At 39.6% G+C, this 72,089-nt stretch overlaps 1 protein-coding gene across 1 annotated transcript; it reads right to left on the reverse strand.

The window, feature by feature from the left end:
- Window positions 1-4,381: 4,381 nt before the first annotated feature.
- Window positions 4,382-43,487, reverse strand: ANKRD50 (ankyrin repeat domain containing 50). Its single transcript, XM_082315252.1, has 4 exons — window positions 42,885-43,487; window positions 19,196-19,425; window positions 7,071-10,618; window positions 4,382-4,724 (listed from the first exon to the last, which is right to left on the reverse strand). The coding sequence occupies exons 1-3, from the start codon at window positions 43,361-43,363 to the stop codon at window positions 7,074-7,076; spliced, it is 4,254 nt and encodes a 1,417-aa protein (XP_082171378.1). The 5' UTR covers window positions 43,364-43,487; the 3' UTR covers window positions 4,382-4,724; window positions 7,071-7,073.
- Window positions 43,488-72,089: the final 28,602 nt, after the last annotated feature.

Genomic DNA, 72,089 nt, shown 5'->3' on the forward strand with positions numbered 1-72,089 from the left:
CTCATCAGTTCTATCTGGCATATCTGTTGCCTGCATTATCCTCCCCCTCTCCTGGTTTTTCAAGGATATACAAGGACAACGGCTGAAAACTCCTATAGCTCTGGCAGTCCCCTACGCAAATGCTGGAGCAAGCCCTGAAAGGCAACTGCAGAATAGACTAGGGAGTCCAAGATGAACTAATGAGGCACAGATGAAAAAAGGTCCCAAACCACAAAATCCTTTACTGTGTTCTTAATCCATCAGAAACAGTTACAGGATGCAAACTAAATTCCTGAAGACGCAAGGTTTTATCACAGGAGTCCGTTATAAATTATTTTTCTCTAGCTTAAAATCTACCTGTATCTGTAGTTCTGGTCTAATACAAACTTACAAGGATAAAAGTAAGAACAGTAGGTCTTTCTGGGACACCAGCAAATTAGATTTTCATTCCAAAGGTCAATTTGTTTATATTACCTACATATAAATTCGGAGACTTCTTTAATAAAATGATTTGCCAAGTAGATTTCTCAGTCCCATACCCTATTTCTGTGACTCTTTGTAACGCAAAATGATTAGGACTTAGATCAATGCCAAATTCTCATTGCTGACTCTCAGAGGGCCTCCAACTGAAAAGCTTTAGTTCACTGTGCTAACTAGTCCCAGCTTTCTTTTGGAAAATACATGTAATACACAAGTCAAATTGTAAAGATCTCACAGAAGATGTGAAGCATTATTCAATGTGATTGTTTATATTCCCTAGAATAAGAGATTAAAAACAGGTGTTGAAAAATTTTATTTAAATATTATTACAGTGATTATCTGAAGAAAATGTGTGTCTCTGGAACATAATGTAACTTACTTAAAGATTAATTCAGTGAAAATGATGCTTTGCCTCAATGAAAAATAGCCACTGAACTAATGCACCTCATAAGTTCTTTATGCCTGAAATAACAAAATAACAAAAGAGGGTCAATAATTATTGTCAGAAACCATAGAAATATACAGAAACCAAGTCAACAGTTACCGACAATTTTGGTTGTCATTCTCCTAACCTTAGAAATCGGTCGACCCATAAGCACCAATATCTGAAAGCAGTGTGAACCAGAATACATGGAGGTAAACCTGAACCATCATTTGCAGAAGGCACAGCCAAACTCTTCCTTCACACTCAACAACTCTCTGCAGAGAAATCATGACGGCTATGTAACCTAAAGCAGAATTGAGACAAGATCACAGGGGCAAATGGGATTATTGCAATGACTGGAAAACTACTCTCTCCTACTTTTTTTAATAACAAGTTCAAGAAAAGTGAGTAGCTGCCATCAGTAAGTGAGCTTTTGCTTAATCTGAAAATACTACAGAGAAACACTGATATAATTAACAAATACCATTTGAAGTGGTAAAGAACTTAGAGCAACTGAAATATTGAATTTATTGGCCCTCCTGGTATATACGGTATACAATAGTAGCTTTAAATACAAGAACATGTAGCGAATTTTCTCCTGCAAATGCTCACGGTTGACTCAGATTAATGTGAAAAAGATCAGTTGCGTGACAAGCAGGGTCACAGGAATTAATGTTGGGGTCTAAGTTTTGCTAGCCCAGACTGCCTAGTGGACACACATCACGTTTCATTAAGTACTACACAAATGTTAATCAAGTTTAATAACCTTTTTCTGAGATGTCCCAGGAAACGAGGTAGTAAAACTAAAACAGTTAGATGTCTGCTGAAAAGCAAATATATTTATTATGCACTTTCATATACACAGGGATTTTCGCTTAATATAATACAAGGAATAAAATAAAAATTTTACAATGTGAAATTCATTCAATGTACATTAAAGGCTATTTACAACCCACTCCAGGAAAAACAGTCTATCTGCAAACCAAGTTAACTGAGGAGTTCAGATGGGGAATATTAAGCATAACAGACATTTGCATAGCAGAGTAACTGATGAGGGAAAATACCTTTTTCTTTTTAAATAAATGGTAATGTTTTCAATACTGATCACAGAGAAGACAAAAATGCATCAATTGTGCCTCTGTATCTCTTAATGCATTTCTCTCTTGAAGAGTTTTTCCACATGCACACAGTATTGATATCCGTGTCCACAAAACAGTCTTTTCCCTTGTGCTCCCATCGAGAATTTTAGACGTCTTGTGGAGACGACCTTAGAAGGACCAGTGAAATGGGATGAAGAGAAACAGGATTCATGTTTTATTCAGGTTTTTTAGGTTGTGAGAACTGTTACATTGCCAGAAGAAACGGTGCTGCGTCATAGCAATGCAACTCCATTCACCTCCACTTGATTGTACAGATGTGAAAGAGCAGAGCAGAACGGAGCAAACAGGGGGAACAGCAACTTTTCTTTGTACGCAAAACCCTCACAAATGATGATATTAAAAAATCACACGCAACAGCAATGTGGAATTACACAGACCTTCCGAGAAAGTAGATGTTTTAAAGCAATTCATGCTCTGTTCCACAGTGATACTCAAAATCTGTAACAATTGTCATTCTGAAAATATTTTCAATAGGTCTACTCTCTGCTGATTTGGATATGAGGTTTCCCCACCAACTGTTTCAGATGTAAATATTATTCACACAAAAACCATCAGGCTATCTATAAGCTGTGGCCCCTTGTGAAACTGGCCATATTTTTACGTCCTCTGTCCACAAGGTGCAATTAATAACAACACAATAAAATTAAATAAATATAATCCCAATGACAGTCAAGGTCAGTAGAAAAATGTCGGCATTCAGGGATCCCTTTCTACAGAACAAAACATACATCTAATAACTAAGAAAAGTTGTATTCTTGCACAGTATTGCAAATGTACTGTACTTGAGGTTCGGAACAAGTTTGCTGAGAACATTTTGGTACTCTCTCTTTACTGAGCCACTAACCCTCTTAAGGCCATTCTGCCAGACTCCTGTTATGTTTATTTTATAATTGTCCCACGGGGACAAGAAATTCAATACATGAAACATTCAGAATAATCAATATTGCCGTGTGTCAACTTTTAACATCTAGTTTTACTATATGCTGAATGCCTGACTATAAAAGATTCTTTTTACATTTAGTAACAAGCAAATAAGAATGCAGGTGCAAGATATTAAAAAAATGTTCTGATGATTGTTAATCATAATAACAAGACGCGGAGCCCTTTAGTGCCTCAGAATATGCACTACATATACATCCAGGGGCCATTTATCGAAGTTTAAGGATAGCCGTACATCTAATTAATCCTCTATGAAAAATAACCTCAGCTTTCTATCATCTTATTTGTGGAATGATCAGAATTAAGAGTATGAAAAGATGAATCCTAAGCCTTTAGAAGAAATACTCACATACAAAAATAGGCTTATTTTCTAAAGAGCAAGGCTGTGTAATGGTGAATAGTAGAATATAGCTTGCATTTTTAGGAGAAAATAACCCACTTGTTTCATTTTATCACTCACAGAGCTGTGCAAGTAAGATGTGCACATTCAAAGGAAAAAATTCGTACTGTTCGCTTTCACAACAATGGCCTTCATTTCGCTCTCTTTCATACAAGTAAAATTCTTCTGCTGTAAGAGTGGGGAACCAGCTTTCCATTATCCGTAGATGGACTACCCAGGCTGCCGATTAACCATGCTCCCGGTACAGAGATACTCACGCTGGCTCTACCTAATCCATCTGAAGCAGTAACCACATTCATACAAGTTTGTGCTTTAAAGAGTTATTGTCTCAGGACAGGACTAACTCAGTCATCTCTCTACTCCCCAGACAACGGTATTACTAACCATTTGCTTTTCTGTTGTACTCTCACAGTATATTCTCTCAGCTTCATTAACAAAGCGTCTGTATTTTCCACGGTTTGTTTTACTGACATTCTCAATACAGTCCTTTACCTTGGAAAAAAGAAAGAGCTGTTTCTAACATATAAAGATATACATGAAAGCAGGATCAGACCTTTTACTTTAGCACCTAAAACATACCCATATTCAGTTACCTCATTACCGTAACAATAACGGAGGCTATTTAAGATCAGGTGTCCGAGACCATATTTGCCCGTTGCTTCCAGTGGTCACAGTCTGCCATCCAGATTTGGTGCTGTAGTACCAGACAGCGGATTTTGTCTCTTAAAAATCCCAAAGATACTGCAGACAGTCGCAGTCCAACTCCTTTGCTACCACTGAACAGCTATTACACAGACAGAACACACAAGCACAGTATTTATAAAATACTGTTACAAGACTTGTATTTCTGGAGAGAACTTTTTGAAGTACACAGGGAACTGACCACACATTACAACAATGCAAATGTGACAAACTGTTTGCTTATTTTCTTTAGCCACAAGAAAATAAATACAAAAAGCACTGCCTTTCCATACACAGTTCACTGTGGCACATGCATGCACCTCTACCAAGTGTTCCGGAATAGGACATCAGAATTCCTTGTTCTTACCATTTTCAGCTGTTGTCAGGGAAATACAGCATATATCTTTCTGCAATTAAAAAAAGTGCTCATTCTGTGTATTAAATACAAAGTACACAAAATAAATTTTTGAAGCACAGAGGGTTATACTGAGAAGGCAGCCTGAAAATGTAGGCACGTTACAGTAATTAAGGTAACTGTACTGTAGTAATCACATTCTTGAATTTCTAGGTGGACTAAACAAGCATTGTATGCTTTCATCCCAGCCAGCTGATAAGTCATTTGGAGCCGAAGCGCTTCTGTTCATAGCATCATGGAATTGGCCTAAAAGTACAAAACAGAAACACTGTTTTGAAATACTCTGTAATACTAACAACATTGTCAGAAAGAGAGCTATATAATTTCTAATTAAAGTTAAAAGCACACAACAACATACCGATGATGAAAAGTATTTCCTGCCTAACTCAAATCCCATGATCGATTCCCCTGTGCTCTCTACCATCCAAAGCAGCTACAAGGTCCCCACAGCAGGAAAGTTTCCCGAATAAAGCTCGGAAGCGGCAGCCAGGGAAGAAAAGCCGTTCCTCAGGTGCTCCGGCAGAGTATTTCTGATGTGATTCTCCACAGGTGACTAATTTATTCACTGGTCAGGGAAATTACTGTTTTTGTGCTCGAGACTTGGCAAGAGGAGATAAATTATAGCCTGCGCCAAGCAATTCATGCTCCACACAAAATTGTTTTAAACTTCCATATTTAAAATGAGGCTATGAAAAATCGTTAGAGAAAAAGCAAAAGGAACCATTTAGTTATCTGTCACCTCATATGCTTAGCTACTTGCATAAACAAGTACTTCACAGAGAAAACCCCTGAATTTTCAGTAAAGCACTATTTGTTCCAGATAAAGCAAAGCCCAATTCGAGTTTCAAAATTACATGTAGAGTGTTCCAATTTTTGTACATGCTTTGTTTATATTTTAAAGTGAACAAAGACAAAAAATTCATCAAAACTAGTCTTTTGATGACAGGTCAGGTCAAATGAATACATCCTACGTCAGAACCATACAATTTATTTACAATGAAGTGTAACATGAAAGCAAGCACTGAACATCAGGCGCAGGTACAGAAGAGTTAGGAAATACAATTCTTAATTATACATTTTAATATGTTTTACGGAGGCAGGAAAAAAGTTACAAACAAATTGAAATCCTGTTTAGACATGATGTAGAACTGTGGGAATCTAAAGTCCTTCTGACTTTTAGGAAGATTTAGGGCCCATTCTCTCTCACCTGCTTATTCCTCTCTCTGCCTGCTCCTGTTGTCCTGCCCCTCCACTTTTGCTTGCCCCACAGCTCATCTGACCCTTTGCTAATATTTGGATTTTACAAATGTGCAGGCTCTAGTATATAGCTTTTTGAAACACTGTATCATTTCAAATATTTTCATTTAACCAAAATGCCAACCCCAAGGAAACATCTGAGTCCTGCACAATACTCTAACGCTCTGCAGTTCATGAGAGACCTCAGCTACATCCAGAGAGATGCATTCCATTAAAGTGAAATCCATTTCCAGGACATTTTGGGAAAAACCCTGTCTATGTGTTTGCGACAGCTGAAAACCTCCCATTTGTGGATTCTGCACCACCTGCGATTGTCCTAGACACCTGCAGTCTTTGCTGACTTGCAGCAGAACGCAGCCAGCTAGCAAGAACGTTCTTGTTCTAAGCAGCAGCGGTCTGATCTGTCAAAAATGCAGCAGTTACACAAACAAAAAATATGTTTTCAAAAATAAGCAAATAAGCAATAAGGGATGTGCATACATTTCATAAAGATGCTGCTGCTTTGAAATTCAAATAGAAAATGTATTAATTATTAACACATTCCCAATCCTCTAAAAAAGATAAACGTCATCAGGAACAGGGAGAAAAATAGTTCTCTTTTAGCTGAATCACTCATTTAGGTCTGGAAAAGCTACATAAAATTCCTTTTTCAGCTTAAAACTCAGTATGGGAGAGAGAGGGAGGAATCTAAATGAACTCCACTGATCAAGAACTACAGAATGGTCAGAAAATTGGTACCATAACATAGATTCTAATCTTGCTCTGAGGAATGCCATCTCCTTTATAGCAGGCTTACCTTCACAGTAACAGAAATATAAAATCAAAGCTTTAGTGTAGTATTTTAACTTTTTAGTTTGTAGATAATTCTCCTACTGAGATTTCACATTTAAAATCCAAATTCACAAAAGTGGTTGCCTGTAACTTACAAGAATCTTCAGAAGCTTCCTGAAAAGCATTTTTGTAAATAACAAAATAATTACTGTATCTGAAAATATCAAATGTTAAAATTCCCAACTGTCCTTATGTTTGAAAAGAAAATTTCAAATCAATGCTACATGAAACTTGCTGTTTTATTCAGTCACGTACCAAAGACAGTGGGGTACGATTTGAGCAATCAGATTTTAACAGAAAATATGACTGTGATCCAATTCCTCTATGGCTAATGCTTTTAAATGAAAGCAAAACAAATACACGCCAGGTTAAGATTCTAACACTCGTGGTTTTCATTAGGAAAGCAATTATGATGAGAAACGACAATGAAAGGTAATTTTAACGTATTTAAAATGCACATGATGAAATGCACGCATTTGCTTCCTTTGTGAGTGGATAAGTTACCTTTTATAACGGTGTTTCCTTCTTGTAGTTGAAACTTGGGTCGCTCCCTTCAATCTGAAGTTTTAAGGCTTGCTTAAGGCTGAGTTCCGTCTCTGCGGGAGGATAGCCTTCCAGTACCTCCTGATGCCCTCTATCCTGCACTGTTCGGGGGACAGAAACCCTACCGAGAAAAACCTGATTGCTCTGAAGGTGGTAATTTGGATTCGTCATAATTCCATTTCTCTTCTTCTGTTCTCCACTCTGTTGGTGAATTAGGAACTGTTGCTGAGATCGACCAACTTCTTGCTGAGCTGGCGGGACCAAAATTTTGCACTGTGGCTCTGACGGCATTGATTTCAGTGGCACACTTGTCCCAGATTTGGCAATAGGTACTCGTTTATCAAACTGAGTCATTTCATACTCTAACACTTTTGGTTGGGAGGAACTACTTTGTTTTATTTTTTTTCCAGCTGACCCAGATTTGCTGGAGTTGTCCGTTTTCCCCCCTTTGTTAGCTTTAGTTGATTTCAAACTAGGTTTTACTTGGCTCCATTCAAATTCACTACTTGGTGAATTATGATTTTGACTTAGGGAATGAGTTGTGGAAGAAGGAGAGACAATAGACTGCCTACTTCTGCTGCGCGGCAGGGAATGCTGCTGTATTTGCTCTGTGAAGGACAGGCTGTGGAAACTATCAATGGGCACGGTCTGAGCAGTCGCAGTCGACGATGTGGTGCGGAGAGAAGAATTTTTGGAACTTTTCAGGGAATTATTTGATAAAGATGACTTCTGACGGTCAACTGTAGAATCAGGCGACTCTGAAGGAGAACTGAAGGCATGAGCAGGCCCATTAGATAAGCCACGCATACTAGGCTGCATATCTCCACCAGTACTCCCTGAACTATTTGACTTCATTGTTAACGACTGCATTTTAGAGGAGACTGACTGCAAGGGTTTTTGCTCCATTGTGTGGACTGGAGATGGAGTGCAACCATTCAGAGTAGATGCACCATATTTTTCCAGTAATTTAATAATCTGAGAGTGTCCGTTTTTAGCTGCAACACGCATAGCAGTGCGCCCAAACTGGTCGGCATGATTTGGATCAGCACCATGCTCCAGTAATATTTGGACAACGTCAATGTGCCCTTCTTGGGCTGCAATGCAGAGTCCAGTAGCACCTTGGTTACACGTATGGTCAACCAGAGCTCCATGCTCAATGAGAAGCTGCACTACCTTCACATGACCTTGCCATGCAGCAGACTGCAAAGCAGATCTCTTCTCATTATCTGCAGCATTCACATCAGCATGGTATGTTATCAGCACCTGTACCATCTCCAAATGGCCCTGCCAGCAGGAAACATGGAGTGCTGTTCTTCCTTCAGCATCACTCGCTTCTACGTTTGCACCATTTTCTAAAAAATACTCAGCCATCGTAAGCTGGTTTTCTAATGCTAAGATATAAAGTGTCGGCCGGCCATCAGCATCTTTGTAGTTTACATCTGCTCCATGGCTGAGCAGTAGTTCAACTATATCTCTGTGACCTTCTAAAGCAGCAACCCGGAGAGCATTTCTCCCATCATAGCCTCTCTGATCAATGTTGGATTTATTTTCCAGTAATATCTGCACACAATCATAGTGACCTTCTTGTGCAGCTAATATGAAAGGTATACGTCCATCATTATCAATTTCATTTGTTCTAGCACCTTGTTCTATAAGAGCTTCACAGATCAGCCTGTGACCTTCAAAAGCTGCCATATGCAAAGGTGTCCAGCCTGCATCATCTCTATGATTCTCATCGAGCCCCCTGTCCAGCAGAGTCCGTACTACTTCCACATTGCCTTGTGCAGAGGCTATGCTCAGAACTGTTCTCCCTTCACTATCAATGCTATCAACAGCTGCACCCCAAAATAAGAGAGTATTTACAACTGAAGCGTGGCCCATGGAGGCTGCTGCCAGAAGTGGTGTACGACCATTGTTGTCTGTGTGATCAACATCAGCTCCTCCTTCTAGAAGTAGATCAACAACATCTACATGTCCTTCATAAGCAGCTACCAGCAGTGGAGTCATGCCATCTTTATCGCAATGGTCAACTTCAGCACCACGGTCAATTAGAAGACTAACCACTGAGGCATGTCCCTTACTGGCTGGTACACAAAGCGCAGCCACAGACAGCGCAGTCCTTCCATCCACATCCTCATGGTTTACCTCTGCACCATGATCCAGCAGGTGCTCCACGATCTCTTTATGCCCCATGTACGCAGCTGCAATCAAAGCTGTTCTGCCCTCGTTATCAGCTTTATTAACTTCAGCACCATGTTGAAGCAGATTCAGCACAATATCTTCATGGCCTCCCCACGCTGCCGCTCTCAGCGCTGTTCGACTATCAGCATCTGCACAGTCCACTTTCACTCCTGCATAAAGGAGCGCAGAAACCACCTCCGTGTGCCCACCCCACGCTGCAGATCGCAATGCCGTCCAGCCATCATGATCGGTGTGATTAACATTAGCCCCACAGCCGATCAAGCAATTGACAACCTTGGTATGTCCCTGCCGAGCAGCTAAGGTAAGTGCTGTTTGCCCATGAGTATCTTCTACCTCTAAATCTGCTCCCCTTGAAACGAGCAAGTTAACGACATCGAGATTGCCGCTGTACGCCGCATTGGCCAAGAGCGTTCTCCCATTGGAGTCGCACTGGTTTACTGACGCTCCGTTGTCTAACAAGGTGCGAATGGAATCTTCTCTCTCCAGAGCCTGCCGAACAATGCAAGACGTGCGGTCATCTTCACTGTTGACATGGGCACCAGCTTTCACCAGTAGCTGTAATACTTCTTGTTCTTTAGGAATTAAGGTTGAGAGGGAGTCTTTGACAGGTGTGCCATTCCATATCATCCATAAAGCCAGCTCTGAAGTCTCTAACTGTAAATTTGAATTAATTAGATGCAATGCAAACTCTTGAGCTTCTAATGGCGTTAAATCCTTTGCTCGGCAAGTGTAACTCATTGCCAGCATTCTGTGTCCCTCTGCTGCGTTACACAAGTATTTCTGCGTACAGTGCTTTACATCTAGCAACCATTCTGCAAAACTGTAATGAAACAAGATTTTTGTATTTCCAAGTCCATCAATAAGGACTTTTGACAGCACATCCAATTTGCGTTGAAAGTCTTCCATCGTCAACGTCATATTTTTGGTCCACACTGCATGATACAACTCTGTTGTGGTTAACGGCCTACAGGCTGCAAGAATTACATTAAGAATAGGCTGGACCTTTGCAAATTGTTTCCTCACAAAAAGTCTCTGACAGAGCCAAAGGTATAGGCCATTTAATGTTCCCGGAATATCACGGATCTCTCGTAACATAATAAAATTCTCCACAACTCCATCTAGGACACGTTCCAGATACAAAAAGCAACCGCTGCTTTTGATGTGAAGCTGATTCAGCATTTCTGCAGTTTCTTTTGTGAGATGCTGTCTCAGGGCTTCTTCCTGATCTAAACGATGCAGAATATATTGTTGCACATCTTTCACGATATAAGCCTTTCGTAGATCATCCAGACTTATTTTTCGGAAACCTATTAAAAGGGAAGAAAGTTATTATTATTTCTGATCTAGTTTCGCTTAACTCAACATTAAAAAAAAAAAAAGGCAGACATTTCTGGGTAGGGAACACCCACAATTATATATTTTCTGTGTACACGTAGTGAATGTAAATTAATAATAATAGCAGAGAACTTTGATAATAGACATTTTTATCATCTACTATAAGAAGAAATACATGCTACTAACGAAGAAAATTTTAAAAATCACTTTGAATCAGGCATTGTGTGTCTGCCTTGGACAATACTAAACACCTAAGCAAAATCACCAGAACTGCAACCAAAATAAGATTATTAAGTATTATTATATTATTAAAGGAATAATCCCTTCTCCAGTGTGGTTAACAATGGAATTCCAAATAATTTTCATCTATTTAGATTAAGACAGCTATTACATTAGTATAATTATAGAAGAGGTTATTCACACCTGGGGCATATGCATGATGAAATGTACATAAATCACTTTAACCTGATCACCTTACTTTCCTTCAAAAGCTTTTATGACATGGGAGAGAGAGCGAGAGACTCAAAAATGGTTTTAAATATCTTTACAGCTCTGTGCTCTGAAAATTACCTATTTTTTTCAAGTAAGGACCGAGTTTTAGATAAACACCTCGGTTCTTTGGTAGGTGACTCACTGTATAAGGAAACAGGTTTTCTCATAGTCATATGATCTCATTGTTTTTCCAACCTGTTTACTGTTTAGAGGAAAAAGGGAAATTATTTCATACACGCACACTGTGTACATTTCCTCCGTACACGTGTACATGTACGCCCCCCCGCCCAAAGCAAAGAACGCTGTTCTGAGCAGCACATGAGAGAAGTCCCTAGGGCAATCTCAGTGGCCACAAGGCTCTCAAGAATGAGGCGGAATTAAGATATAGTTTTATGGACTACACGGCTACCTTTGTCATTTATAACACTTGCTTTGGTAGTGCCAAGTTAAGCATTTGATGAAGACCTACCCTCTTTGATTGATGACACATTACATTGTTTGAACACTACTCTTTAGGAAGCTATGGGAAAACCACAGCTTAAACTAGTGTGTTTTAGGCCAGAACTGTACCCCACTTCTCCAGGGACAGGCTGTAATCTCTTCCTCCAGTGTAGCAGATTGCACACATTTCCTTACAGTCAGCTCAGCTAGTCATAAACCCCCCCCAACTTTGCTTTTCGAAGCAGTTACTAACCTCTGAATTACACTGAAGGAAAAGCAACCATAGAGCAACGCATTCAAATGCAATTTAGGCCCCATCTCCATAGAGCAAATAATTTTCAGTGAGACCCTGAAGAATGTTATTTTCAGATCTATGTTTTTATTGCATTTAAACATTCTGTGGATCAAACTGCTTAGCCTGTGAGCTTGTTCTGACTGAAAATTCAGCTTGATAACAGAGCTGTGCTTTCTGTTCCCGAGCGTCTTCAGCAGAGGTTCTGAATGTCACATTAAGCTCACTCTGTTAATTGTTTGGTCTCCATAAGCGTTGTACAAACACAACAGATTAGAACTGAGAGGCAAACTATGGTGGTGTTACTAAGATATTTCTTCTTCCCTTATTAATTACAGTAGCATTACAAGTCTAACAGGACTAAATCAATAGAGTACCAAAACCAAAATCATGCTTCTCCCCAAAATAACATCACTGGATAGGACACTTCTGCACAGTCACTTCTCAGGCTAAGACTACACTAATAAGATTGTCTACTTGAAGATTTTTGAATGAGAAGGCCAGAATGCAAAAATAATTTTTTGGGGGGGAACTTTCTCTATTCCACAGAGGCTTTTTTTTTTTCTCCTCTCAAACACAACACAGAACCATCTTTATCTACCATAATTTGTCACAACTTAAGTAATGTCCTAACCTGACCTGCACAATGGCAATAATTCATCGATTTACTATATATTGGATTAAAACATTCTGTATGTAACTTTGCAAAGCCCTTAATTCTTGCGCATAAGCCGAATAAGAAACTCTGCTGAGTAAGGACAGCACGATTCCGCGGATGCCAAGCTTCCCCTTCAAGTGAAAGGCTGTTCCTAGGTTACGATCCTTCAGAAGATACAGAAGTGAAAACAGAGGCATTAAAACCAGGGCATTGCTTGGTGCATGCGTTCACAGTCATACGCACGCACAGAGCTGTAACTGGACACGAGTGTCCCTTTGGTTGTCTCGTGTGCAGGGAACAGCCCTGGTCTGCTCAAGTCAGAGGAAATGCAACCACCGCATTCTCTCACCTTCCAGTTCTTTGAAGTTCTCTGCTTCTCCTAGTACAGATTTGTACCTGTCACTTGGCTGAATGAGAACAGGTACAGAGCTCTGCAAACTCCTTCTCAATGTGTTTAGTCCTAAGTGATTCTGCTCACAACATCCCCAATCTCTCACATTAATCCCATGCCCACATCCTTCCTTCCAATAAATATCTGCATATGTAAGTTATGTTTATTTTTAAATTACTCAAGTGTTTTTTCAGTTTTTACAGTAGCTGATTTCGTTTCCCCCAATGAGAAAAGCCCTGACTCACACGACCGCAATCCTGAGATTTCAGCTCATGTTCAGTTTTGACTAACGACTACACTTCACCGCCCCTGACTCCCAGCCCTCACATGAAAACTTGCAGAGCGATAACTGTTTAAGTGTCTCAGTCCCTGTATATGTGTTTCAAAAGCAAAAGACTCTTGCTTATGCTACAGTGTTCTTCGAATACCAATTTTCATTTTCCTTCCCAAAATGGGTGGGAAAGTGAACAAAACCATTTTGGATGTGATAAAAAACCCCAAACCCTCAAAAAAAAAGTAAAAACAGAAGGGTTTGCAGTGTTTGGTTTTTTTTCCCTTTAAATGAGGCTGTATCATTACTGTGTTCCATATTAGGGTTAAAAATATTGCCCTTCTCTGTACTTACCCGAGACATACCAAATGTCTAAGCACTTCAGCCAAGCAAATAGACTTCAGGAGACTTCCGAGCAGTGCATATTCCAGAAGTCAGTGATTTCAACAACTTGATTGGCTGTATGTTCACGGAAGCTAAACATTGTTTCTTTTCTTTTGCAATATTTCCAAATATTCCTTTCTAATGAGATCCTATACAGCATATCTGAAGACAAGTTTGTATAGCAAGAAGCACACTACACTGATACAGACCTTCACACATCCCAGGGATGGTATGCTCTTTAAGGGCTGGGATTAACAAACTGCCATTGCAACAGACTTCTGAACAGAAATAGGTTATTAATTTTAACCACTGCACCATGCCATACTATAATAAGCAAATAATTGAAAAAAGGCCTTATAGATAGAATTTTTTTTTAATTCTCAAATTCTTGTTGCTAGCTTGAAGGAGGAAAACAAAGCCATGTTTTTTTGCCTTAACATCTATGTAAATGAGGTCATTTTACATTTCCAAACAAAGATCTTGCAAACTTGCTTTTCAACCCTACCAGATACAATAAGTCACTTTCATGGACAAGAAGCACCAAAACATTAAGAGAAAGCTCATTTTGTTTCGGATGCATTCCCATGAACTACTTAAGCTCAGCAAAACAGGAGTGCAGCAGACAAAACTCACAGTCCCACGACCCTGCTTTTTGCATTGTTAAAATTTTTCTTACAACACATCACTTTCAACCCAATGGGAGCTCCAATATGGATTTTTCTGATTTATTAAATTCCTGGCAGTTCTGTAAACAAATCAGTTCCAAATGTATTTCTTGGCAAGATCTAGGGTCATTCAAAGGGAAAAAAAAAAAGTATCTTGGCTATATAAATACTTCTACAGTATGTCAACCTTTTGAAACTTTAATAACAAAAAATAAGGTATTAAGTAGCAGGTTCCAGTAAATACTTAAAAATATCCTTCTATTTTCATATCTTTAAATACATTCACATAAGTAAATTACAAAAGTTTTAAATGTCTTAATATATTTCATTTAACTGAATTGTTAACTTTAAAGTAATCTAAATGCTTAAAAACATGGCAGTGTTTTGGCATTAATAATTTCCACTGCTGATCTAAGCATATCTTAAATTAGGTATTTCTACGGCCATTTATGCACACCTGCTCAAAAAGAATAACGTATCCAGCAGAGTAAAATGCACCTCAAAACTCAAGCAGCCCACTTAGCTTTTAGTGCATTTGCAGTATACTATGCATTACAAATTTCACTGCATCTACCCCAGATGCCAAGAGACACGGAGGCTGAAATCTGCTGCTCTCACCGCCCCGTGTCATTGCACAGAGGTTTAGTTAGTTAGATTTACAGGTAACAGTCCATTTAAAACAATTTAGTCTTCCCTCTTTAATTACAAAGCAAATAAATTCAAAATTCACACATAACTTTTTACTAGGAAAGATGAAATTCCCTAATATCATGTTTTCAAAGTGGTAATCAGAAGAAAGTGGTAATGAGAAGAAAGGAAACAGTAATTAAAAGCTCCCAGTTTATTTCCCAAGCCTTCTAAATATTTTTTTTTCCAAAAACCAAATAAACTTTTTCAAATCTGTGATATTATAGAAGTAAATTTTACAACTACATAAATATATAAAAATTATCTTTTATAATAAAAATCCGACTCACAAAGACTTTCAAGTAACATGAAACCACCCAAATAAATTCCAACCTACAATGAAAAATTGGAGGACAATTTAGATTTTCTTTTTTGAAGCAATCTCTCCTGAAGTGGTCTCATGCCATTTATTTTCTGGAATAGCAGCTAATGAGAAAAGGTTCAGTTCCAAATCAGGCAGCTGATTTGATCTGGGGATTCAGCAATACAACTACCCGAGTAGCTTCAGTTACCAAACAGTATGAGTTTTCTGGGTGCAGAGAAGCTGGCTTGTGATTTTTTATTATATTTCTCTAAAGTTTTCACATTTTTGCTTATTTTTTAATTTTAGGAAAGGCTACAAGAAAAACAGCCCTCCGCATCTATTCAGACCAGAACCAGCAAATAGCAGAAACATGAGAAAGACTTATGCTCCCAAGATTTCTAATCCAGAATAAGTTTGGATAAATATCAACGCTTAATAATATCTGGCTGTCTGGAACTGAATGATAGATAAAAGGAAGAGTGAAAAATGACAGACTGCCTGCTTTTGCCTATGGAAAAGTGGGTGAATGGAGCTTAAGCTGCCTCTGAGGCTAAACTGAACCCCTTCCCATCCACTTTTGATTCTTTTTATTGTAGTTTCCAGTATCCTTCTGGTATCTAATATTAACTTTACGGAAACTACAGCTCCCCGAGATGTGACATCTGCATGGCTTGTACCACACTGCTGCACTCATGCCTCGCACATGAGAAGGAATTCTTTGGATGAAGAGTGTCCATGTTTAGTTGAAGGGTATAACCAAGCCAGATGCCACAGATATTTATGTGCGTGGCAAAAAAAGAAGTAATTAAGTAAACGCCTATTAAAAAGTCTCTTCAAACCAATAATTAGAGCATTTGTACCTATGTGCTTTTGTCTACTTACCTTTATGCTGTTAATGAGAAAGCATCTGCTTTTCCCTCAAACTTACCTAAATAAAATTGCCTGATTTTAAAAAGCCTAAAGTTTTTAAACTAATATGATGGATCTTTAAAAAAGGAATTTATTTTTGTAAGAAAAACTGCTATGGTTTCAAGATTTAGCCTCATTTTAGAAAAGCATTTCTACTAGCTAATCAGCTGAAGCGTAAAAAAAAATTGTATGCTCTGTGCCACTTTCAGGTTTGAGGGTTTTTTCTGTTATTTAGAAATACAAGGAAACTTTTTCTAACATTATAAAACAAAAGATTGGAAAGACTGTGTTTAATGTAGCTGCTTAACTGTCCATACTTGTAGACAAATGATAGTAAACGATGATGTGGGAGATAATGTGGATAATTACGAGAATTGTTAAATTTAGGGAAAAAGTCCACAAGAAAAACAAACAGGCACGATGTGGCAGTTGGTGACGACAGCGCACATGCAAGAGAAGGCAGGAGGACATGCGTTATCTGTTCCCCTCCTTTTGTACTCAATTGGCTGGCTTTTGCTCACTGTGGAGGGTGACCGCAGGCTCATGCAGGCATCATTTTACATTTGGTTCATATTTTTGAGGTTGTCTCTGCAGCCACAAGAGGCAAAACCTTTTTTTTTTTTTTTTTTTTTAATTAATGAAAGCTGAGAATCTGAGTAAGGAGAAAAATCTGTAGCAAATTGTGCTACTACAGAATCTGGGAATACAGAAGGGCCCAGAACACAAGCTGCAGCAGATGCAGGCACAGCTATTCAACTTTCATAAATAAGTCACCAACAGAAGTGAAGGAACAAAGAGGACCAGAATAAACAGCCCTCCTCCTTTCCTCATTCTTGGAGTGGTAGGGATGCTGTATTTGCCACTGGCGGCAGCAAGATGACAGCAGATGAGAAAGACTGGATGCCTTCTTCCACGTCATCACTATTTTTGGCTAGGGAGATGCCTGCAGAACTCTCATTTGTACTGGACACCCAAAAAAGAGCATCGTCAGGACCAGGCCACTGCAGCAATCCTGATTCCAGTCATTGACAACGCTTTCTGACAAATGGGTTTAGCTCTCATTTCAGCCACATTTCTGGACAAAGTTTGCATTGCATGAAAATTTTAAGTGACAGCTGCTAAAAACTGATTGTAAACAAATTAGTATTGGTTAGTACATATTTCATGTCGTACTCTAAAAATTTTAGCAGAAAAAAACCTACAGATGGGACACATTTTCCTAAAATAATCCTAAAAGGATTCCAATCTATCTTACTAAATTACAGCGAAACTGATTTTTTTTTTCATTCCAAATTAAAGAAACACATTTGAAGAAAACTTATAGTAATTATATTATCATTACGGTTGCAAACATTTATCTGCTGGGAAATTGGAAGTATTAGAAATTCAGTACAATAGTGTCCCAGAGTGCAGCATACACTATACACCATTTATTTCTTCCGTCATGAGTGCAAAAAATACTCATAGTTGATCTTGAATTCTGCCTGCCCACCAAGTAAGTAGCTTTATATATTGGCCCAGCTAAAAGGAAACATTCAAATACCACAAAGAAGGAGAAGAGTTTGCCCCAGTAGAAGTGTTACAGTCTACCCTTTCCAGGCTACAACCAGAAATGATCATTATCTCAAGTTTTACAACACAAAGTTGCAATGTATTCGAAGTTAACAGAAGCTTCAGTGACGCTCCTCACATCCTCACTATACCTTTCACAAACTCGAGTATTGGCTGTAAAAAGGAAAATCATCCAAAGCAGGCAACCGTCACATTGGCTGTAATGTCACAGTTTTCTTTCATAGTGGAAAAAAAACACCACTTCCTCCACATAGACCCTCACATTTCTTCTCAATTTGTGTCCAATTATTTTGGGATTCATTCTTTCTTTTCTGTACCTTTTGCACAGTGAAGATGGGACTATAATATCACAAGACAACTTTATGCTATTCATCAAGTCATTCTCTGTGGAAATGAGAAATTAACTCATTTAAATTAAATTTATTTTAAAGGCATATCCATTAGTTCTGCTGATTTTTCCTGTCAAGAATTCCATCTGGAAACATACTTAGAAGACAACAGCAATTTTTTAGGACTAGTCTGAAACATTATATGATTCAGTGGAAAGGAAATAAAACTGCTCTGAAGAAAGTTTTGTCTGGTTTTTTGGCAATCACAAGGTATCTAATCAGCCAAACTTTGACAAAACTATTCCCATATGAACGTCCAAAGCAGCCTGCTGCAGCTACCCCAAAGTTTCCTTTAGTTCTCACATACTCCCAAATACCAATGTTCATGACTGCCACTGATTAATACAGTACTTCGTTCCAAAATGCAATTATCCCATTGACCTTTTGCCACCATGGAAACGAGCAAGCCTATGGGTCGATGGTCTATAATCACATTTTTGTCCTAATTGTTGCCTTAATACACACAGGCTTTATACATAGGCCTGGAATCCAGTCTAGATATTGCCCTTTATTAAATTTCAGAGAACTTCCAGTAACAATGTCATTATAGTAAAGAAATGTTCTCATGACACAGTAAAGCCGGGATGAAGAAGCTGTAAAGAATTTTTTTACTGTGCAACCTTTGCCAAAAGCATACTCCAAGAATCCACATTTACATTGTTCCCTTCTCAAGGTTCACCTTCAAAGGTTATTCCCCACTTTCTGAAAATAAGGGGAGAGATTTTAAGGGGAGATGAAAGAAAAAAGTCACAAGGAACGGGTGTATGCAGCCGACATACTTATGTACTTACACATCACCTACACTCTGTCAAAGCTTTTTAAAACTAGCAAAGCAAGAGGAAAACTCAAAGCAGCCATATTATTTGCAAATGTATTGCAAAGGCATAATTTACCTCTAAAATACTTGGCTGATTTAAGCTTTCTATAGTCCTTAGTAAACTGGAATGTGTGTTTTTTACAATTACCATTTTTGTGATTGTCATGTTTTAGAACTAAGCATGCATCAGTGCTTTCAACCATCACCGAGGGTCTTGCAAATACCACCTCCTAGCTACAGGCACAGGTAACAAACACTTGCTATGCTCTGTACTCACCTGTAAACGTTTTTGTAACAGCTTTACTCTGCTTGCGGGCAGAACACAGGAGGAGCAGCCAGGGAGGGAAGAACTCAAAGTGGCCAGCTAAAAGCTCTGCTATTGTTCCAGATAAACTCGTAGAAGTCTGTTCACCCTCGGAAACGTTACAGCCCTCGTCAACTGAATCTACGAGCAGGAATAGGCTCTGCTGAGGGGGCTTCATTCCCAAGAGAGGGAGCAGAATGCACCTGTAAGGAACATGAAACAAAATCAGTATTTTAAATTCCTTTAACAATACACTGACTATCATATAGTCATTCAAGTTGAAGATATGATCAACTTAGAATGCAAAGTTATTTTTTAAACAGCCTAAGGAATTTTTTTAAATAGCTACCACAGAAAATACTGAGGTAGACTGAACTAACAGAAAGAGAGACCGTTTGAACAGTCAGTGATGTAATTCTTGCTTAGGCAATATGACTTTTTAATGAACTTATAACAACACTTTAAAACGATGTAATGTTGTTCAAGGCTCATTAGAAGACTTGGAAAAATGTTGCTTCACTAAAAAAGAAGCTACTTGGCCTAAAGTTTAAGAACTTTGTTACTGTTGTCTCTGCCAAAGTTGTTATTATTGCTTATCAGAAACTAATAGCGAACAATAGTTGGTCATGAAACAAAAGTCTAAATAAAAGACACATGAAATATCATAACTCAGAGTTCAAGGCTGAACAAATAACAGTTTTACAAAGAAGCACACCTTCACAAATAAAATGCAAAATAATTTAATAGCAGACTGAGGCATTTGATAGTGACTTTGATGTGTTAGTTTTTATTTATATTTACGTTGCTAAGTTCCTATTACTGGAAAAGGATTATCTGCATCCTCAGGATGCTAGCATCTATACCAACACATCTGATTGCACAGCTAAAGATCTCAAATTTGCATGTATTGTTAAACCCTTAACAGTACTCCCCTCTGCACTTCCAGGTATCTTTACATAACTACAACATAACTGTCATGGCACCTATCCAGTATTTCCAGGCTATGCTACTATTTTTTGGGAAACTTCATAATGATTTAGGCCCGTAAGTTTCACTGACTAAATTATCTTTAAATACATTTGGCAAGTAAACTTTGACTTTATAGCAAAAAGATTCAGAAAATGGTATCAGGTGAGAGAAATATGTATCTAACAGTTTACTCTTTTGTACATTTGTTATTTGCATGTGTCCAGAAGGCATGCATGTCCTAAGTATTTTTTGTTTTACTCAAGACCATAATAATCTTTTTTCATTTGTTTTACTGAACAAATTTATCTTCAGAAGACTTTGGTCAACACATTATTACCTGCCAAGCATTTAAATTGGGAGTATAGGCAAATCTTGCCTGTTAATGGAAGAATGCAACCCACTTCAGAAATGATTCATAAGCACTGTTAGTGGAATGTTTGTTGTTTTCTGATTTTCTGACTGAGAAAAAGGCAAAATGGAAACAGAGTGGTGCACCTTTCATGTCTGACAGTAACAGCAGAATCTAGCGGAGCAGACTAGGTGATCACACTTGGGAGAAACTTCCCTAAAGGTATAAAAAGGAAGTACAAAATACTTGTGTTCTGAAAGTATTCTGTATTAAATGGATTTTAAATCCCTAACATTGCCCTCCCCTCTTTTTTTTTCCCAGACGCACAAGACTACTGAGAATTTTTTGGTACTTCCACAGCTAGTTACTCTTTCAGAAGATGCCTGAAGTACAACTAAAATCACTGTTCACTAAGCTGGGAAGTTAAGCAGCTACCAATTTACAGAACAGGAAATTAAAGTAGCCATAAGGTTAAAATTACTTTCCTAAGTGATGCCAATCCCACAATGAAAGGAGGCAGTTGGAAATGACCACATTTTCCACCCCTTCCCCCACCAGAACGCTGCCTTGCCCCCTCAGCTATTTATGTCAAGGCATTTTCCCTGCAACATTTCTTTTTCTATCAAAACCAATTTTCTGTTCACACAGTTCTCTATATGAAATTACTTTTCAAGTATGAATGGGACTATGAGATACGAAGAAATGGTAATGGCATCTTAAATTAAAATCTCACTTAAAATCTGTGTGACCCTAACAAAACGCCTACAAAATCTCTTAGGAGCATCCGACAACGTTCTTGTGTCAGTATGTACCTGTTTGGAATACCACCAAGAAAAGCTAACTGTCATGTCTGGGAAAAAGTCCCAAATCGTTCTGCTTAATTCCTGCCGTACGGAGCAGTTGGCTGTAGTAGGTCAAATCAAAAGGTTCACCCTGCCTCCAAACAGGGCTGAAAGCAGATCTCTAAGGAATAATGTAAGCCCTGGGCAAGCACTAAACCACATTTTCCCAGAACTCTCAGGGACCGCAGCAAACAGTGCCTCCAGGGACTTTCTGAACCTTCAGTCTTTGCATTTAACATCCCTTAACTGACCACGCTTCCACACGTTTGTCCAAGTCTTCTGCGAGCCAATTTAAGCCTCGGGCCCCCACAACATCCCGCAGCAAGGCCTTCCACAGCTTAGTTACACGCTGTGTGAAAAAAAATCACTTCCTTTTGTAGCTCTAAACGCAAATCATCCTTGTTTCATTCGATACCCTTTTGCTTCTGTGCTGGAATGGACAGTGAGCAATTATGCCATATTCACCTCCTCCATGCCATTTGTAACCTTCTGACTTTATCACAGCCTCCCCGAGCCATGTCTTTCCAGGCAGAAGAGTCCTAGCATATTGATGGTGCTTCATAAAAAGCTATGCTGCAGACCCTTGTCTCCCTGTGCTCTGCTTTTTTCCACTTCACAATACTTGTATTTCTGAATCTTAACGTAACTTAAATTCCACCAGGAAAACTATACGCACGTATACGTGCATACAAGAAATGAGGCACAACGACTTTTCCCAGCTTACAGCAAGATTATTTAGAAGTGTGGCACTGATGAGACATTGATAAGGCTTTCTCTTAAAGTGCCCTTAGAAACTGTTTGATAAACTTCTGTTCTTCCTAGACATTTTATATCTCGAGTTCAGAATAGATGTCAAGTAACACAATAATGAAACTTTTCAGAGATGTAAGTGCTGTGCTAATTCGCCAGAAGTCACGTCACGTTTACCTCCGTAACGTGACTTAGTAATTCCACTCTCCTACAATTTCTTGCTGGCATAGGAGTTACATAAATCAACATGGAATTAACGACGTCTTAAAGTACTTCCATAAATGGTGATTCATCCACAGATCGTTTTAACAGGTTGCTTAATTTGCACAGTGCCTCTCAAAAGATAAGTTCTTTACCTTCTGAAAGGACAACAGCCTTATCTTTATAACTTTTATATTCAATACAGATATAAAACTGGCCTTCTGAAAGGACAACAGCCTTATCTTTGTAACTTTTATATTCAATACAGATATAAAAGTGGTTATCATTACAGAAAATTTCTGAAAGAGAAATCATGATTTAAAACAACAAAATTAATTAGTCAGTAAAAATACAAAATCTCTAGAGAAAACAGCACAATTAGGTATTTTAAATGATGGAATTCATTTTAATGGCAATGTAATCTAATGACTTATTTATGCAGAGTGAAGATGTTTTACACGCTCTCTAGCAAATAAGGAGTACTCAGAACAATGAACCATCCCACAGAATTCCTCAGGATTGCTACTGAGTTGACTGAACCCACGCAAACATGATTTTCCACATATGGAAGGAATACATACAGGCTATGCTGAAGTTCTGCTTATGATTATCCTTGAGATTTTTAGATTGGATCCACAAAAATACCAAGACACAACAGAACAAAGTAGAAAGATAGCAGCGTTGTCCGTGAAGGCTGAAAAAAGAGCCACAGTGGAATGCACATACTTGCTAAAAAAACCAAGAAAGTAAAAGGCAAACGCACATGCACCAAATAACAATTAACGAGTGGTTCTAGGGACAAAAGAAGTTATAAATCCTAGTTTCTTATGAATGTGTTCCTCATATTTCATTGTCTCTGGTGTATAAGAAATTCAGTTATGTCCCCACTTAAACTGTTTGATGGCTGTTACAGCGTGAATGTAGCTTATCCCTAAAAGGGCTCCCTTTTCTCTATCCAGCTGCTAGCATTCACTACTGGCACACACACAGAACAAGTGTATAAAACTCATCTCCTGAGCAAGGCAGAAGTAGCAAGGTGGGGAAAAAAAAAAAAAAAACACCAAAAAACCCCACCAAAAAACCCAAAATGAACCCCCCCCCCCCATTCGTCAGACTCCAACTGCTGCTACTCTTAGCAAAACATGAAATACTTGAAATTTCATGATGGAAAAATGACCGATTTGGAAATCTGCTTAACTACTACTACTACAGCTCTTCCATTTCTTTTTCTACATCAGTATGACAATTCTTTACCGAACTGCCTTTTGAGTCACCTTCTTGCCAACAGGTCATAGTTTAACAGCTGCTGATGCCAGGAAGAACCACCCCAGAGGTCTGCATTGGGAATTTACTAACTCTACTCTTTTCAAAGAAAGTTTGTAAAAAAAGCAGACAATATCATTATCCCACACATAGCCTTCTTGGCTTTCTCCTCCTGCTTTTTTGCAAATGCTTCTACACCAGATTCCTTGAACAAATTCACCAGCTATTCCTAATCCTTGCTTTTTAAACGAGCCTTTTCCCCCCACCCCTTTTTTCCTTAATTATTGAGAGGTTAAATTTTCCTCCTCATTTTAAACTATCAGATGCCTCCAAACATTTATATACAGAGGAAACAATCTCTGCAAGCTACAGCTAGGGAGCCGGCTTCATGATTAATTCTGAAAGTGGGCATGCACCTTGCACTCTCGCAAAGGCGGAATGCAAAACTGATTTTGCATCCGCAGACCAAAACCCTAACATTTTCACCAGTGTTATGGAGGAAAGCCTACTGTCCTCTTCCAAGCTTTGCCGCTACCTTCACCAAGCCTGTGGTGAGCCTCCGAAAGGGTGTAAATGCAGTCAGAGCTGTACGGTGCTCCAAACAGCCCAGGAGAGCCGACCCCCCCCCGAAGCCCAGCAGACCCCCAGCCCATGAAGCAGGTCCCCAGCCCAGCGGAGGACACTTTTCTACACCAGGCCAACGCTATCGGATGGGTCAGGGACACACTTCTGCCCACGCACCAATTGCTTCAGGCTGGCTAGCAAGCAAGGACCCGTATTACCCCCAAGCACACAAGCAGCACATTTCAACTGCAGCTAATTTATGCTCAGACTTCGCCTATGTTGTCCTCTACTCCAATTCTGCCTGCGTAAGTTTTTCTTATGTACCAAGAGAATGGCGCTGTGCTGCGTGCTTGTTCTGGTTTAGGCCACGTACAACGTTATCACTCAATGTGGCTGGATCTGCTGTTCGGGTTGTATTTCTTACTGTTGCATTTTGTCAGGTTGGAAAGAACAATCTCTCATTGGCAGTGCTGCAAGTTAAGAACCACCGCTACAGGACACGAGTACAAGAAAAGTAAGGCAAACATCCCAAATGGATTTTTAAAAACGGCTCCAAGTGCTCAGAGTGATGTTTGTCGCTGCCAGGTAAGGTTGCCCTTATTCTCTACACTTCAGTTTATCTGTCTCCCCCACTCTGTTTTTGGGAGTTGTAAAATGTGAGGAAGTTGGCATTCTCCCGCTTGAGTTCACCAGCACCTCCCTGCCGAGATCCCCACAGAACATCCGCTTTCCTAAAGACTACCTGCATTTCAGGAAGGAAAGCAATATTCATTGTCAGAGAGACAGTTAACATGTGATATTTACAATTAAGTTAATATTAATGCCACTATTCTGCGACACAAGAAACGGTAGTGCCAGTAGGCAATCACACAGAATAACAGAAAATAGCTGCAAACTCCGTGAGGACTGCAGTTCCTTGGAATTGAAGTAATTCCTTGAGGACTGTAAACATATGCTGAAAAAATGTATTCATAATATCTTGGATGAATACATTTGGTGATTACTAGCAACATGGTGGAGTTGATCAACCGATATCAGCAATCGAGGTTCCATTGAGTTTTACCCGAATTTATTATTCTATTGGCAAAAATTTGCCCACAGAACCTCACAAAGCATTCACCTCCCGTGAGAGAGAGAATGCAGGCTGTCCTCTGTATGAGATCCGAGTGCCTTGTAGAGTTTACAAGGAAATTCCTCATTTGCACGTTTGATCTAAGGAATTATTGAAGATTAAAGTAATGGAGGAAAATGCCTATATATGCATTGGATGGATATCTTTTTATATATATATTTTGTATATATAAAGAGTTTTACAGTACCTAGTGTATAACAAAATAGATAATTCTTCAAACACTACTCTCAATCTTCGGAAAAGCAAACAAGCATCTTCCTTCTTATGGGTGGTTTACAATGTGATACATCACAGCAGTTTACCGTGTAATTTTTAAAACACATTTCCATTTATGTTGTATCAGAAAATACAGAAAGTGAAGTACATAGTGAAACTGTAAATAAGTCAACTATATTTATATCATGTTGTAGTAATTTTTGCCAGCAACATAAGAAGTAGAGGGATTTTTGCCTAAAAATCACACACAGAGACCTAGCAAAAATCCTAACCAATAAGTGGAAATCTGATGCTGTACTTAAATTCTCACAAGTGACAGCAAATCCCCCACCTCACTCTCCACTGCCTCATGAGCTTACAGGCACATGCTCATTTGTATATTATAATAATCCAGGGGTTGGTTAGTAGAACATAATCTGTTAAGGATGTGTGTCGTCCCCCCCCCCCCCCCCCCCCGTTTCCAATTTACATTTAAAAAACGAAGCCAGTGAAGACAAAGCTGTTAAAGACTGTTAGAAGCTTCAGCCAAGACAGACGTATGCCCGTCACCAAATTTTTCTCTTTTGTTTTCCAAACTGCATATGGGGCATAGGTCAATAAAAGAAGAAAAGGTAAATTTCACTTCTAATAAAACTGACGATTCCTGCTGCTTGGTTGATGAAATATTACCCTCTTTCCGAGAAGACTTTCAGCAGTTGTATTCACACAGAAAGAAAAACAAGAGCATCTTTACAAATTACTCGCAGTACTGTTTGTTTGTAGATTAGCGAGTTCTACTTTGTCCTATGACAAGGCATTTATGTCTTATGGATGACTGACAGTAAACAGTTTATTTACCTTCCTCATAATGCATTCTGGCTAATGATTAAAAGGAAATTCTAATGGTCAAATCCAATAGCTGCTTTCTGTATATCATCATCCCAATTCTTGGCACTATATACACGTGTAATACAGGCCTTTGCTTCTTACTAATCACCCAGCTGCTCATACTGGTAAGAACATCCTGAAAAACATACACACAGGACCCTTAACAGTGGAAATATTCGAGAAATACAAGGGCTGTGAAGCACAGAACACTTCTACACTTAAAAAGTTGCAAAATAAAACATGGCTAAGTATGGCAAAAGTGAACTGACCCAGGCTGATGTGTGCACACCTGCGTACGTATCGATGGATTTGATCAGGTTACTGAGGTACCTGTTCCGTAATTTTTCAACATGATAAAGTGTAATGCAACTGATTATGACTTTCTGACAAAGTGCAATACTGGAATTATACACAGTCATGGACTACAGTATAATATAGATTATTGTTTCTAGTAAATTATTTATGTACAGGCTGCACAGAAAGACAAACTGGCTCTAGCATTTCTACCCAACTACAGTTAGTCTTACGACGGAAGAGGCAGAAAGCAGAAAAGAAGAAAAAAAAAACAACCCTGAGTCACCTATTGGGAAAGCTCTAGGTACAGCACAAGGATGTAAATCTAGGGTCTAGTCTTTTCAGAAGTGGTGAATTAGAAACAGCAGGCAAGTCTTGTGCAATTCAGTACCTGATTTTGCAATGTCTTGTAGCAACCTGAGTTTTATCTGTAATTGTAAAGCAGGCTTGCTGTCCCACGAGGAGAGCACAAAAGCTAGCTCCAGGGTATCAGGCCAGACAACAGTAGAGTTTATCGTAGAACCAGCACCATTGGTCACACATAAACAGAGCATGCTGGACCCCTGCGTATTGATTAGAGACCTCCTACTGTCTCATACAAATAAATAGGTGATTTTTGTCTATAAAGCATTGCCAGCAGATCTACTGGTGGATTTACTCGAAATCTCAGAAAACAGAAACCTTAAGAGCAAATATTTTGGTGTAATAGTTAGACTGCCTAGAACAGTTTGCAAACAACTCAGCTATTATAAAAGGACAGACAACTGCAGCTGAAAACCATTCACACCTGCTACCACGAGCAGGTTGACTCTCTCTATATATTTTAAAATGGAATATATTTGCCATATGGGCCAACATAGACAATATGTTCTAAACTACTCAGAGTCTGACGTAGAAAAATCTGTGTCCCTACCAAAGGCAAAGAGGAGGGGAGTACAGGAAACAATGCAAATATTTTCTTGAGCACATAATATAAAACAGTCATTTATTCTACACAAACTCTCCCTGTTTTTTAGTTATGTTCTATTTTTTAGTGATGGAGAGGTCACCTAGTCCACTTCCCCACCTACGGCCGGATCAGCTCTACATCCATCATCCCTGAGAGATGAGCCTAGGCATTCCTAAAGACTTCCACTGATCAATACTCTGTCTCCCCAAGCAATCTATTCCAGTGCTTCAATATTCTTATAACTGGGAAGTTTTCCCCTTCCCCCTGTGTCTAACCTTAGCCTGTTTTCCTGCAATTTAAACCTTGTACTTCTTGTCCTATTACTTATGCCCCATGGATAACACAAGGGTCATTACAAGGAAGCCAGTAGTATCCAAAATGTATAACCATTTCCCTCTACTCAGTCAGCCAGACCATTAAGGAACACACTGAAAAGAGACAGATGCGGGAGGGACCTCTTTGAAACCCAACATGCTGTGCTGTGTCAGCATGAAAACAAACTACTGATAATTACTCTCTAAGTCCAGTTACTCAACCCTTTTTGCATGTAGCCAAATATAGTTCTACCTTGCACACAGCCTGTCTGCACGAGCCTTATGTAAGCATCAAAGCCGCCCTGGAGTCAAAATTAACATTTATAGTTATCCCTTATCCACAAATACTATTACTCTGTCTCTTAGAAAAAGAAGTTAGATTAGATTTGTCAAACCCAAACCATGTCATACCATGGCAGCTGTTTTTCAACTCTCTTATCTTCCAGCTGTTTGCAAATAGTTTGTCTGATTATTTGTTCTGGCATTTTTTTATTTCAATTGACATGCTTCTAATTCCCCAACACCTTTTTTGTCCCTTTCTAAAGCAAGGCACTAAATATACATCTTTTTCTTTCAAGTCTGAATTTTCAGCCATCTTGATAAAAATAACCTGTCCTTTGAAGATAATCAGCAACAGTTCATAGGCTGAACAGTTCAAGAACATCTCGCCTATTCTATGTAGGTTTTGTTTGTTTGGGTTTTTTGTTTGTTTTGTTTGGTTTTTGTTGGGTTTTTTTGTTTGTTTGTTTGTTTTTTTGTCCGGGCTATGTTTTCCTGCAATCTTACTTCTTTGTTGCTAGTTCTAATTACCTTAGCTGACTAAAAAAAAATGACTGTTTTTAAGAAAGGGCAATATACACAAGCATTGAACATTTTAGCTTTCCCAGTGCTACAATTTTTTCCTCCCCAGTGAATAGCAGACCAACACTTGGTGGATATTCTCTTCCTTCTGCTAATATACATATGGAATTATTTCTTATTACCAAACAAAACACACCTCACGGGGAACATGAACAATGCACCTTGAACTTTCAGTTTTGCCCTCATTTTCACATTACTCTCTTACTTTCATATTCAGTAGCTGATCTACTTTCTTTCTGCAGTCTTCCTTCTAATGTTTAACGCATGAATGATGAGGAGCTCAGTTTCACTAAATTGGACGTTTAATATACTGCTTTGAGACTTCAGTGTTCTTTTCAGCTAATTCCTTTCCTTCATTATACTTGTCTCCATGAGATCTTACCCACAAATTATCTGAGGTCACCAACATCTTCAAGTCCACTGCTTTTAGTTTATCCTTCTTTCCCCTCCTCTTCTAAACTTCATGCATTTAAGATCATTTCATAGTCACTATCTCCAAAAGTTGCCTTTCATTTTCTCAGCTAGTTCTTTCCAATCTCATTGAAGCAAATTTATGTCTTCCCACTAGCTATTCTGTCCTCTTTGACATTAGAAATACGGTCACTGATAGACTCATGCTTATATCGTGCTTTCCCAGCTGATGTTCATCTCCTATTTGTTTTGTTATTAAAATTTTTCAACTATATAGACATTATTGTGCAAATTCTATGCCTTGGATAATTCCATTTGATATCTTAAAGAAGCTTAGCTTACTTGATCTTGCTAGTTTGGTAGAGTAAAACATTTGTATTTTAGGAAAGACACAGTTCAGAGGTGTGGGAATCTCTCAGTTACTGACAACTACTACAGTTTGCCAAAGGAGGTAAACTGTTAGATACGCAAGATGGTCCAATAGGGCAGTTGGTAGGTAGTTTTATTTACAGTCCCTAAAAGATAACACTTTTACCAACAAACCTTTAAGTAGATATCACACATGTAAAACTATCACCATGTGTAGTGTGTCTTTTATTCACAGATTTTTCAGTGGCTTTAACTTCTTTACTTTATTCTAGAACTACAAGCAAGCATACCATACACAAAGCAACTCCTAAACAAGCTACTTTTTTTTTTAAACATACCAGTTATACAAGTTATCCTGACAGATCTTTTAGAGCATTTAAATCAACCTTGACTGTGTACTAATATTTCCAGTTCTGCTTGTTTACCCCCTACCTTTTTTCCATTAGTATGCAGACACCTAAGACATTTGATTAACTACATCACTTATCTTCCTCTTTGTCCGTCCCATGACCCTATATGAATAACCCTATTTCCTCTCCTCCTCCACCCCCAGTTTTTGAGCCATTGCCTAAGTTGCTGTTATTTATATTTACCCCTGGGATTTGTCATCCACCAGGTGTTGTTTAAAAGCTTGTTTTTATTAGGGTCAAAAATCACTGCCTTTCTTTGTATTAAACATCAATTAAATGCTCATTGTTTGTTTCCACAATTCAATCCCTTTCTTAAAAAAAAAAAACAAAAAACCCACCAAAAAAACTCCCCAAAACAAAAAACAACCCCCCTCCCAAAAAAAACAGGTAGGGGGTGTCAAAGAAAGTACACTTTACATCAAATGCATGAGATGAAAGCACGAAATCAGACTCACTGAAAACTATTATTCATTGAAATGAGAGAATTACCTATACTGCACCTTATTTTCCATACCTGTAAAGTTAGGATAATAACTTTGTAAATATTCAGAAGTCTGTGGCTGAAATGCAACATGTAGGAGTGGAGTATCATAATAAGAAAACTAACAAATTTATGTAATGCAACAGAATGTATTAAAATTACAAAGTTAGTTTAAAATAATTTATGAAACTGAAGGTACAGCAAAGTGAAATACATAGTCTTTTCAGCTTTCCTTATTAACTACCTGGTTCTTCAGCCATATAAAAAAATTAATATTTATTTGTTAAACAAAAATATATCTTCTATGAGCAGTGTTATCTGAACACATACAACTGAATCTAAATTACTGTAGCTTTACAGGCATTTGAAGTTGTTGGTATTATTCTGTTTTGGAGATAGACAAAATCCATTTCTTTCTTCTGTCTCGATTTATGCAGAGCATAAACAAAACAGACGAAAGAGAAATTGCTTTCCATGTATATGATTGCATTTGTTGACATGAGAGAAATGCTAGCCACAAAAAAAAGAGACAAAAAAACCCCCACAAATGAGACAGGTAGAGAACTGCACTGAATACATTCAATTGTGTGGCTTTTGTCAGGCTATATTCCAGTTTACCATCCATCCAGCCCTACGTTCTGTTATTCCACGATCATGTAACAAAAGACAATAGCATAATGCACATGATACAAAACCAGTCACCGTTATTACTGCAGTTCAGTCTGACAATCCCCAAATTAATTAGATTTTTCCTATGCATTTGATTGCGAAAGAAAAAAATAAAATACATTACTGATTGGGAAGCAGAAAGAAGAGGTGCTGCAGTGGCTATTTCAACAGTAAGCTGTTTCTTCAGAACAGGGGGTTCTTGAATTGCCTGCCTGGAGGAACCAGGATAAACAACAACATACATTTTGAAATCTTGATCATTCCCTAATCAAGTTGCTCTATACCTGCCTTTCTCATTTCTTGCACATCATCATAAAGCACCCCGCACTTCAACCATTGCACTGATTGCAGGATTATACCGTCCAACCTCATTTTCAGAAAATCCTCTGCACAAATACCAGATGAAAAGCTGTTAAGATTTTACCCTACTAGTCAAGCACTTAAGACAGCTTTCCTCCTATGTTTGCGTTACCACGTATCTTTTTCCATCTTATTTTCTCAAGTAAAAGGGAATATCCTAACCTTCAATTGCACTGTCTTAGTTGAAGAGGCAACAGATGGAGCAGCTTTCGTGTGTCCCATTCAAAATTATTCTCCCATACTCCCCAAAGCAGAATCCACAGCATATGTGCATCACTCTGGGTCCATATTAGTTACCTTGTGGTTCAGGTTTTTTTTTTTTTTCTTCCCCTGGCCCCAAGCAGATACAGTTCCTCTTAATTTGCCTGTAAATCGCCTATTGATCCTTTCTGTATCTTCTCTGTAATTTACTTTAAAAAACATTGTTAAGTTAGCACCATATGAACCTGATTCTATTCTCTTACAGCAGTGATGCATTTAGCTTTGGAACTGATTCTATAGCTTTACATTTAGTAAGACCTATTTTTAGCCTTAACTACAATACAACAAGTGACAGAAACTACATCCTCCTCTCCCCGCCCAGCAATTTATACACAAAATGTTTACTGTGGATGGCAACTTTATCATAATCTAAAATAGAAGGAGGTACTACGGAAAAAAAGTATACCTGAAATCATAAAAATCAAGCAATGTGAATGTGCAGTACTTGCTACAAATCTGGAGGGAGGGGGCGGGGGGGGGAATTTTTTCTTCATTTTTTAAGAGAAGGTAAGTGGAACAAAGCTGAAGCAAAGGAAGTGGCAACATTCTGCAATACAAAATAAAGCAACTGAAATGAAACTGATCAATACAATTGTCAATGGAATGCAGTAAAAGTTTGGAGAGTTTACCTGTTTCTAGACTAGTCACAACGAATGCGTGTTGGTACCACTGCTGTCGTTTACACCAGTGCAACAGCGAGGTAACATAACAGAAGAGTTCGTAACATTCTTCTTTCTTAAACTCTGTGTGTTGTTGACTATTTAAGTTTCCGTCTGGTAGAGAAGGCAGAGTTGATACTCCTTTGCTAATTTACAGTAATTTACAATCATATAGGACACAACTCCTCTTATCGCAGACCAGCTGCACTTTACCTACTAAGAGAGCTTTTTTCCAATGTCCCGTTGAACTCCACTTCATGAAAGTGTAGAAAAAGGACGGACAGCTTAGTGATTGTATCATGCTCACCACGACTGCAGGAGAGCTAATGTAGTTAAACCAAGACTCATTAATTAACTGCTTTAAGATGGAAATCATGTTGTAATCCCATTCTTAACAGTTTTTCCTCATGAGGTTCATTCACATCTGCCCGTTACTGTCATCGCTATACTGCTGGTATTTTCCTTAACCAACCTAGAGTGTCTGAACAGTTTTCTGTTTCTTCCAGGACAACTCCATGATTCTTCAAATAACCTTAAATAAGATGCTGCCATGCCCCATTCCTCTTAATCTCTTTCGTCTACTAAGATACCACGGATCTTTAGCACACAAGCTCACATCTGTGCAGCCAGATGCTAATCTCCTCTTCTCTGCACACGTACCAGTATTACCAACTCTTATTAGCACGTGACAGAAAAAAAACCAAGGAAGAGACCTCGTTGATGGGCCGCAGACCGAAAGTCCACTCACATATGATTCTTTATTCCTCTTCTTCGTCCCATTCCCATCAATTTAAACAGCATCATCCAAAACTGAGCCAAAAAGTTTGATCTCCTCCTATCAACAACAAAGACTTTTCGGTCCTTGCTTTGCGTGAAGGTATCTGAAAACGTGCAACCCACAGAGGACTTTGACTGCAATTGTTTTGCCCCTTTCACTCCATCAACTATGTAAATTTCCCCATTTGCCTTCTTTCCTTGATCTCATTTTCAGTTCTTTTTTCATGCTATCCCATCACACTTTGATGTCATCGAGTACACCAGGAACCTACCCACCTACATTCTTTGCAGCACCTCCTCTGCAATACCTTTGAACACCTATATACAACTCAACCCTTATTTCAATGCAATTATTTTCTTAATTTTTTTCATCACACTTGCCTTTTTTCCTAACTATTTCTTTTTGAGCAGTAATTCTTCAATCGTAAAGTGTTTCTGCATTAACTATTCAAAACATTCCTGCTCCTAGACAAAGATAGAGTATTTCTCACCATTCCCAGCATATTGTACACATCATCCCGCGGAAGAAACTGAAACCTCTTCAATGCATTGCTTCACTAACACTTTCAGGAGGCGATATTTCACTACTATCTTTTCCCAGTATACTGGGCACACTAAGTCCTTTCTACTTCACAATCCGCCAAATCCTTTTCATTTTTTCATTAAAAAGCAAGAAAAGAAACTTAAACCCTTGCACAAGCTATGAACATGTGCATAGAAAACTGGAGGGAAGGGAAATAATTAACAAGTGAGAATTGCTATGAAGGTCCATCTAACTAAACAGCTTATAGGAAAACCTGTAAGGTTTAAGACTGAGCCACGTAGATTAAAGGCAAAATGTTAATGCCTATAGAAGTAGAAGACAAAAAGGTCTATGTAACTAGCCATTATTAAAATGCCTTAGGGAAACTTTCTTATGGTAATTTAAACTGAAAAGGTTAAAACCTTAAATGGTATTATGTTCAGCCTGTATGCAGTGCTTCCATACAATGAAAGAAGAACATACAACTTGCGCTTGCAGAAACACTAACTGTTGCTATGTGACCTGTTAACTCCACAGATTTAAGGGCAAAGCCTAAAGAGAAACATGCCACAAAGTACTTAAGCTTCAGGCAACGTTCAACTTTCTAATAGTCTAGAGAACACCAGAACACAGCGTTTCCTATGAAACCTAGCGTCAGTTAAAAGTCTAAAGCATCAGTTACACCTTACATGTACATACTAGGAATCAGAAGCTCCATCAGAATCCAGACGCTCTCACAAGAGAGAGTTTATGAAATACCAGTTCGCTTTCTGCAACTTCACTTTCGCTGAGCTGGAAATACAAGCTGAGTTGGCAGATTCTTTTTAACCTCTTGTGCATGCTCTTACAAAAATAGTTACTCATCTCACCCATGAATTGGTATGATTTTCAGTCCGTGTCCCACCTCTACCATTTGAGTATAAAATAAATTGTGTTACTGAATAACTAAAATGTAAACAAATTTTGTATTTACTAGAAGTGTCTATAATGTACATGACAAATATGTAAATACTTATAAATTAACAGACTCATACCACACAAAAGTGAAAGTCAGCACAGAAACTGTATTCATAATTACTTGAACTGTTGTAACTAGTAAGCTACATTGAAGACAAGTAGGATTTTACCACACATTTAGCATCAACATACTGTAGTTGTTCACATCTTCACAGTACACACACCACCACACGGGAGGCAGTATTAAGGTTTGGCACAATATATTTTTTGTACGGTTCCTTACTTCTTCATACAGACTGTCTTGTTCACCATTTTTCTTCATTAGATCTCAAAAGATCTTTTGATCTTGCAGGTATCAGCTTACATGTAGCTGCTTCCTGTAAAGACTCGGAAAAGGCTTTGTGTTGTGAAGACTGTCTGCTATTTTTAATATTTTATGTCTCTCGCTACACAATCACTAAGCGTAAGCCTCCACAATATGAAGACCAATCTACTAGGGAGCTAAAGACTGTAAAACTGTCCAGTCTTTCTGATGAAATCCATAGGAGTAAACCTTTTTAAATTAAAAAGTACTTCAGCCACTTGATGACGGTGTGTATTTTTGACACAAACTTTCTTCACCAGAAATGAGATACTAAAATCAAATTGTAATCATTCCATTATGATTGAGTACATAGTAGTGTCAGTGATAAAAAGAGACATGCGCTCCTTATGTTTTGGCATGACTATGTTTGACAGTCTTAAGTTTTTCAAAAAGCAGAGATACTTACATCTTTTCATGAACCTAGCCTTAAATCACACAGAATTGAGAGCTTGTCATTCCAACACCCAACTTCTGTGGAATCTCAAACTGAGACTAGAAACGGGCAGAAGACTACATGGCAGAGACCACCGAGAACCTCCCCTGCTAGAGCACTGCTTGCACTTCTCCTTAGGCATGCCGTAGGTGCTGAGATCTTGAACAACCCATCAGCGCAACACAGGAAGTCTACAAAAAGGTATCTAACACAAAACAACTTCTAAAAAACAAGTTTTTAACTGAATGAGCTTGCTTTTAACTGAAAATGGTTATGGTTGCTACTAAAAGCAGAATTCAATCCTGTACCAGATCAAGCTCCTCTGGGCTAGGATCCAACTAGCTTCAGGATTCTAGTCAAGCATAAGTGAAAGATGTAGGAACGGACAAAATTTTGGGAAAGTACAGAAGTAGAACGTTGCATATTTACACATCTAAAATGTTGCTAAGAGAAATTCCTTTCAGATACAGAAAACTTTATTTAGCTAAGGTATTTTTTTAATGTCATTCTTAGGTGTGACCTCTGAGGAAAGACTAACAAGTTGGAATTATTTAATTTAAAGATGAGATGAAAGAGAATAAAGCAGTATTCAAATACATAAAAGGCTGTCCCAAAAAGGAAAGAAAGACTCTATTCTCCATGCCTCTGGAGAACACCATAAGTAGTAACAAGCTTAGACTATAGCAAGAAAAAAACCTCAGGTTAGACATATGGAAATTTTTTTTCTGATAAGAATTGTGAAGCGTAAGAGCAGATGAAGCAAGCACCTCTCAGAAACAGACTTGGTTTCTTCTGCCTGGGGAAGGAGATGGTGGACTTGATTTTCTGAGGTCCCCGTCCAACCTTCTCTCTCGAGGTCAAAATCAGTCACTTGCACATTTGAACTTTACATGTGGTAAATGAATAAACACACTGGAAGTTTAACAAGTTTCTTCTTTAAAGGGTCTTGTAAATTAATTCATTACGCATTCAGATCTTTCTTCACATGAAACAGGATATAGTTAGTCCTTGGCTTTGATTCTCCCATTTATAGCTCTATGAAATTAGAGAGTTTGACAAGATCTATGTTCACGCCCTCCTTGTAACCATTGCAAAGCTACAGCTACCAAGATTGTACTGGAGCTGCAGAAGCAGAGGGAAGGGTTGTGGAGCAGCCCTGTCCAGAAGGAGAAGATTAGAGTAAAAGACGTAGATCACTTCCAGACAGTCTTTAAGATTTGGGTGAGAAAGTCAAGGCATGTATTTTCTATACAAGATTAATACTGGATCACTAATGTCTTATAAACTGATAGAAATCCCAGCAGCTTTCGAGTTTCCAGTAGCCCAAGCTCTCAGACATCTATAACTGTCTTCAATGTGCTGCCTCTCAATGTATCTTTCATTTCAATCCCTCCTAAGCTTGTGGTAAAACCAGACTTATACTAAATACATTTAATTTAAAAAAATAAATATAAAAGCAAGAGAAAAGTAGCTCGAATACCACATGCTACCACCTCACCCCTCTCCAGAACAAAATTAATACTGCTTATTTTCACAGCAGTCACAGAACTTTGGGCGCTGCAAACAGCAGCAGAAGCATGGACTGTGGTTAATTCACTGGCAAGGAAAACTCAAAGTTTGTAGGGTAAAGTATCAAAGACTAACCCCACGAAGGTCAGGATACTCTAATTAATCTCTGGCCTTAGTTGCTTTGAAACTTTCTGTTAGCTAGAGACAATGCGAAAGTAAACAGTTGCGGGGGGCAGGAAGAGAAAGAAGAGGAAAGAACTAAAGAGGAGCTGGCCTTCAACTTGCAAATTTACTCCAAAAAACACTTAAGTCTTTGCAATTAAGAATAAACTACTCCAAAACACTGAAAAGCTCACTTATTAATTGTTCAGTAAAGCCTATACAATCCATAATAATTTTAATTACTGGCTTCAAAGATCATACAAGGAGTTCTAAAAAACCCAGCTTCTTCACACTTCGTCTGTTACCACATACAACTCAATTTTTAAACCTGTTCCTTCATCTATGCTAAATAAATGGCAAGAAAAATGGCATTTCAGTACTGCAGATTTAAAGTCCCCGGACAACAGTCACACAACATTTGCTGAACAAACGTATGTTCTTCTACATTGTCAGACAAACAGTCCAGAACTTGAAATAAACCTCGTTTCCCCTTATCATTTAGATAAGGGTAAAAGCTCTCTCAACCACCTGCAATTTGCCACTTTCTGATGATACACCACTCTTGAGGGAAGCAGGGAAGAAAAAAGAAAAAATAAATTAATAGCATGGAAAGCCAATACAGGTGAAGGGCCGGGGGGGAGGAAATGCTGTTAGCATTGGTTGACAATCCTAGTTTTTTACTCTGAATTCTGCTGTTTATGAGATTTCCATCATATTGCCAAACATGAAACACCAGAGGCTCGATCCTTTGGAGTTCTCCTCCAAACAGGTAAAAGTAGCTTTATATAGATAACAGTTATTGGCACAAGATTTGTTTTACTTTAATGCTGTCCAAACGAATGACTCATACAGGAGGGCTTTCAATTTTAACCAACATAAACCCCTGCTTCAGACTTGCAGTCAGCATAAAACCTTACGTGACCTCTCACGCTTTTTACAATCAAGTCTACAGATATTTGCATATTCTAGAAAACTATAAAACTGCTTTACTTTTTATATCCCTTAACATTATTGGTCACATTCCATTACAATGCAAATCTGTTGTGCATGCAGACACATGGGAACTATACCACACGTACTTAGCACAGCTTCACAGAGCACTAGGGTGTGGAGAAACTGTAACATCCAACAACTCTTTATCGCCATTATTTTAAATTTTTGGTGTGGATGCCTCACCATCTGTCCAGCTTAGTTAACTCTGGGGTTTCCCTTTTCAAATATGAGTAGCAGAGATCAGGAGTTAGAAATAGGAGAAAAGGTGTGATTGTCTGGGAACCTGCAAAAGGAACCATGACACTGAATTTAGCACCAGTGTGCATAGAAAGAGAAATAGATCTGGTGGCCTTTCTGAAAAAAGGATACTTAAGTTCCGGGGCATAGTTTCCACTATTTTCATTTTTGGTAAAGAAGATGTAACAACAGCCTGAGAAAACTTCATAAAAGTTCGTACACAATCCCAGATTTGTTCAGCAGCTTTTTCTTTTTTCTTTTTTAAATTGTTCTTTTCTTGGGTTCCTACTGATCAGGGACAGCTACTTGCATGGGAATGCAATTTCAGCAATGCAAATAAGTGGAAATCCAAATTCATAGCTTCATTCCCACCCCCCCACCCCCCCCAATAAAAACCTCTTTGATCAGACCATCTTACATTAAAGTAATTGTATTAGAAATACTTTAGTAAATAAAGTTTTAGGACACTTCACAAGTAAAAAAACTTGAATATCATTGACCCAAATTCAGTATGTGAGAAATAAGTATGTGGAAAGTCTCACAAGACTTGAAGTTTCTTGAAAAGACATGTAGAAGGCAGCAAGAAACTTCATCTGTGAGTGACAGCAGAGCAGCTCCACCTGCACCAGCCTGCTGGGAGATGTGGAAATTCAACATTTGAGGGGGATTTATTAATTTCAGCAATTCACCCAAGCAAAATTCAAATTTTGCTTTAAGTTTGTGCTAGACCAATGCACACTAAAGGTGAATTTAGTGCAAGCTTAAAAACATATTATTTAACAGCCATGTTCTATCTCTAAGGTCTCTGATTCAGGAGCTCATGGTCATGGATGTCCTTCAAACTCAGAGCAATGGCTGCAAAAGAAATCAGCTCTGCAGGGTAAACTAGGTCTACACTTCTAGCAACATCAACTTTCTGGGCTGTGAATCAACCAGGCTCTGCCCTCCACCACTAATCCTAACTGTAGGACAACGTAGGAATTATGTGCCCTCCCCTGCTGTTTGAAGGTGTTTAATGTCATCTCCTTTGTCTGACAAAAGTAAATCAGGATCATAAGGGTAAATGTCTTTTTACAGCCTAGTTTGCACAAATTTCAGTATTATCCATGGTTTATATCAGAGTTCCTCTATGTCCTCATGGCCTTGGACAACTGATAGCTGCCCACATTCCTACCAATTGCTGGAAGTATAAACTTGCTGCGGCAAAACCAAAACCAACCCCCATTTACAACCCTGCAGCTAGTATTGCAAAATTTGTGTTATTCTGATTTTGACTTTTCTATTTAAGTAGGGAAGAATAGCCTAATAGACCTTTTCAATAAAATTCTTTCAGTTTAACACATCGCTGCTTCTTTTTTTGGAGTCTGTAACACTCTCTGCCATCTCCTTTATACTTTCTGCTTCATTTTCACCCGAAATTTGAATGCAAGGCTTCAGCATTCTCCCTTATGTTTAAGACTGCTTTCTGCTCCAGTACTGCATGCATGAGAATAAGTGCCTCAGAAGCAGTGCTGTAAGTAGCAGTTCTTTCTCTCAGCTGTCAGTGCAGCAACAAATGCTTGTAAAATACATTTGTATATATCAGCCCTTTCAGCTCCTCAAATCTGCAAGATCTGCCCTGAAAGAATTTTTAGGGCATGATAACATTATAAATAAATGAGAAATTTTTAAGAGAAGACATTCAAACAGGAGGAGAAAAGTCTTAATTCTCAGGTCATCACTTGCACATGTATCACTATGACCACCAGGGTTGCTGAAAACCTATTTAAAAAACGTTCTTCAGAAAAAGAGTCACTATTTTAACTAATGAACTTTATATTGTTTATAAACCAGCACGTTACAAAGCATTAGAAAGTTTTTATTTCTTACTATTTCTAGGACAATTAGCACAAAAATAGAGTGGTGTAATCTTGTTTAACACTTACAAAGAGAAGTCTTTCCATTTTAGGCCACGAATACATAGCCGGGTCTGGAGCAGCCATGCAAAACAGAGCAAAAATTTGACAGTGTCTTTAAAGAAAGATCCTTCCCCTCTTCTACTGAATAAAGAAAATTTAAGGTAAAAATCAATGGAGCATTGAGATGAGAGCTTTATGCTGTTTCAGTGGCTTTACACAATGCAAAAGGCAATCCGCTGACTGTTAAGTCTTCCTAGAACTCATTTCACATTGCAACAACTTTCACTTAACAGAAAGCATAAACACACCAGACCAGAATACCGAAGTGCCCAGTGATAAGTCTTAGAAACCGTGAAAAATACTAACTTATATTTTTGTTAAACATTTCTTGCATGCTTTATATACTAACAAAAGTTCAATTAACAAACGATCAAGGTATTTGATGGTGGGAAGGGGGTTGCCAAGCTCCTCTTGTTTGTGGACAGTGATTGTATCATACAGGCAGCAGAAAAAGCTCATGGTACTGCTGTCAACAGCCCTCTCCTCGTCCCCTGCCACAGTGCTGAAAACTTATATTCCCAGTACAACACCTTGCCTCTAACACCTCATCTCCCTTAAATCTGAAATATGAGAATAAAGACTAGCTACCACAGCTGCTTTTGAGAGCAGATCAGGGTAGGTGGGCAGCAAGGGAACACATGAAGGGCCAAAAAAAAAAAAATCTCCTTGACTGAAGCTGTTGTACTACAACCTAAGTATTTTTAGCGCAATTATTAAAGTTCACAATCACTGCTGCAAAATTTGAGAAGGGAAAGACTAGCACCAGATGTTGTGTCATATTTTATTTCTCCAGTACAAAACCAAGAACCCTGTGTATTGACCTAAATACTCAAACAGCCCATCATTAAACCCTGTGTTCACAGAAAGCAGTCTTATCTAAAAAGCTGAGCCTGACTCACACGTATCTTTTAGACAAAAATGCAATATAGAAATACAAAGACATTTACCTAACTCCTGTTCTTTGGAGTAAAGCAATCACGTTTAGAACAGAGGAAGGATTCTAGCTCTTAGAGAGAACTTGCCTGTACTAAATTAGTAAGATTTCCTGGTAATAGACTTTTAAACATAAATGGGCTCTTACTCACCAGATTAATCCACTTCCATGATTTTAAAAGACTGCCTAAAGCTAGATGGCCAGTCTGCTATTCCATTTATAAGATACTTCATTTCACTCAGTTTTTAGTCATTACAAATTGAGAGGGCTTAATACTTCTGAAATTAGGACCTTAATAGCTGCGAGAAGTTGCATCTTCACTTAGCAACAAACAAAAAAATCCAGAATTAGTCTTGGTTTAGACTATTTGTTTTAAGACACTACACTGAGAACAATGTAGACATGCATCCTGTTTATTCAGCGGGCAAGGACGTAACACCATCAGAACTGGAAGGCTCTTTTACACCACCATGACAATCTGAGCAAGCACTACAGTTCAACCTCAGTACTTGTTTACCCAGTGTTAGTAGTTGGGGTGGGGCAAAGAGAGACAGGAATTTTTTTTATACTGCAAACATCATCCAATAAACCCCTAAGTACCACAAAAAGTTACATCACTACACAATACTAAAGAACTTCAGTTTAACTAATATTCCAGGAAAGTTTTATACTGGCAACACCATCAATTGAAGCTCTGTTGCTAGAGACAAGCCTCATCCTTTCTCAATTTTCCTTCACTGTGACCCAAAGGAATAAGGACTGATAGACACATGCTTGTGAAGGCTGTGCTCAAGATATAACACATTGTTCTAAGTCATCTATGGATATACACTCTTACATACACATTAGTAACTTTACAGAAACAACATTCTCCCTGACATACTGAAGAGACTTTGGTTTGTCAGGGAACACTAAGTAAAAAAATAAGTAAATATTGTCATTCAGCTTAGCGCACAAACCTTCTCAGGGGCAGGGTGAGCCCTCTTGATAAATTTCTGATCCACTCAACACTTTGGGATACTCAAAAGTAGCAATAAAGGTTTGACATAATCTGTGCATATTGTGAGAAGTAACATAAGGAGTTAACTGACATTTTCCTACCATATATTTTTAGACAAACATAAAACTGATGTGCTGGATCAGACCCAGAGATGCATTAGTCCAGTTTCCTCTTGGACAGAGCACAACATTGGAAGCTTTTGCATGGGTCCTCTAAGGTCTGTTTCAGGTCTATGAAGGTCAACTGACCTGCCTTTATGGCACATGAAGGCCACTGACTAGGTATCTTACACTCTCAAGTCAATTACTTTAAAGTCTTTCCAAAACACCGGTTACAACTGTGGGTGTTAATATACAAACGTAAATAAATTCACTATTAATTATAAATTTTGTTTAAAAAGTAAATATTTATGTCAGCTATAAGGCCAAACTTAGATTTTTTTTTTTTTTTCCATGGTAGGTCTGCAAGCTCTGACAGAGATAACAAGCCATAAAATAAACGTGTTTTAAACCGTCTGCATCATAGACTCTTTGGAAGGAAGACCTAAACAGAAGGCAGCATTTTTTTTTTTTTTTTAATTCGGGTTGTATTTTCAATAGTTTTTTTTTTTTAATTTGTTTTTACCTTTTAAATGCTTCAGCAGGGTTCCTCTCACATTCCCCGGGCTGCAAGAGACTTTGAATAGCAGGATCTCTTAATTTGTCCTCATATCCCTGGATCAGTCCACTGCGGCAGATTTGTGTAACTAAACCTCTAATAAACCCTCCAACACACAGTGTGTCAGAGTCTTGGGCCCTGCAGAAATGGAAGGCTAGAGCCTGACGATGTAAGCCTCTTTGTAGGTTTGCAGGTGAGCTTGGCCACAGTAACTCAGTACAGAGGGCTGTCTTCCCACTACCGGGCCCTCCTACCAACAATACACCCCAGGCAGCTCCTTTCCCAGAGACAACACCGGTATTATTCCCAGAATTCGCTACAAGAGATGGTTTGTTGGCAGCACTACTGCTGCAGTTAGCTTTCTCCTGGAGGCAGTGCTGAAGCTTGTGGAAAACCCACTCCCTACAGTAAAAGAGCTTTCCCTGCAGCAAGCTGGTTTGAGCCATTTTATAAAGCTTCTTCTCTTGGATTTGTCATAAGCAGCAGTACACCTTCAACATCTCAGAGGAGGGAGATACGCATTCATCTTGCACAGAAAAATCTTCTGCACAGAACCTGACAGAGGTTATGGCAATCAGTTAACCTTTCTCGTAAAACTTAACAGCCTCTTCTCAGGAAGGGTGTCACTCCATTTGTATGCTTTATTATGATTAGCATAACACAATCACAGTTCAGCTGACATCGTGAAGCGGTGTCTGATACCAACGCTCAACAATACTTCTCATACGGCTCAAAAGTTCATACAGCTCCATGGCTGCATCTGTAGTTTATGCAGTTGTGTGTGTTCCCAGTATACAGGGGAGACAATACATCTGGAAAAACTGAGGGAAAGCCAACTTTTCAGTGTATACTAAATGTCTTTCAACTCTAGGCATTAATCTCTCTGGATATATGTCCAGAAAAAGCTGTCCATAATAAAATGTTCCTTCTGGGAATTTTATAGAGAAAGTGATTTTTCTTCAGAGTACTGTATACATACCACAAATGTGGATAAGTACCACTTACTAAGAAACAATCAGTTTGGACAGCGGGCTTTGCAGACTTCATACATCTGGGCGAGTGTCTGAGAAGTGCTTCAGATTATGGTTTCTTATGCAGTATAGACGACAAAAAAAAACCCCAAACGTTTACAGCTTCTTATTTCAGTACATTCATAAGTGTCTTCTTCAGGAACTTGGATTCTTACTGAACCTGTTCTCAGGTATCTTAATCGCGAGATGTCAGAAGAGACAACATCTTCCCCTAGAGCTCTGAAATAAAGAAGACAGCACTTTTAACCCTACATGCAAGTCATAATTCAGTCAATTGCAAATGCAGACAACAAAGAGTAAAGTCAAGGGCTCTTATTCTTTATGTTGGCTGATACTATTAAAGCAAATTAAGCTAAAAAGATGTTTTAAAGAAACTTGTTGTTACAAGGTACGACTCGGCACATACGAAAAAACATAACAAAACTCAATAAACAGATATGACAGTGGCCTCAAAACCACAGGAGCCATCAGCCTTGCATTTTCTCCTAAGGAGAACTGAATAGACGCCTTCGCCTCAGAAACACCCTTCCTAACAAGGCTTCATCACCCAGTTCTCTCTTCACCCCTTTTTTTCTCCAGCCGGCTACGGGTGGTTTGGGGGTTTTTTTTGAAGTTTATTTTACACGGCGGAGCCGCGGCCGGCTCCTCGCACACTTCTTTGTTCGCCGCTCGCCGGCAGCCGGCGCCCGGCGGGCTCCGGGGTCCCGGTTTAACCCCCCCCCCCCCGCGCGCCCTGTCAGCGCTCCGCTCCCCTCGGCCGAGCCCCGTCCCCACCCTGACACCCCCAAAACGAGCAACGCCCTTCACCCCGGGGCTGGGCTTTCACCCCACGCTCCGTTTGCTTCCAGCCCAGGCACAGACACACACGGCTCAAAAGTCACTTCGGCAGCCCGACAGAAACAAACAAACGAAAAGGACAAAAGCCCAAACCCCCCAGTCAAGGCAGCAGCGGGGAAGCCGCCCCCTCCCCGCCCGCCCTTCCTCTGCTCCTCACACCCCCGGCGCGGAGCCCACACGCCCCGTCCCCCGCTCCCCTCCCCCAGCACACACGGACCCGGCTCCGCACAAAGATCCCGGGCACCGCACCGCACCCCCGCCCCGCCGAGCCCCGCCGCCGACGGCACCCCCTCACCCCAACCCGGCGCCCCGGTGTCGGTCCCCTGCTCACCTCAGGCGGCAGGGACCGCCCGCCCCAACCGCCGCCGGGCGAGGGGCCTCCCCGCCGCCGCTGCCTCACCTCCACCCCGGCAGCGGCTGCTGCTCCTCCAGACGCTTCCCCTCGGCGGCGCGCCCCTCCTCTCCACCCGGGCTCCCGCCCCCGGCCGCCGCCGCCGTGCCAGGGCCGCGGCCAGCCCGCTCGGCGGCTGCCTCAGCCCGTTTGCTACTCTCCCCGCCGCCCCCTCCGCCCCGCGCCGCCCGGCCCCGCCCCGCCGCCCGCCCCCTCCGCCGCCCGCTCCGCCCCCTTCCTCTCGGAAGGGCAGCTGCCGCCCGGCGTCTGGGGCGAAGTAGTCCTAGGCGGAGGGAGACGGGCGGCGCGGCCCCTTCACCGCCCTTCCCGCCGCCGCCGCCCCGGGCTTTGTCCCGCCCTCCGCCCGCGTCTCCTCAGCGCCCGCCGCGGCCCTGCAGGGGGCGGCAGCGCGGCTCCCTCAGCCGGGGCGGGCGGCGCCGGGCTGTGAGGAGCCCGCGGGGGCGGGCGGGGTGCCCGCGGCCCGGCCTCGGCCCCGGCCCGGCCCCGCTCGAAAGCAGCAAAACTTGAGAAATAAAAGGTGGTGGTTGGGGAAGAGCCAGCCGTTAAACCAGCCCCGGGACGCCTCGCCTCTGGTCCCGGCTCTGGTGTTAGAAACGGCGTGCGGGCCCTCTGATGCGAGACCTTGTTTTCTTCTTTAATCGGGCGCAGGCCTAATCGCTTTTTTTTTTTTTTTTTTTTCCTCTTCTGCCGCACCACTGCCTTTTCTCATTTTGGCTTGAACTGGCCCATTTCAGTCAGGATTTCATTATCCTGACAGAAGAAGCGCAGCCTCACAAAATAAGCGCAGCAGTTTTGAAAGTTTTTTCCCCCTCCTTCCTTCTGGGGACGCATGCAAGCGAAAACAATATTGCCAAGAGCACCCGGGCTTAGCCACAGCCAGGGCCCAGCCTGCACCCGTGCCTTACCCCACGTTAATGTGGCAGCCCTCAAGCTTTACAATTTCTGTGAAACCATTGGAAACGGGGACCTAAATACAGAAGAAAATAGGGTAGAAATGTGGTCCTGGGCACCTTTAGGAGGCCTCTGCGAAGCCCCTTCCACCCATGACAGAAAAAGGGAGAGCTCTCCTTTATTTTGGGTGCATGATAGCAAGCAAGGGAAGGATTTTCATTACAATTTGCTCCCCTTGGAGCCGACAGCATTATTTATGATAAGGCACTTTTCCATCAACTGTTGGATCAAGGTCTTTACGGTTACTAAATAGTGCCGCCATTTTAGCACAGCCCTGGAGGGTTTCATATACCAGGCAATTAAAGTATTGTGGCGTATGGGCTGAATATATCCATATGATACAACAGAGTGATTTAGGGCCCTTCAAGGAGCGTCTCGAGATTCTTTGTAGGAGCAAAATGAAAAATTAAATAAATTCAGTTGGTATACTGAAGAGCTTAGCAAAACAAGTCTGCCTGCTTCTGAAAACCAGTAGAACAAGTTTGAAGAACCTTTGGAAGCAGTGAATTACGAATTTGCAAAGCAATTGGGAGTGGGGGAGAAACAGAAATAAGATTAGTAGTAAAAGTTGTGTGGTTGTTTTGTTTTTTTTTTTTTTTTTTTTTTAAACTTTCTTACTTCGTTGGGTTTTTTTAACCATGCACACTTCAGGCAAATAGTCTTCTCCAGGCTTTTTTGTTTTTTTTTTTCCCCCAGCTGCACTGCCCTTCCATTTTGAAATGTTGTGGAAACTCAAGATTTCCAAAACTGATGTTAATACATGTTCCAAGAGACTTTGAACTGTAAAATCTTTTCTTTTTTCTTTTAACAGTAAAGGGATAGAGATAGATAACATTTGGAGTGGTGGAATTGCAGGTCTGGTCAGCTGAGGTGGCTAGAGACAAAACAGAGGTTGAGAGAGGGAAAGAAATTGTAAAAAACCCGCAAGAAATATTTGCAGATTCAACACCTTAAGAGGCAGATCTTAGGCACAAACATTAGACTGGTAGATGATTCAGGAAAAAAAAAAAAAAAAAAAAAAAAAAGCTTGAAATTGGACAACGGTGAGACCCAGGGGAAAGTGCAACTTCTGCTTTTCTGATGACCAAGACACAAATGAAACCCCAAGTTACATGAAAAGGTGCTGTCAGATTTCACGACATCCAATATGAATATACCGCAGCAGGAGGAATAGCAGCATGGTTTGCTACGATCAGAGATATTTAAATATAATCACAATGGAGTTCTAGATAACAATTGTAAAAATACTAACCTTTCCATGCTAATACGTAAATCCGACAACTGAACAGATGACAATAATTTGATTTTAGCACGGGACAGAGGACACACAATAACTACCCCCACAAAACTAACTTGCGGGTACTGCGTCTGAGCAAAGCTTCCCTTCCGGATATCACTTCTACCACTAACTTGGGAATGACAAGGGGAAGAAGGAGAGGGAGGAATAGAAGTAGGAAAAAATGCAGCAGGCCTACAATATAGTTACACCCTTATCACTGGCAGGATTTTTAGTCTGTCATTCAAAAGAAGGCAAAATATTGCAAGATCCGAACTATGACCTGCACACTACTTTCCAAAAGGATGTATGTGCGATCTAAAGGTGAAGATTGGTAGCAGCCTTGCATTGACCCACCCGAATTACTATTAGGAAGCAAAAGCATATAGACACTTCCGATGATAAATCCTTTTTTTAAAAAAAAAAAAAAATCCTAAAAAAGTTCAAGAGGTTAAAAAAATGAGATTGTCATGAAGTAAGAGGCACAGCCGCTTAGGCTGGGATCTTTCATCAGCACACAAAAAACTAAGACCCTGAAGTCAACCTTCAAAAGCAAGGAAGGCATTTTGTTATCAAGTTTATTTGCATAGTACCTCCTATATATAACGTGACATCTTAGATGACATCATCCTAGTGAATTATTATAGCTAAGGGTCAGATATTACTGATACAATTATGCAATGTTGTAGTTAATGAGACAATATCAGGATAAGAACCAAACCTCATTGTGTGGTTTTGTATAACTTAGTTTGACATAGATAGCAAACCAACCATGACATAATTGGATGCAACCTTCCAGGCTACAAGACTGACAGATAAGACCTAAAAGAGACACAAGGAAGATGAAACAACTCAAAATTTCCTATCTGAAAAAAACCCTTTCTTCTTCTAGCTTCAATGGTCTGAAGCCGTAGTAACCTTCCTGCTTAACCCAAGCCACGTTGCAGCACCTGGTTTAAAATATGAAGGGAAGTTTAGTGTCATACACGGTTTTAAGTACAGTTTTATGCTTAAATACTAGTTAAGGCGAAGAAAATGAGAAGAAACTTTTACTAAAAGATTGCACAAAAAGTCGCAACATTAGGGAGTCTGCACGGACGCTGAAAAACCTGAGGGGGTGGGTTAAACAAAAATCTGTTACGCTTTCTAAATGATTTGCCACATCTTTTTCAGAATATTAGAAGAGACTGTTACATATTTTTCAATTATTTTAACCGTTTCAATATGATGTTATTTGGATATGAAAGTGGTCAATCCTGATGGGCAAGAGAACGTAATTGATTACAATGAGAAAGGCAGCGTAAGGCTGATAAAGTCATCAAAATCCGAGCCATCATATGCATGCGGAAACTTTTGTTTGCTTTAGACGTAGTTTGGAGCGCTGTTATCAGTTTGTCTCTCTTCTGTTTCGGGCATGACTCAGGCCCGCTGCGGGTCCCTGCCGTCCGGCTGCACGCTCATTCCAGCCACTTCGGAGCCGGCTCGGCACGCAAAGGGAGCCGAGCTGCAAATCCTTGCGGGCTTGTAATGTCTTTGGTAAAGCTTTTGGTAGGCAGTGATTCACATCCAAAAAGAAATGTTTTGCAAGGGTGGGCCTGAGGCGTGATTATCTACTTAAACATCGAGTAGTCATTTTAACTCCTTTTCTAACTTTAAGTTACTGATTTTCATGCACAATTATGTATTGATTTAGATACTTTCATTCTCTGACAGGTAAAATTAGTGAAGTTGATGGGAAATAAAGATAGTGTAGACTTACTATAACATAAGAACAGTGACATAAAAATTTTATAATTTCCCAAGCAAACAGCGGAAGTCTTATCACGTGAAATATTTAGGCAAAGGCATCTCTCCGATACTGATGTTTCAGGTCTCAGTCCCAAGACCTGTCTAGGGTGAGATGCGCTTTCATCTCGGGCCTCTGTGTCATATAAGATGCCTCCACAAATTCATCTGGAAGTCCCGTACGTGGGCGGCCCATGCTCCGCCTGGCATCCACTGCAGTGTTGGTGGGTCCCTCTCGGCAGGGCTGCCGCTCTGCCGGTTGCTCCTCGGCCTGGGGAGGTGCCTGGGGTTGCTCCGTCCCACGCGCAGAGATCTGCACCTCTCCTTATTGAAGTTCACAAGGTTGCTGATGGTCCGGTTTTGAAATTCCACAAGCTCCTTCTGGACTGAAGCTTGCTGTTTGCCATGCCAGCGACTTCTCCTGTGTATAGAATCGTTAAGGTTGGAAAAGATCCTTAAGATCATCAAGTCCATCCGTTAACCTATCACTGCCAAGTCCACCACTAAACCGTGTCCTCCTGTAGCGCAATGCCCTCTACAAGTTGCGCTCTGTCGTCATCCAGGCTAGCATTGAATATGCTGGAAAACATCAGCCCCCAGCATTAATCTTGGAGCCCCCCGCTAGTCACTGGGTGCCACATTGATGTTGCGCCGCTGGTTGCCATTCTCTGAACCAAGCCGTGCAGCCAGTTTCCAACCCACCTGCTCATCCATTCCTCCAGGCCACAACTCCTCAGCTCCTACATGAGAACACTACACAGGACGTCAAAAGCCTTGCTAGGGTGCGGTTAGATGACGTTCACCATTTGCTGCTCATCCCCAGTCAGTCGTGCTGGTAAAGCACAGTTTGCCCCACTACTTTGTCGCATACTTGGGAACGGACTCCAAGAGGATGCGCTTCAACAGCTCCTCAGAAACTGAGCGGAGGCTGGCCATCTAGTTCCCTGCATCCTCCTTCTTGCCTTTTTTTCAAGAGGAACATAACGCTTTTTTTTTTTCTCCTGGTTATCAGGGACTTCCCCTCATCATTGTGATTTTCAATAGATGAAGGCAATAGTGTTCTTTCACATAAGAATATAGCTAGGAAGTATAATAGTTCCTTTCAGCTCCTTCCTCAAGCTTTCTTCATTACCCAATGATTTGGGTAGGAGTACTATCTATCCCATCTGTTGAAACTGGATCTCTGTGAACGAAGGGCGCAAGAATGATTGAGCTGAAGCAAAATGAAACAAAAGATCCTGGGTAGGATAATGCGGTGGCTGGAACGCTTGGCCGGGAGAGGAGGGAGCTCTATTCTCATTCCCCCCGAAAAGGAAATTGTTCCCATTTCCAGGCTGACAGTATTAATTTCCAGGTCATTACAGAACTGCCACTACAACATATTCTAGTTGCACTTTAGTAGAAAAATGGCTACTGTGCTTTGGGTTAGAAAAGGCAATTATCTGCTCCTTGATAAAGAAGGGCCAGGATCTGTGCCCTCTTTCAAATAACAGCATCTGTCCTGTAGCCACAGAAGAGGGAAGGGAGGAGGTTTGCATCCACGTATCCTCATCCTTTGTGCAAATAGCTCTGTGCATTGAGCACCCCAGCAATGGTGGATGGTCATTTTGTAGCTTAAAAATGGAATCGAGACAAACTCAAAAGACCTGCTGCCCGTGCCTGGAAAAGGTGGTGGGTGGGAGGAGAAGGCAGGCGGGGAGAGGCGCCCGTACGGCCCGGCTGAGGGCACTTACCGGCTGCAGCTCACCCTCCGCCGCCGCACAGGAGCGAAGAGGCAGGGCAGGTGGGCCTACCCGAGCTGGACTAGCAGCAAAAAGTAATGCATCAAAGTACGGCCAAGCTGAGCTGCCAAAACCAGAGCAAAACACAGCAGCAGTATTGCAGATACCATAATTATATGAATGCCTGGTAGCCTGAGTATCTTTTTATCACATGTAGTTATAACTCTGATTATATCTACTACTATGTGATACTATCATCCTAGTAGTACAATTGCTCATCACAGCTATGCTGTCAAGAAAAACACTTCTCCAGATGGCTATTCAAAATAGGTTTAAGTGCTCTGAATTGCTTCTGGAGTAGCCTTTTTCTTCCTCTCTTGACACGAGAGCACCGTCCTCCCAATGTAGGCACCAGGATTGCACACTAAATTTAGCCAATAGGCTGGGAGACACTTTTATGCCTCTTGGGCAAAATCCCAGGCATTGGCTTTCAAGATTTGCTGCAGCATCTTTTTTTTTTAATATATATATGCAAATACGCATCTGCATAGAACTAGGAAGAGATGAATCTTCTATTTAATAATTGATACTCAACCTCTGATCCTTACTGGGCATGCATTTAGCTGGGTGGCTGGAAAATGCATTGCAATCTTTAGGCAGTTAAACAAACAAACAAAAAAATCCAAAACAACTGCTTTTAGCATCTAAGAAGTGCATGTTGATGTTGCGCTCTGGAGTGCTATAGTCTGACCAGCCTGTGTCATTCTAACCTTGAATATCGCGGTGTATTCAGGAACGTGAATATACTCCAGCTTCCTCCTACCGTAAAGTAACATTACCCGGTGTTTGTGCAATATGAATCACGGTATAACATTACCACTCTGTTTAATAACCGCTGACAATGCACAAGGCCAGTCAAAATGAATAAAGTATAATATTCTGGAGAACAGGTGCTGCAGCTGATAACTAGTTCTGTTGGATGAAAACGTGTGAGCAACTGGGAAGAACTTAAGTGTCATGAAATGAAAATGTCCATGGAGTGGAAAGAAAAAAATCCATAGCAGTAAGCCATAAGAGAACTAAATCAAGAAAGTGACTTTTTATGTGAGTTGGACCAGAAATATATTCAGTAGCATTCTCAGACCGGGTATGAAAAAGATGAGTTGCCTGAGAATATAATACTTACGTGAATAATCAGAATTACTACAATGAGAGAAGACTTTAGGCTAGCGCAAAATTTTGTATAAACTTAGTGAAATCGAACAAAATATTTGATTTATGTGAGAAATGAATAAACTGTAAACTTTGGGAAATTTTATGCACAAATAGCTTAAGTACATACTATGTATTCCTCGTGTAATCTCACTGTTTTCATCAGTTTGTGGTACAAGCAGTGTCTGAATGCTTGCCCTGACCTGCTCTGTGATCTTGAGCAACTCATGTCACCTCATGCACTTCTAGTTCCCCATCAGTACAATAAAAATAGTAAATCTGCCCCATCTCCTTTCTTACGCCTGGTCAAACAGCAAGCTAAAGCAGGATTTGCCAAAATATTTTGTACCACTTCAGTAACACAAGGTAGCCATAAACTTGCTCTAGCTGGCTAAGTTTGACTGATGTGTCATTGAATCAGCCTAAACTATCCAGGCTAAACCATAAGTAATAAATAACCAAAATACTTTTGGCTGTATGCGCTCTTACAAACTTCTGCCCTAAGCCTATAGTAGCTCGTAAGCTCTTGTGCGAGAAGCCATGCTGATATACTATAAAGAGTCAATTTAACTCATTTTCTCTCCATGCAGTTTACCCTGTCTCGAAGACAGTTTCTTGTTACCTGTGAATTCATGCATTTTAAACGCTATACTGGAATCCTTATGCAGGCAGGCTGCCCATTTCGCAGAATCCCCCAGGTCAGTAGGCGCTTGCTGTTGCACTTCTGCTGTTCTTCTGAATTTGTGGGTGCTCCGTAAGCCATCGTTTTAGAAGTGAGAAAACAGCAGGATTTAATTTTGCCTGTCCTTTTCAACAAGCTTCGCCCGAACAGGGAGCAGCCTGCTCCGTCTGAAGCTGGGTAGGCATTCTACCATTGGTTGCATTTGCTGCAAGACTGCTGCATCTATCAAACACAAATTTGGTTTTATCTGTAAGCTAAGCTTCCAGAGTTATCAGCATTTTGGGAAATAATACAGAATGCAATCATGCCCATCTTTATTCCTTAACATAAGGCACGCTTAAAATAGCAAATACGGATCCTCCTTTCTGGCAAGGAGACTCAAGTAACACAAAGCACGTACAACAGCTCAGCGAGAGCACTGGAGGAGCCAGGAGCAGGAGAGAGCAAGCTCAGAGCTGGCTTGGTGGCCTTGGTGGCAGCGTCGCCCATGGGTCACAGGGCAGCCCTGGCCTTTGCTCTGCCCGGGCTAAGGCAAGGAAGAAGAGGGCAAACCACTGCTTCAGCATCTGCCATCGCTGCACTGAGGTCTATTTGAAAAGTCATACCCACTGCTTGTAGAAATATTTTTATGCTTACAAAGTTAGTAAATACAAATAATCAGCATAATCCTAAAAAAAATTAATATAAACTATATTTTTTTATTACAGGCGGGGGCCGCTAAAATGTTAGACACTTGGAAGATGAAATTATTCATGACAAATTGTAATCAACAGGGATAAAGATACAAGAGAGGTTTTTTTTATCTGTTTCACTGCATCTATGAAATCACTTGATTAGTCCTTTTCTGACACATTTCTAAACACAGAGAATACATAGTGAGATGATGAATTTTTAGAGCGTATTTTAGATAAGTTTGCTTAGATTAATTACGCATCTTCTGGATCTAGAAGAGGAAGCTAAAATATATTTCTAGAGATGTCCTATTAGACTTTGAAAATAAAATGAGAAAGACAAATTAACGTTGATTGAAAAATAGCATTTGCATTTTGCGGGGAAGTGAATTTAGTTTGATCATTAATGTCCTTTGATAAGCAGAATTTAATTTACTTCCCCTAAGAAACTCGCTCTGTTTTCCATCTTCCAGACTATCTATTCTAATGGATTTTAAAAATCTAAAATAATTCCGTTTATAAAGGGAATAAAAAGGGAAGAATCAAATTATGTTTCCTCATGCAGCACTGTAAAATAACTCAAAACTTAAGTTGCATACTGGAAGAGAAGAATCCTATCAAAGCAACTAACTTTTCCACTTGCTATTTTCCAACATGACAAAACTGATGTTTCATGGGCTAAAATTTAGTTTGGCACATCATAATAGTAAAATTAGATTTTTCTGCACCTACCAGACACAGAAGTCACATGGTTTATTTATATTTTACAAGCTGACAGTAACTCAGGAGAGATTCAGAAAGTACATAAAGTTGATTCAGGGTGGATGCTAACCTAAAGAGTAGTGGTAATACCAGTAACAGCAACAGCTTCCACAAATACCCTCTTTTACAGTAATTGGCAAAGAGTTCTCTTAAATTGACAAAGACTTTTCCAAAGTAGTTTGGATTTCAGTGGCATTTGTTTTGGACCAGTCAGTGTACCGGGAACCTGGTAAACAAACGTGATGATGGCTTTGACACAGCTCTTCAGGCGCATTGAGCGTGATGATACATTGCTGAATATCTTGCTGATCACTACTAACTATTGCCTGCTGTTCAACTTGCATTACCAGATACCCTGCCGTTTCTGCATGGCATTAGCACGCTGTAGAAACCCAAACTGAAGTCAAACTCCAGGCCGCATCTTTAAAGCTCAAAGGGTTTGGGTACACGTTGTTTCCATGAGTGCCTCGTCTTCATAAAATCCTGTTAACACTCTCATGAAGCAGACAATGAAATTGAAACCTGTGAGAAGAGATGAAGATCTGGCTTATGCAGCAGATGGTTTATGACTATGGAATACACTGCCCAAAAGGATTAAAGGATATTTAGATGTAGAGCAAGATTCATCTTATTTTAGCTTTCTCTTGAAAGCAAGTCTCATAAAAAAAAAATACAAATGGAGTTGAGGTTAAAAGAGAAAAAAGCATTAGTTTGATGATACAGTACCTCTGAAACAATTAATACCAGTCCGTGTTCAAAATGGCATATTAAACTAAACAGATTACCAGTCTGACCTGTTCACCTCCTTATAGGTGAATTCCTGTGATCCTGAACCTGCAGGAAGACTGGAAAAAGGCACAAAGTCCGTTTTGTTACATAGTCATAAGCAGCAGGCAAATTGTCTTTGCTGGCTCTGCTGAGTCTTAGCAAGAACACTCCAGTACCCTAGTGCTGGATATACCTCGAAACATTCAGAGGTGGCACATAGGACCTTGAAGCTGAGGATTTAGCAGAAGAAAAAATATAATAGAAGGATTTAAATGGATTAAGTGGGTGATGGGTCTGAGGCAGAAGGAGGTGGAGATAACTTTAGCTATCTAGCAAATGAGAAGAGGGAGAGATGATAAATGGAGTCACGACGCCTCCACAGATTAAGTTATCTGCGTGGGAGGCAGGTGTGAATTACTGGGGAAGTGCAGGGACTAAAGGGATTTTTGTATTTGCTGGTGTAAGATAAGTTCCCCTTCGTGTGACACGGTCACGGTGGTGGAAGTGCTTGGAGCTGTGTCTACCCGTATACCTGTTATCTAAGGACTGGGGAATAATTCTCAGCATGAGAAGAGAAGGAACCTTTAGGGTCTCAGCCGAGACTCAATGAAGTGAAACAGAAGGGCAGCAGAAAGACCAGCCTTGATGTACGTAGAAAAAAGTCATTAGTCATCATGGCAAAGACAATCTTACTATAATGGAGAGGATGGGAAGTGGTCTGAAGGCGACCAAGGAAGCTGCCTATACAGCAGATGGACATGCTGCAAATGTTGCTAGAAATCAATTACATATTCATGACATCAACAGGTTTTCAATCTCATTGCTGAGAGTCTCATTTTAAAATACTTCTGCAGCTGTTTTCAGCTCAGTCTATATTTCTCAAGTGGTAGGAATCTGTTTGGTGGCTGTGATGCCATTACCATATCTGCCACGTTTTGCTGCAGTGTTTAGCCTGTGTTTATTCTCTTGATTAGTGGTCAAAGGGGAAGAGGGTAATCACTATTACCCTTACAGTAAATCAAAATGAACAGATTAAAGCCAAGCTTATCAGAAGTTCTGTCAAGTTTTGTCAGAAAAATAGAAAATAAATTCAGTGACTTTCTAATTAAGAATGATAAATTATGTCCCTATATTAAGCCACTATAGTAACTCCCCATGTTAAGACACTAAGTAGTGTCATTGCCATAATAAGAACACAGTAATTGTTTCCCTCCTTTGACAAGTGCTCCAGACTTCTGAAATCACTAAAAGTCAAGTAGACACTTTCTACTTTGCAGCAGCTTTTAAGGAAAGTGAATAGTTAAGTGGCCATTTTCAAGGAGTCCTAGACTCAACCATGTTTTCTCTTGCACTATATTCATAGCATTAAATTCGGTCAAAGAGGATTAAGTGTTTTACTGCTAATTCAGAATCTTATTACTAGAGGTAATAGCGTTCATGTGTATCAACTGCTTTATAATCCTATTGACATAAACCAAAGTCAGATGTGAGTAGTATACAAGTGCGATGGTCACTACAGCAGTTATCCCAGCTTTATCATCCAGCAGGACTTTATGCTCTCATGTAGGAGAAATATTTTTTTCATCATTTCATACTTATCTTTTCCTCTTGTTTAAGCCATGTACCTGAACAGTGTGCATGGGCTGGTTATGTTCTTTAGCATTTTGACTGCCTTCTCAACAGAAGGTTACAACCACCAAATCCCCTACTAGCTTGTTAAGTAGCTAGCTTGCTTTTTCTAAACGCTTCTTGAGATCCACCCACACCATGAAGAATAATTCCCTCCAAATGAAATCAAATTATGTTTAATCGGGAAATTTAATTATGCCATGGCAATAGGTATTTTTTGAATGCCATAGATTAGATGGATTAATCAGATGCTCAGTAGGTAGGCGGTTGGTATTGAAAAGGCAAAATTTGTTTGCACTGCATGTACAGACAATTCTGAAACTGCCAGCCAAATCAGAAAGGAAGGATTTGCATTAGTACTTTTAATGAGAAGTAGATTAGTAGAAGCTGTGCAGTTAAAACAAAACTAAAACAATCACCATTTTAAGCCAAGCAGAAGAGTGCAAAAACAGTGTAAATTTTTAATAAATATAGCATCACTGGATGCTGACTGACAGCTTCAATATTATCTCACTATAAATGTATAATAATTAGTTGGGTAATTCAGCTTTCTGAGGAACATTATTAACTATATTAGAATTGCAATCAACTCAGGAAATGAGATTCCTAAATACGCTGAAGCCAATGCCTGTTTTTGTACACAGCATCTGGGAGGGAGAAGGGATAATGAGCATGAGTGGAGTAGGACAACCCAACACAAGTATTTTAGGAACCTAGACCCAGATTTTCCTTAGCTTATGTCTGAACTGGAACTGTTTCCAGCTCCAGAACAGAGCAAGACCCCAGTATAAAAGCAGGCTCTGCCCTGGAAGCAGCATGCAGCCGGGGCGGGGAGGTGGCCCGAGGTGCCGCAGGGAGAGTGCAGCAGCAGCCGCCCTCGTGGGTATGGAGTCAGAGGAGTGTGTGTGTGTATAATTATATTCATGTTCTGATCACATAGCCAGATGACTCAAACACATGTTGCTGCTGTTCCTAGGAGCATAGAAAATTTGGACCACACCAGTCACCACAAAAAAAATATAATGGCTGTCATCACACTGGTTTGTAAGCGAGGCACATTGTCACCTTTATGAAAATCTACTTCATTACGAATAACATCAATGTGACATTTTCATTTAATCCTAATGACTACGTAATTATTAATTACAGTAGCTACAGAAGCAAAATCCCAGGGAAGCTGGAATCTCAGTGATATAATTCTTCACAGTTGCCAGGTACTTTCTGATTACTTTACCCAGAAAAAAAAAAATCATTTAGGCGTTATTTTTGAGAAAGAGTCATCATGAACATAGAACTTCTGCCATAGTCACTGAAGACTCTTCTATGTCAGGCTTAAAAAAAAGAATTAAAAGCAGCATTTTCAAGATGCTTTGTTATGACAATTCAGTTTATTGAAATCACACCTTGAAGTTCTCAATATATTGAACAGACACATCAAATAATATTGTTCAGCATTGGACTAAATCCTGCTGAGTTAATAAGTAAGGATGACTCATTGGAGTTACAAAATTATATTCTATTGCTAATAGCTTCTATGGTAGTTTAAATCTGCTTTCTCCTATTTAAGCTTTCCGTACTTCAAATACTTCATTTAAATTAGTGAAATAAACCTTTTTTTTTGTTTTAATCAAGTTCAGATTGTTTGAGCTGTGGTCATTGCAATTAGAAAAGTCCCCTTTTAGCAAGTAAAGGGAGAAAAGTTGAAATTGTCAACCACACAGTATAATTTTTTACAGTTAGTTTTTAAAAATTATAGGATACTTTGAGAGGAAGAAGGGTTTCTGATGCATTTCAAATTTGTCAATATTTACATCCATTATTGGTTTTGTTCTTTTTGCTGCATTAAACAGATTATATATTTAGAGTAGAAGTGGCAGCAGAAGGGATGGTGTAACACCCAAGTATTTTTTCCTGTACTGAAGTAATGAGCCAGATTACAGAAGACAAAGAAAAAAGTGGATGAAAAATGGATTAAGCTACACTAATCATGTTCTGTGTGGTGGTCTAAATATATATAAAGAAATACCATAAATGCCATTTTTTATAAAGGTTTCACATTAAAATTGGCATTTTAAGGCCTCTTTGTGGAGTTAATTTTGAAGAATGGCAGCATTAGCCTGAAGTAACCTTCAGCTAACTTTCAAACTTCCGCTTGCGTATTTTAGATAGAGCCATGTTTGAGTAGCCTCTCTGCTTTAATCCTTACTCACAGGTCTAACTGCATGCATGAGTAGTCTCAGAGTCCTGTTAGGCTACCGGTGTCTTTAAAGCTGAACGTGAGGTTCACACATAAGGTTTTGGATCTGGCTACGTACCCTAAATGACTCCGTGCATATTGGCCTGTGGAGAAACACCTAGCGTTTGTGAATATATATATATGTGTGTATTTGTGCCAGAGGAAGCTGTGTGCAGACAGACATTTAATGCATGCTTATCTACCACACACAGATGTCTGTCTGCTGATGAAAACCCAGGTTATTCATGAAAGGATACCTGTACTGAAGATACCATGAATGACTTGGACACCTATTAAAAATTTGATGCTTAAAGCTGAACAGTTTTTATTTTGGTATGCAACTATTCAGATTTGTAGATATTAAATATATGCATACATAAACCACTATGAATATTCATTGAAATTTAGAGCCCTTAAAACTTCACTTAATATCAAATCTGTTCTGTCACGATCTATTTTCAACACAAATAGGAAAACTTTACAAACTGCTTGGCAAAGAAAAAAAGATTATTAACCAGCAAATATTTGCTTAAGAATGAGTGCCCCTTAGCATACCCACATCAGCACTGTGAAACAGAGATGTTTATGACCCAGCACTCAGTGGACACGACAGTCCTTTGTTCAATAGATGCTGGTAGATGCATTTATCTGCAGAAAATGCTAAGGGTGCGCACTGCAGTAAGGCGAGATACAGCAGTGCAGCATCAAGAACAAGGACATCTTTAAGAAACATGGGACTAGAAAGGCTGTGGCTACTGGCGGGGGTCTAGGCAAGCATTTTTATGAGTTCTAGAGAAGCCAAGCAGGAATATCTGGAAGGGTGGGTTTTATGTTTATAAAATGACAAGCAGGTGTGCTACGAGGGTGTCTGGGCAGGAGCAGTGTACCAAGGCTGTTGAGGTACCAAAGGTCTTTGGAGTCAGAAAATTGAGAGGGGAGAGAAGTTAGGAAGCCTCGGTAGGGAAATGTGAAATCTATACTAAAGGACATGAATGGATTTGCAAAGCTTTGTTCTAAAGGTGAAAAAACATAGAATCATAGAATCGTTTAGGTTGGAAAAGACCTTTAAGATAATCAAGTCCAACTGTTATTAGCCATCCAACATGGTTAATAATAGTAAGAAACAAGATCCTGGAATGGGGGAATTTAATTACGACACCAATTATACACTCTGTAAAGAGTTCTGGGACATGGAAGACAGTATAGTGAAAAGGAGGACAGTGTAGGCTTTAATTAAACACAGAACATGGAAGTGACCCTCTAAATCAATCATTATTTCTAGGAGGCAAGGATGAGTGCAGAGCTGTGCAAATGTGTGGACAGAATTTTGGGTAACAGCCCTGCAGATTTCTCCGAGGAAAATACTTTGACAGATGCCAAGTGGGACTACTTCTCCTTATGTTGAACCCAAAGGCAACAAAAATATTAAAATTACTTCATGGTATCCAAGAAAATCTAAAAGAAATCTTGATGTGTAAGGCTTGGAGATTATTTTTTTCCCCAGGTCTGGAGTGATGTATTGGAAAGAAAGCAGAGACTAATGGTCTGAATCAGATAAAACTCAGACACTACTTTTCAATTCAGGACAGTTTTCTTCCCATGCAAAGACTAATTCTCTTGCTCTTGTTACGTACTTAATCACAATTAAAATATTGATCCAGCTCTTCATACAGTTTAAATGTGTCTACATCCATACACATGAGCAGGAACATGCGTACTTTAGCCAGGGATCTTAGTCCACTGACTTTAGTGGTAAGTGGCAGTCTGCCAGAAGCTCAGAAAGTATGCTCACTGTCTTGATGCAAAAATCACACCTGAACAGAGTCAGTGATAAACCATCACTGAGTCTTTTCAGGTGAGCTGACAGAAGCATTTATTTTTACGCTATGAAACAACAGGTTCTTGGTGATGACATTGGAAAATGCATATCATTTAAATGGCGGGAAAGGGAACATGGTGAAGGTTTGTTATCTGCTAGTCAACGCTCTGCATCTCACTGTTTCTTGGAGCGATATTTCTATTCAGTATTTTTCATGAACCTTGTCCTAATATAATGTGACAACACCACAGTGAGAAGTAGCCAGTGGTCCGTGACTCGAGGACACCAACCATGACAGGAACAGACTTTGGACGGGGAGGCAGATGAGACTAAGACAAGACAAAATAGTTCTGGTGATGACAGCAGGAGACTGGACAGATGCCATGAGATACACACATGCTAAATCTATCAGAATTGCATAGTTAAGGCTGTAGTAATGAGAGATGCTGACCTCTCAACACATCCAGCGTCAGATTTCTCAGCCAGTTGTCTTTGCACCTCTAGGATGCAATGAAAGTTGTTCGGCACTTTCTGAATAGATTGTAGAGGGTTGGAGGAATAAGACTATTATTTACACATTTCACACACTGACACACATTACACTCTGGAAAGGTTATAAAAATGTGTACATTTAAAACCCTGGTAGCTCTGCACAAATTTGTGGTCATTCATTAATATGAAGTATTTTAAGCATGTAAAGTGCTTAGTCACATTCTTAAAAATTTGGCTATCTGTAGCAAAATGAACCTTCTGTTTCTCACTGACATGAGTCCTGTCCCATGCAAGTAGCTGTGTCCAGGAAAAAAAAAAATCACCATTTGTACACCTGTAGATAAGAAAGTAACCTCTGTATTTAAGGTTTTATATGTAGTACCTACCATCAGATAGTGGTATTGCAATATTTGCTCACAATTTTTGTTGACTCATATGTCTGGTTGGCTGCTCAGTGTTGATGTGTATGTTTAATTCTTGGAAAGAAGGAATTATTTGACTGGACATAGATTTAGGTTTAGAAGACCCCATGTATTTCAAGAAAATATTCTATAACCCATTTAACTGTAGAAAAAAATAATTGGGAAACCAGTCAAGTACTTCTAGGACATGCTAAGGTCTTTTAAGCCTTGTCAGGTATTACTAGTTACTGGGGGAAAAGGCTTTGAATCAAACATCTGGAAGCAAATCAGTCACAACATTCCTGCAGCCTTTGAAGCAAAATGCGTAGTCAGAGTGGAAGGTACGAGAGGAAAAAAAAAAAAATGAAGCCTCAGAGGATGAGTTACTCTCTTCCAGTCATGAAAAACTCATAAATTTAATTTGTCCCAGTTGTGCTGGTCTGCACAAACAGCAAGAGTAAACCACACTGAGGAATCCCCCACAACTGACCACTACAGATACCCACAGATACTATGTCACATCTCAATTACAATGATCTATCTTTCAGATCTTTATTTCTACTCATCTGATGGCACAGATGTTCTTGTACCTGCTATCTTCCACAAACATTTTCCATTTTCTTTGAAAAAGTGCTTTCTTCCAAACCTTTCTTCACCCTAGGGACAGGGATGGAATGCAAAGCTATCCCCTCCAGTCAGAGCAATAGCTAGTATGCACTGGATCACTCTGAAGGGACAAGAGACCTACTTGCTTTAGCAAATGTGGAGTTTAATACTTTAATCAAGTAGCTAACTGCACATATATTAAAGCAACAGAAGGAGAAAATGTTTTCTTATGGCTTTGCTTTCTAATAAAATGCAAAAATCAAAGGTTTCCCCATCAGCTAGACATGCATGTGTCTTCCATGTTAACTATCTGGGGTTCAGGTCACACTATAGCCCTTCCTTCAGCACAGACACCAATACTTTATTTTGCCAGTTCCACAGAACCTGCAAGAGCTTTGCGTTTCTAGGGCTACTGCCCTTCCCTCAGATCTGATATAAAGCGGCAAATGAATTCACAAACAATGAATTGAAGACAGGCATTAAGGTTGCCTGATGGCACGAGGACACACTTGTTTTAGGAGGCCTCAGTAGGAAGAAGGTACATACTTTCAGAAATATAGTTCCTCTTAAGGCAAGCAGCAAAACATACTGCCAAGCTCCAATGTAAAGAAAGTATCTGAAAATAAGGTTAAAGGAACATGCAATTACATAATACCAAACAACCATCCAGAGATACCTAATCTGCAGCCACGGATAGAAGACTGTAGAAGCGTTTAAAAGAACATTAGTTTAAGAATTGCTCCATTTTCCCCATTTGAAAATTAAAATGTAAGATAACTCATTTGCTCTGAAATAATTTTTTAATGTGCCTTACTGGCTTGTCAAGTGTTCCTAAGATAAATATCCTTAGATCTTTACATTTCCAGGATTTGAAGATCATACTTAAATCTTTTGATTACTTTTTCCCCTGAAGAACTGAATCCACTTGTTATTGTGTAACTTGTGAATTAAGCCTCTATTATAACCATTAGATTTCTAACACCATCATTAGACATGCCAGCTTTTTTTGAAATAGTAAGCAAACTTTAATTCTAATAGGTGTATTGTATAATGACATTATGTGAAATGCAATAGTGAAATGAGCTTGCTAAATCATTTTAAATGTTAGCTGTCATGAGTCAGGGTTTACTAGTACAGTTATACCCAGGGGTTTTTAGGGGGTAAAGGATGGGTCAAGACTACTTTCTGCCAAGGAAAAGCCCTTTCTTCCTAAGGAAAAACCCTCTACAGCTAAATGAGTAGGAATTCATAGAAATAATTGCACTTTTCTGCCTTGACCCTTTGTATAACATGGGATGAAGTATTTCAGACAATGTTTTACATCAATTTTGTTACGTTTAACTGAATAATTTAAAAATAAATCTTTGCTTTCCATTTATTTTAATCTCTACAATCTCCATTGCTAATAGCCTGGGTTTTATGAGTTTACTTGCAGGGACAGGTGATTTAATGCTATTATATGGTGTAAATCCCTTTTCCAGGATGAAAAGTATCCCCGGGGAATAAAGTAAAATTCCCTTCCTTCTTTCCATTTGCCCTGTCTTGTTCCTGCAGCAATATAAAGTTTCGCTTTTCAAAAGTATGTCTGAGAATATCTATGATCACGTAAAAAATGAATGAAGGTTACATGCTCATATATGCTTTAGGAGTTATGTATTTCCAGTACTTGAGCCCTTTTGTATCTTCCTGGGGCATACTGAAAAGCCCACTGGAAAAGTAATCTAGAAAAGAAAGTATTTTGAGAATCTAAAAAAAAAACCCTCATATCAGAATGGGTTTTCTTCTCTAGCTACAGAAGCAAGTCTTGAACACAACTAAGGCACTTAAAGTTTGATTTTAATAAACTTCCTGGCAATAATTGCATTATATTCTACAGGTGGTTCCATTGAAGTGGAGTAAAGTATTATATACTCAGTCCTAAGAGAACAGCCTGTTAGGCCTAACCCCTACCTCAAATTTAGAGCAACTTAAGAAAGAGGATGTTAAATATGAGTACGCTTATGCAAAGGAAGGCTGAAGAGTCACAACAGAATGCAAGTTAATCAGGTTGGCATTTTCACTAACAGCATAAATAAGGAATTAGTATAACAGATTTTAGGATGATGTGCCCTTCTGAATGGTTTCCAACTTCAGAGATTATACCAAGTGGCTCATGTGAAAGGACCAAATTAAACATCTATTACAATATACTTCTCATCTTTGGTCAGTCAATATGTCAAACAAAATATTGTTCAGGTTTCTAAGCCTGGAATTTTAAAAAAGAAGTACTTACATTACAAGTTGGAATTTTGCCATGGGTAATAAATTACTAGCCATGAACTGTTTCAAGCAGTGTTGCAGTAATTTGCAGGAGCACATTAAAAACAATGAAGATACTTGAATGTTTCTTTTTAAACAACAGTAGAAAGGGAAGTTACAAAATGTAAATTAAAATATTTCTAGAGAGATCTAAATGGTTTGCATTTCTGCACCCTATTGAGAAACTGCATGACAAACCACATTCTCAATCCATTTTCACATAATCACTGGAAGGGTTAACTCATGAAAGTCGTATCCTGTACATGATGTAAACCAGATGCAGGTGTGCTACTGACTTATTTCAAAAGAAGAATTGGGTTTTTCATATTATCTAAAGTTTTCTAAAAATTAGGTGAAATTTAAAAGATACAAGTGAATCCAAAGTGGGACTGGTAAAATTTCTTTTGCTTGTTAGTTACCTGCTTGCTCTGGAGTTTCTGTGAATCCCATTAGACACTTGTTTAAAATTCTAGGTTCCCAAGTGCTCTTGCAAATGTGGTCTTTCATTTTCAGAAATGCCTGGCTGAAATATCAATGATTAGGCTCTTTTTAAGTGAACATTTGCTCTTTAACAAAATTACTATATTCAGAAGACAGGAGGTATTCCTCACTGTGAAATTACTACCTTTTGATTCAGAAAATTGCTGATGTATCTCAAAAAAACCTGCCACACAAAGAACAGTCACATTACTTTTTCAAAGGTCCTATCTGGCAGGTTGAAGAGGACAGATTACATGTCATATGGCATTGCTTCTGATTCTTTGGCTACCTGAATCTATCCTGTGAAATCAGAAAATTAGCAAGAATTACTTTAATTGCATCTCAGAGGACAGCAGGAGGCATGATGTGCTCCTTCTCTGACCCGATTTGCAGGGCTGTAGCAGAAGGGAGGGGAGTAGGCAAGCAGGAGGCAAAGCGCTCCGTTACACCTCTGGTGTGCACGACCAGATCGTGGGAAGGATGAGCCCTTGGGTTGCTGTAGCTCTGTGTGCATAAAGGAGAGTCAGCCCTTCCCTGGCAGGGACCAAAAGCATCAGATCATCTCTTCCCTAATAGAAATATTCTAGGGAGGGAGAGATGCAATTAGCTGAAGACAGGCTGGTTTGGTAGGTCCTCCAGGTTCAGACAGCTGAGATGAGCATCTCGGTGCTCATTCCCCACTCTCCAGGCTGTAGCCTCCCCTAGCCCATGGCTTCCCCCTGCATTGGCTGCCTTACAGCATTTTTTTGGTGATGGCATGGCTGGTGCCTTTCCAGGCCTGCTGCAGAGGGCTGGCACTCGGCAGCGTTTGGGTGGCTGGGTGCTGGTGGGAGGCACAGCTTGCTCTGTATTTGCACTTCCATGGCAGGAGTCACCAGCCACTACTCTGTTGGCTTCCAGCTTCCTTTGATTCAGTTACCTGAAATTCAAATTAGAAGCAGCTTTCCATATGCCAGCATACCATGCAGGGAATGAGATCTTTCAGGGGAAGGACTGGTGGCAAAGACAAAGTGCAATCATACTATTCAAAACATGTGAGGAATGAAGTAATATGGACTATTCCTCCCACTCCTCACAGGCTTTCATCAGAACTGCAGCCAGCCGAAGGCATTGATCTCAGGCTGCAGTCTTCTTGGAAGGCAGTCCAAAGAGCAGAGGATTCATTTACAGAAGAGTTAAAGCCTGTTTCAAACCTCATCACTCTCCAGTCCAAGCACTTTTTACTTTTTTTGGCAGCCTTTGCTTCCTAGAGCCACACAACCAAAATATGCTCAGCTATTTTCCCCTGAGGAATGCAGAGGGAGACACTCATTACAGATGTTATCATGTAGTTTTACCATCTATTGAAATACAATAATTTACCACAGGTATGGGTGTACAAGAAAGTGAATAAAATTGGCATCCACTGGTTAGCCTCCTAATAAATGAGGAAGGGGCCAAGCTGTGACTGAAGTGCTATGGCAGGAATGCACTATTTTGCCCTTCTGCTTACTAGGAAATTCAGGTCAATGACAACCAATCATTTGGCACCATGCTTTACCATTTACAGCAACGAATACAGTAGCTTTCAAAATCCTATTGTAGGTATCGAGCATCCCCTGTATGCCTTTTAGTCCATCTGACATGATTATAGAATCATAGAATGGTTTGGCTTGGAAGGGACCTTAAAGATCATCTAGTTCAACCCCCTGCCATGGGCAGGGACACCTTCCACTAGACCAGGTTGCTCAAAGCCCCATCCAACCTGGTGTTGAACACTTCCAGGGAGGGGGCATCCACAGCTTCTCTGGGCAACCTGGTCCAGTGCCTCACCACCCTCATAGTAAAGAATTTCTTCCTAATATCTAATCTAAATCTACCTTCTTCCAGTTTAAAAGCATTACCCCTCATGCTATCACTACACTCCCTGGTAGAGTCCCTCCCTGTCTTTTCTGTAGGCCCCCCGTTACATACTGGAAGGCTGCTATAAGGTCTCACTGGAGCTTTCTCTAAGCTAAGCAACCCCAGCTCTCTCAGCCTGTCCTCATACAGGAGGTGCTCCAGCTCCCCATCATCTTCGTCGCCCTCCTCTGGACCCACTCCAGCAGGTCCATGATGCCTGACAACTACTTTTCATTTATCTACTTTCAACAGGACAAACATTGCAAAGATAGTTAAATGGGTACATTCACATGAATAAGTGTAACATCTCAAAAAGTGCAGAATACACAGCAACAAGACTGCTGCAGCAGTAAATATGCAGCGTAGGTTTCAAGACTGCAAAGCTCTTTTTGATCACCCCCCCTTACTCATATACAGCACTGAATCAGCTCCACTGCATGAAAGCGTTCATCCACTATTTACAGAAACAACATCCCTGAATTTTATGAGTTCCAGGTTTAATACTAATATTTTATAAGCCACAAAATATTTTAATTTCTAAATCTCCATGGCTCCTTTTCAGAAAGCGTTCCTGATGATGTCCCATTGATAGTGTTTTGTGTTAGGAACATCTTGAAAGAAAACAATATTTGCAATACACTTTCTGCATGTTTTTATCTTTGTACTAATCAACCATCTGCATTCACAATCTAGATATTTTCGCTCTCAAATTCTTTTATCATGTCTTATGGTTTATTCAGATGAGCAAATCATGACATACACCTCTGAATCCTGTTTTTTTTTTCTATGAGGCCTAGCAAAGCATTATAGCTAACATAAGGTTTTAAATAATTGTTAGTATGATTCACCAGTTCATGACATCCATAGATCATTACTTCTTAAAGCAATTTATGGCAATAAGGTGATTTTGTTCTACATTAGCAAATGCAAGTCAAGGGAAAACAAAACAAAACACACACAGAATGAAAAAGATCTTAAAGCTACATATTTTCCAGACAGAAGATTGGAAGATCTCCAGTGGAATCTTGATTTAATTCAAGTTCTGGAGACTGCACAACTTGGGTTGCTATTTCTGTCTTTCACACGAAGTAAAGCCTTCAGCCTGACCTTGGAAAAAACCATCTAAAGAGGTTTTTGTCCTTTAGAATACAAATAAACAAGATTTTGTAAGTTGTGATTATTTTTCTCATTAGTCGGTCTTGCATTTAAAAATAATCAACAAAGCCATAACTTTTCCTTTGATGCTTTGGAGTGAAAAGGGTAACGATATCAACAATAATTTGATCTTGTACTTGTCAACATTTGCCTTTATGTGGTTTGCATTTGCCTTCAGCACACTCCAAGATGAGATCCAAAGAGTCAGTACTAGGAGCTGCAGAAATCAAACGCTGTATGGATTCCAGAAAGCTCTTCCTTGTGCCAGTAAATAAGTAATTTTTCCAAAGAAGCAAATGGCACATGGCTGTGCACTTGGAATTATTCTGTCAGGTTTCAAGTGGAAAAATTGGACTGTAGGGTTTATCACCCTGAACATCAGGAAAACTTTGCTCTGATAGGAGCTTGTTTATAAGTTTTTTTTTTTTAAGGAGCCACCCTCATTTAGGAAGTCAGACTTTAGTTCCTCAAAAAAGCTTCACAAAATAAGTTGCAATGGTACTCTTCAAGCTGGAATTGTCTATGGTATAAACAAAGGCATATTACAAATACTCAAAGACACTAATTTACACAGTCAGCATGTGTGATTCCTCCACCATCTAATTAGCATTTAGTTTTACTATTTCTTCAACCATCCTTCCTGAAATCCTTAACCTGTGAAGTCTTGCAAGCCAATGTTACACAAACAGAAGAAATTTAAAGAAACACTGGGTGCCTGAGATGTGCTGCCCCTCTAAGCCTGAAACACTTCTCAGTATCACACTGGGATTGCATCAGGACCTAGACTTTGCCACTTGCTTTAAAAGAATAGCAGATCTTCAATCCAAATGTGAAATACCACCAGTTCCCCTACCAATTTCAGTTGCTGGGACTTACCCACGTAAGGGGCAGCAATGGCAGCAAGTTCCTTGTTTCCTGGTGGAGCTGAGAAGAAACAATGCACCACACTCCCCTCCAGAGAGCAAATCCAGGAGCTTCCACAGACAAGATATTAAGCATGCTGCTCCAGGAGCACCAAGAAATAATTTGGGAAGAGCCCTGGGAGCAGGCACCCCTGTAGCACTGCTCAAACTAGTGCTAGGGCCAGGGCTGGGCTGAAATACCCCCAGGGGCAGGGTGTGGGCGGGGATCCCAGGTGGGGCTGCTTGGCCAGTTAAGGCCTATTAGTGCCCTCAGGTCACCAGCACTTGGTGCCAAAGCTTCATAGGATGAGGAAGGTGGTCTTTTAATTATATGAACTGTATAAACTTGATGAAGTGATCCATTCTAATTTTTTTTTTTTTTAAGTTTTGGACCATTCTTTGCAGTGCTGTGGTCTTGTGGATCTGCTCTGGCCCATCCAGCAGGCAATCACAAGAAATAAACCATATTTCCATTGAGTTGCTCATCAGTCCTAAGTGTGTAGAAGCCGTGGAAAGGAGGGTAAAACACAAACTGTGCCTGTACCATAAATTTGGTGTCCCGGCCCTTGTTCTGCCACACAAGCAGTGGCTCACCGAGGGGATCCCATGCATTCGTTTTTGCCCCTTCCAAAATATTCTGGACTTTTCTGACTGTTCTTGTCTGGAGGGTGGTTGGACCCATAGATAGCAAACCTGCTATGCAGACTTGAGAGGTCTAAGACAGTTCAAAATGGAAGATATTACTTAATTTATTGTCATCTATTTATTTATCATTAGTCTTCAGGAAAACCTCTTCGTGCTCGCATGGATTAAGTAGAGGCATTCTTTGCTTTTGGCAAAATGTGTAAGGAAATTCCCTTCCAAACTTTCCACAGGTCTAAGTATCCCTCTTAAAACTGTCAGTAATTGAATTTTATTGCACAACAGAAATGCTCTTAATCTCCCTCTATTTACTGCATTGTAATTAAACTTTGTGAAAGACCCAAAAAATGGCATATATGAACAGCTTAAATTTAAGTGGAATAAATGATGGATGTATTCACACAAAAACTCTAAACTTCTAAATTTTTTTAAACAAGATGCTTACTCTCTCTATAGTCTTTGGGGTTTTCTCGTTCTTGTTTTGGTAGTGGCTGTTTCTGTAGCAGTGTTAACTGAGACTTGATCATTCTTCTGATTTTAATTACTCTTGACATATTTTGTTTAAAATTCCACACTGCTGTTGTAAGGCAGTTTTACTGTAGACACTGCTCAGTGATATTTTTCCCTGATGAAAACATCACGGTTAGGGGTCTGTTAAGGTCAAATATTTCCTGCTGCAGTTCTGGAAGTTCAGGAACTTCCCACCACATTTATTAGTATTTTGTTTTCAGATAGACTTCCCACAGAAACAAATACAGCTCTTAAAAATTAACTCATGATATGTCGTCAAACAAATCTTACGGGGTAATTTAATGAGGGAAATTGGCAGTTTTGTTTTACTTTTCTTACTTGTTAGCAGAATGCGTAATCTTTTTTAGGTTAATTTATTTCCATACTCCAGTTTCTTCTCCAGCTTCAGAGGACCGTAAAATAAAATAGCATGCAGCTGGAAAAGATGATGTGAGTTATTGAATGAAATGTCATATTACAAATTATCCCATCATATATCTTCCATCCACTTTAGCGTGGTGAGGTGTATCTGCGTGCAGATGCAAGAGTGGACAGAGGCACAGTTTTGTATAGGCTCTGCAATATGAAATCTTTAAGGTTTCTCAGTATTTTCAACAGTCTTAAGGGCACCTGGGACCATTCATTTCATCTCAAGGTCCTATGAGGATACTTGACTGTATTTATAATACAGAAAGGACTTTTAATTTTCTTAAAGGAGCTTATTGCTTCTGCTTTCCAAAGTAAATCGATTTTCATTTCACTGGACATTCTGCATTACATAAATCTCACAACAGCCATGAAAGGCATCGCCATAACACCTTGACAATGGTCCTACTGATTTGGTTCAGTTTAGTTTTCCCATACAAAATTTAAAAAGTAGAGTCAAAAGAAATACAGTGGCTTTTAAGTATTGCATACCTACAGTATTCTATTGTATGCATTCAGATGCATATCTGTACTACTCATTGATGGTAAGGATCTCAAATAAACGATAGAAAAGCCTGAAGATGGCTGAATGACTATAAGAAACATTGAAAAACATTATTGTATTCCTGCCATACACAGGTTACAGGTTGTTTTTTTTTTACAAATTTCATCTTTTTTTACATATTACTTACCTAATTTGTGCAAAAATGTTTGATGTGGTCATGCTGGATTTACTATATTCATGTCTAATTTTCTTAATATTCTCTTTGTTCTTACGGCTTGGTGAAGAGACTCACTAGCATGCCACTCCAATTCTATTTGCATAAATGTTTTTTTCCACAAACTTTCCTCTGGACAAAATATCAGTTAAGTGGATAAAGTTTTGATTACCAGAAAAGTAATTTTTATTACTAATAAATAATGTCAATAAATTCTTTATATTTGACCATGCAATCTTGAATAGTTTTTGGGTGGTTTTTTTAAGCTGTTCCAAAGAAACATTCATCGTCTTCATATGTAAGAAATTTAACAAGCCTTAGTTTTGGCTGGATAAATACATCTACTCTTATTCTGGTCAAAAAGTAAGTTCATAGTGCTTTTCCTTCTGTTTAGTTTTGGGAAGCAGAAATAGTGCCCCAGCAGAAAGAACTTAAAACTTTGGCTTTTACATTATCTGTCTTCTCTGAAGACAACCCACAAATGTGTGCTGGCTAAAACCATGATTCACTGAAAATGCTAGTGAGCTCCCGTCAGTGTTGTTTCCTGAGGAGTTTATAGACTGAATGGAAGAATTCTAGTTTTAATCCTCTTCTGTCTTCCTTCATTAGGCACATTGTAAAATAGTTTAGCGACATAAACAGATTTTCTACTATCGTGTCCTAAAGTCTAGTTAAGTCACTAGGAGTCTTTCCATGGATTTCAATGGGTTTGGGATCAGGCTATCATAGAGAAACCTCTGGATGATTGAGGATTATTTCTTCCATGTTTATTTTCTATACCATGTGGCATAATCCTCTGGGCTACACTACAAGAGCCAATAGGGAGAATTATACATGTTTGCATCTACTATCTGAACTAGCTTTGTAA

This window comes from Platalea leucorodia (assembly GCF_965183815.1).
Source record: "Platalea leucorodia genome assembly, chromosome: 6".
Taxonomy (NCBI): Eukaryota; Metazoa; Chordata; class Aves; order Pelecaniformes; family Threskiornithidae; genus Platalea; species Platalea leucorodia.

Coding starts and splice junctions, on each gene's coding strand:
- ANKRD50 (XM_082315252.1), bottom strand. CDS start 43,363: ATGGCTCAAACCAGCTTGCTGCAGGGAAAGCTCTTTTACTGTAGGGAG. Junction 19,426..42,884: donor CCTGCTGAAGCATTTAAAAG/GTAAAAACAAAT, acceptor TGTTCCTTACAG/GTGCATTCTGCTCCCTCTCT. Junction 10,619..19,195: donor TGTTACAAAAACGTTTACAG/GTGAGTACAGAG, acceptor CCCTTTTAATAG/GTTTCCGAAAAATAAGTCTG.